Source organism: Oryctolagus cuniculus, chromosome 6 (genome assembly GCF_051225735.1).
Source record: "Oryctolagus cuniculus isolate XC-2025 breed Fujian yellow rabbit chromosome 6, ASM5122573v1, whole genome shotgun sequence".
In the NCBI taxonomy this organism is placed as follows: domain Eukaryota; kingdom Metazoa; phylum Chordata; class Mammalia; order Lagomorpha; family Leporidae; genus Oryctolagus; species Oryctolagus cuniculus.
In genome coordinates this window covers 63,126,931-63,197,179 of record NC_142872.1, presented here as the reverse complement: position 1 = coordinate 63,197,179, position 70,249 = coordinate 63,126,931, and the positions used below count along the sequence as shown (strand labels likewise).

The following is a 70,249-nucleotide window of genomic DNA, read 5'->3' as shown; positions in this document are numbered from 1 at the left end:
ATATGCCCCAGCGCCCCCAGAGCAGACCGCACTCTGTGCAGTGTGTCTCAGCTTCTCAATGAAAACACTTGCAGCTCACTAGTCACTGTTCTCCGACTTGCTCCTGAATTCCTTCTCGGAGCCAAGTGCTGCACCTGAGTAACAGGTGTTTCCGGTACCACTTGTCCTTTGGATGGTTCTGTCAAGTACAGCTCAGTGGCTCCAGTTTGGGTGAAGAAAGCGGTGTAGAGAGGTTCGTGACTTGCCTAAGGCGGCACAGCTGGAGAAAGCCGAAGTGGAGTCAGATCAGAGCCTGCTCGACCCCGATGCTGCCTCCGGCTGCATGTTCCCTTCCTTTTCCCAGACCAGAGATGGAGCTCCCCTCTCCAACATGGGGAAGTTGGGGCTCAGAGAAGGTCTCAGCCACTTGCTCAGTTCTAGCTTCTTTTTGCTGTTGTTGTTGTTGCTTTAACAAAATACATGGGGCTTGGCAATGTACAAAGGAAGAGAATTATCTAGCTCACACTTTTGCAGGTTGAACGTTCAAGGTTGGCCGATTTGTCTGGCCTCTGGGGAGGGCCTTGTGGCAGATGCGGGGAGTGTGGATAGAAGGCAGAGACTGCGTGCTGACATGGAAGTGGCGCAGAGTACCGACTTGCTCTTGTGTAGCAACTCACTCTTGGGAGGACTAACTGGGGTTCTGCAAGAACCATATTCACCCCTTCCAAACTGGTGCCCTGAATGATTTAATCACCTCCACCAGGACCCCGGGGTTCATCACCACTGCCTCCAGGGTGTGCATTAACGGGAAGCTAGAGTCGAGAGCCGTGCATGAACCCAAGCACTCTGGTGTTGGAATGGGCATGCTAACTGCCTCTTAACCTAAGCACATTCTCACCCCTAACATCATCCTGTTAATGGTGTAACTTTCCCCTCTGCTGTAATTCCAGAAACGTTTCATCATCCCCCAAAGAAATTCCATACCCATTAGCAGTCATTCCCCATCCCCTAATCTCCATGGATTGGTCTATACAGATGTTTCAGCTATGTGAAACCCTACAACAAAGAGCCTTGCATGTCTGGTTTCTTTCTCTCAGCATCGTGTTTTCAATTCATCCATGCTGTGGCACGAATCAATTTCACTTTCTATGGCTGCGCAATATCCTGCCTGTGGCTGTACCATTTTGGTTATCCACTTACCAGCTGATGGACCTTTGGGTTATTTCTGCTGCTCGGCTGTTCTGAATAGGCTGCTGTGAAGCTCTGGGTTCCAGTTTTCTATGGATACCAGTGTTCAGTTCTCCTGGATATGGCCCAACAAGTGAATTGCTGGGTCCTCTGGTAATTCTATGACTCACTCTTTGCAAAACTGCTGGGTTGTTCTTCAAGGTAGCTAGCTATGCCATTTTACATTCCCACCAGTGGTGTATGCAAGTTTCCAGTCTGTGTGTCCTCACCCGCTCTCACTGTTGTACGTCTTTTTTATTCTAGTGATTCTAAGGTATGAAGAGGTATCTCACTGTGATTTTCATTTTCATTTCTTTGGGGGATTGATGATGTTGAGTGTTGTTTCATTGGCCAGTTGGCCATATGTGTATCAACTTGGGAAAAATCTCTATTCAAGTTCTTTACTCATTTTAAAATTGGCTTGTCTTTTTGTCATTGAGTTGTGAGAGTTCTATATATATTCTAGAAACAAATCTTTTATTAGCTATATGAGCTGAAAATGGTTTCTCACATCTATGACTGTCTTTTCACTTTCTTAACAGTGTCCTTTGAAGCACAAAAGTCTGTAATTTTGATGAAGTCAGTTTATTGTGATTGTTGTTTGTGTCATATGTAGGGATTTGTTGTCTAATCCAAGACTACAAAGATTTACCCCTATGATGTCTTCTAAGAGTTTTATATTTCTAACACTTGCATTTAGGTCTTTGATCCATTTTCAGTTTATTTTGTATATGGTGTGAGGTAGGGATCCCTATAGATATCTAGTGTTCTCTGCACAATTTGTTGAAAAGATTTTTACTTCCTGATCTTGCAGGGTTCTTCAAAAGCACAGGGGAAATTGGTGTGCCGGTGGAGGGTTCCCCATGCTCACCCAACTCCTGGAGTCCCACCGAGGCCTGGGACCTCCACGTCTCCCTCAATTCTTGATGGGAGCAATGGGCTTGATTGACTAGCAAGTTCTTTGCTGACTCACAGTCTCCAGAACGATATCCCCAACAACTGGGACAGGAAGCCCTGCTGAGCCCAACAGCTCCCTTTCTCTGGAGAAGCATCGGAGGCTTGAAGAGAGGTGCCAAATCAGCCAGTGTGCTATAGCTGGGCCCGGGAGCTCTAAGCTGGTGCGGAAACAGTCCTGCCTCCCCTGCTCCCTGCAGACCAGACAGTCTGCAAGGCCGGGGACCACCTCTGAGAACTTGGAGGGGTAAGGATGAGCTATTTATTGTCCCAGACTCAGCAGGAAATACAATCATTAACACTCTTCTTTTTAAACCAAGACTAATTGCAACATGAAAAATAATTACAGCTTTTAAAATGCAAACCTTTAAGTCCTCTTGCCCTTCTCCCCTAGAAGGTATGGGAGTGTGGGAGCAGCTCTCCACTCTCAGGGCTGCCTGAACACCCCTGCCCCAGTCCTCTGCACCGTGGGGGCTGGGCCTCCCAGCAGTCCCCAGGGAAGGCCCAACAAGTGAATTGCTGGTTCCTCATGGTTCCTGGGTTCAAAGTTTCCCTACAAGATGGGGTTGGGCGGTTTGGCTTTTCTTGCCACGGGAGGGTGTAGGAGCAGAAGAGGAAGGCATGGGGGGAAGGGGCAGAAGTAGCAGTGTCTGGAAGTAGCAGGGTGACCTGAGCCCTGGGTTTATTATGTGCGCACTTGACAAGAATGGAGGTCAAGGCAGTTAAAACAGAGAAACAGGAGACAGGGGTCGGCACTGTGGCGCAGCAGGTTAATGCCCTGTTCTGAAGCGCTGCCATCCCACATGGGCGCCAGTAGGAGACCTGGCTGCTCCGCTTTCAATCCAGCTCTCTGCTATGGCCTGGGAAAGCAGTAGAAGATGGCCCAAGTTCTTGGGCCCCTGCACCCACGTGGGAGACCTGGAAGAATCTCCTGACTCCTGGCTTTGGATCTGCACAGTTCCAGCCATTGCGGCCAATTTGGGAGTGAACCAGTGGATGGAAGATCTCTCTTTTTCTCTCTGCCTCTCTCCTCTCTGTGTACTCTGACTTTCAAATAATTAAATAAATCTTTAAAAAAGAAAGAAAGAATTACAGAGAGAGGGGCAGAGACAGAGAGAGAGATTTTTCCATCTGTCTGTTCACTTCCCAAATGGCCACAATGGCCAGGGCTGGGCTGGGCCAGGCTAAAGCCAGGAGCCAGGAGCTTCTTTCGGGTCTCCCATGCGGGTGCAGGGGCCCAAGGAATTGGGCCATCTTCTACTGCTTTCTCAGGCGCACTAGCAGGGAGCTGGATTGGAAGTGGAATAGCTAGGACGACTTGAACCGGCACCCAGATGGGATGTTGGCACTGCAAACGATGGCTTAACTCGCTGCATCATGTACCAGCCTCCTCCTCCATGGTATTTTTTTTTTTTTTTGACAGGCAGAGTGGACAGTGAGAGAGAGAGACAGAGAGAAAGGTCTTCCTTTTCCGTTGGTTCACCCTCCAATGGCCGCTGCAGCCGGTGTGCTGCGGCCGGCGCACCGCGCTGATCCGAAGCCAGAAGCCAGGTGCTTCCTCCTGGTCTCCAATGGGGTGCAGGACCCAAGCACTTGGGCCATCCTCCACTGCACTCCTGGGCCACAGCAGAGAGCTGGACTGGAAGAGGGGCAACCGGGACAGAATCCGGCACCCTGACCGGGACTAGAACCCAGTGCGCAGGTGCCGCTAGGTGGAGGATTAGCCTAGTGAGCCGCGGCGCCGACCCCTCCACGGGATCTTAAAACCTTTTCTCACCCTGTTGCTGAACAAGGTGTTGCAGGTGTTGCCATAGAAGCCCCAAACTTGGGTCCACTCACCCGACATGCAGAAGGCCAGTCATTGGGAAGAATGCATCTGTTTATTGCAAAGTGCAGAGCAAGCAAGGAGCTGGGCGGCTATTGCTTAATTCCTGGGCTCCCCGAGGAGTCTGGAGTGAAGATTCCTGTAGATGGAAACTGGGGCTGAGAGGCGCATGGTCAGCTCGTGTCCGAGTTCCTGGTTGGTCAGCGGTGCTCGTGCCCTTCTGTTGATTGGTCGGTGAGGCCGTGCGTGTTAGGGAATTTCTGATGGCCGGGTGGGCTCCCACTGGTCTGGGCGCTACATGGAAGTGGTGGTTCCCTCTGCCCCAGACCTGGAATTCCCCTACTCAAGCACTGGCCAGCAGAGTTCCATCTGTCGGAGAGGCAGAGGACTTCTTGTAGGGCCAGCTGTGCCACTTTCTCATCTCAGGGAATTTTGGTAAAGGACGGGCAAGGTCACGTTGGGCTAAGGGAGACAGGAGAGCTGGGTCCTGCCTTTACGGGAAAGGGCTTCTGTCAATCCTTACCTGCAAACGCCCGCCCCTGCTCATCACCCTTTTGCCCCAGCAGCTTCCCCACTGTGCGGCTCTGTCTTTTCCCTGGGTGTTTCAGGAAGCCCCAGTGCCCACATGAGCTGTGACCCGGGAGCCATCAGGGGTTTTATTCCAGCTTCCTGTGCTCAGAGATGCCCGGTCACCTCTGTGGCTTGTTTCTTTCGCGATCTTTGTTATTTTGTGTGTGTTTGAAAGAGGAGTTGGGGAGAAGAGAGGGCTCTGCGGCTGTTGCCAGCATCCTTGGCTTCGCTCATGGAGAGGGACACGTGGAGTCCACACCGCTCGGTCTGCTTTCCCTTGCTTGTGCACCTGTCACTCAGTTGGTACCCTGAGGGCTTGTTGCATAAAGCCCTTATTTTCCTGGTCTAGTTCTGTTATTCAGCTCTGGGCTCTGGCTGAGTGTATGTCAATCTATTTGCTTGTATGCATATTATCTTACAATACCTAAGAAGTCTTTTCTCTTTGCTGCCTTTAGCCGTCTGTGTATTCTCATCTTTTTCTAAATTGCTTTCTGTGTTTTGTAATAAAAAGAATGGGATGCCCTACCTTTACAACAGACTCTCTGGGGCTCTCTAAACCTCAACTTCCCTATCTGTAAAATGGAAATAATAGAGACACGGCAAGGATTTTGGGAAGGTTCAGTGCACAGTAGGGCCTCAATCGGTTCCCTTCTGTCTCTCCAGCTGTTCATAATATTGAAACAAGTCCATTTGCCAAGTCTTTCATCCGCATGTATTGAACAGCTTTACGGTTTGTTTTGTCTTAAAAAAAAGTGAGCTCAGAATATTTTAAAATTTCACTTTAAAAAAATACCCCCCCACAGGGAGGGGAGGGAAGGGAGAGAAAGAAAGAAAGGAAAAGAAAAGGAAACTGGGGATCCACTTGCTTTCGCTTCAGCTGCTGCCAGTCCTAGCTCCCCCTCTGGCTCTGTGCCCTTCCAAGGGAAAAGAGAAAGAAGAAAAACGTTTGCTGCCCACGATTCGAATTAACCCCTTTTGTGACCGTATTTTTTTTCCCTCCTGAATTGATATCTCCCTGTGCCACATTGTTCAGCCTTTAAAAAACTGCCTGGAATGAATGATTAGAAAGGAGAACAAAAGGATTGAGGACTGAAAGGTAAAGACGCCATGCGTTCGAATTCAATCACCTCTTTTATTATGCAAATGAGCCCTTTGAGGCCGCCTCCCTTGTGTGATTAACGGAAAGCCTCCCAGGATAAATGGAGCCCAGAGGCAGAAGAGCAGGGTCTCCATTCTCCACCAGACACCAAGTAAATGGCCTCCCTGCAGCCCTGGCTGTGGTCCATGTTCCCTAGGGGAAAGCACAGTTGGCAAGGATTGTCCCTACCTTAGACACAGCTGCACTCTCCCGGTGCGCTAACGCACACTCCATCATCCCGGTTCAGCTCCGGCCGGTGTCTCCTGCCCCATCAAGAAGATAGTGGCTTCCATTGTCACTGGGTGCTTCCTGTGTGCCCTCTCCATGCTGCCAGCAGCTACATGAGCTGAGCCCTTGCCCTGATGCTCTTATGTGGCAGGTGAAGAACCCGAGCCTTGCCCTGGTGGAGCCGGAACCCTGACTGAAGCCCAGAGGTAGGTTCAGGGAGTTGGAGTCACTACCCAGCCCCACTGGTTTGGTGACAAGGATCTAGCCTGTTAAAAAAAAAAAAAAAAACCTTTTATTCTTTTATTTGAAAGGCAGAGAGAGAGAGACAAAGAGAGAGACACAGGGACAGAAAGTGCCCCCATCTGCTGTGTTATTCCCAAAATGCATACAACAGTCAAGGTTGGTGGGCCAGGCTGAAGCCAGGAGCCAGAAAATTCAACCCAGGTCTCCCCACATGGGTGGTAGGGGCTCAACCACTTAAGTTACCACCTGCTGCCTTTCAGGGTTCACTCTGACAGGAAGCCGGGATCAGGAGTGGAACTGGGACTCAAACCCAGCGACCCTGACGTGGGATATGGATGACCCAGCAGCATTTTACCTGCCATCCCAAACACCCGCCCTGTTTTTAAAATTTTAAAGTCTTTCATTTTCGACCTACACAAATTGCATATCTCCAAGGTGTGCCAGGTGTTGGCTTGATAGACATTCACGTTGTGTACGGATTACCATAGCCCATAAGCTAACACACCCATCACCACCCATGCTGCACATCACGTCCGGAGGCTTGCTCATTGTCTAACTGAAAGTTTGTGTCCTTGGACCCACATCTTCCATGTCCCCGACCCCCTAGCTCCTGGCAACCACTGTTCTACTCTCTGCTGCTGTGAGTTTGACTGTTTCGGGTTTTCCCACTGTGGGGAGCAACTTGGACTAGAATGTTATTGGAATTAAGACTTATTCTATGCATCTGCTCTCCCACAGTATGGCACTGGGAGAGGAGGAAACAGCTTCTACTCAGCTGCCTCCATTTCAACCAATAAACAGCAGAACCTGCTCCTGATTGGAGGAGAGCAGTGTACTCGGCGTGTGGGTAGCAGAGTTGGGATTGGTGGAAGAGGACTATAAAGGAGGAGAGAGACAACATGCACCAGGAACATCTATCTGAAGGAACAGCTGTGCAGCCCCCGAGAGAGCCGGCCGGCGGTGTGCCGCTCCCCCGCGGAAGTGGGGAAAGTGGCAGGGGGAACCGCCCTTCCACGGAGGTGGAAGGGTCGGTAGCCAACCCGGGAAGAACCAGCAGCAAACCCGGGGAGGGCCGAGCAGACAAAAGAACAGCGCAGGGTCCTGTGTCGTTCCTCCATGAAGAGGGGGAGCGACATAATGGTGCCGTGACTCGGATATGAAGCCTAGGCAGGGTTTAGTGTCGTTCCTCCATGAAGAGGGGGAGCGACACCCATGAATGAGATGGTGCAGTATTTGTCTTCTCATGGCTGTGAAGCCTGGTTTTTGCATCATTCTGGACTCTGGGCTTCCGGAAGCAGAATCAAACCCAAGACCAGGGACCATGTACTCAAAAGAAATATGACTGAGTAAGTGAATGAATGAATGAATGAATGAGTGGATGCCAACCCAAGACCAGTGTGCAAAGGTCAAGTAGAAAGAGACCAGCCTTGGGACTCCAACACCTGGGCTTCGCTTTAGCCATGTCAAGGGCTTGCAGTGCAGTCTCTCTGGGTCTAGCTTTGTGTCTGTGTCAATGGCTCCAGAAACAGCTCCCTCTCAAGGTTGTGGGCAGGATAACATAGAATAATTCCCTTGGAAGCTCTTTGTTATAGGGAGGTGTGCAAAGTATTATCCAAACCAGGAGCGTGGAGAGTGCAAGGGAGCACCATTAACAAGGACACGAAGTCAACCTGAATGCATAGCTGATGTGGGAAAAGCCAAGGAGATAGCTAGTCCAGGAGCTGGAGCCCACACCTCCCCCGCCCCCACAGAATCCCAGCTGTATCCACCCACCTGTCAATCAGACTATGTAACCTGTGTACACTATGGAAGTGAGTAAGTAGCATGAGGAGGGGGCTCTCTTTCTCCCCTCATGGACCCCTGGAAAAGACTGGTATGGAGGTCCCTGTATCCTCTTCCTGGCTAACCCTCCCTTTCATAAAGCCCTCATGTTCCCGGGGCTGCTTCTCACTTTCTAAATAAACCTCATCACGCTGCACGTCGTGTCTGAGCCTGTCCTTAGAATTCTTCTCTAAGTAAAAGGCAAGCACCCGAAATAGGAGTTTGAGGCTAGCCGAGCCCACAACGCACGCAGCCAGTCTCATTCTGAGAGTGCAAATTGTTCCTGTGGCTCCCCTGAGAACAGGAGAGCATGGCTTTCAGCGGAGGACCCTGGGAAAGTGTTGATTGACGTCATGAACTCAGCCTCCTCGGCACCTGACTTTGAGTGCCCAGCGCTGTCCTGCTCACTCCCCGGGTCTCCGGATCACTTCACAGAAGCGTGTGATTTCAGTGGAGATGACTGCTGATGGATGGAGTCTTAGTTTGTGTAGTTGAATCCTATTTCTGTCTCTCTCATAGGCCGTGTGCGTCTGGGTAAGATATGTAAGCTCTCTATACCTCAGCTTTTTTTTTTTTTTTTTTTCCCCTGCAGAACAGGAGTGTCAGTGCCCAAGTTCACGAGCTGTGGAGGATCGTGTGCTTGGCACGGTCCCGAGTTCACAGAGGCCTCAGTGTCTGGGAGGTGTCCTTCTTTCCTTTGCAGTGAACCACGGAGTCCATGCAGGTACTTGTTGACACTGGCATCCCAGAAGACAATGAGAATTTCACTGAGTCGTTCATCACAGTCTGTGATGTGTAAGCGGGTAGCACACAATGATAAACTCTGAATTTACCAATCACAGTAGCAATCTTGGTACCTGGGGTAGAAGAGACAGGTGCCCCTTCCGTATCATTTGCTCCTCCTGGGTTGGCTGGCTCGCTGACCACGTCCCCCCTCAAGCACCTGCACCTTCTCCTCTGCTGAGGGCTTGTCGCCCACCAGGGCCTCCCAGGGCGACCCTTACACACAGGGGCTGGGAGTCTGGGGATAAAAACTGTAGCTTCCTGTCCATTCAGGGTGCATTGCACAGAGCACCTAAGCCCCGGGTGCCTACAGCAGGAACCCACATAGAAAAAAGCACATTTCATTGGCTTTTCTTTTTTCTTTCTTTTTTTTTTCTTTTTTGACAGGCAGAGTGGACAGTGAGAGAGGGAGACAGAGAGAAAGGTCTTCTTTTACCGTTGGTTCACCCCCCAAATGGCTGCCACGGCCGACGCTGTGCCAATCCGAAGCCAGGAGCCAGGTGCTTTTCCTGGTCTCCCATGGGGTGCAGGGCCCAAGCACTTGGGCCATCCTCCACTGCACTCCCGGGCCACAGCAGAGAGCTGGCCTGGAAGAGTGGCAACCGGGACAGAATCCGGCACCCCGACCGGGACTAGAACCAGGTGTGCTGGCGCCGCAGGCAGAGGATTAGCCTAGTGAGCCCCAGCGCCGGCCTTCATTGGCTTTTCTCCTTACACTCTTCCCTCTGTGGTCCCTGCACAGATCAACCGTGAACCTGAGGTCCTCTCTTTGAGGAACTCCAGATGGAACAGCATCTAAGACGTACTAAGTGCTGCCTCTGTGTGCTTTATAAGCACCACTGCATGCGATCTGCATAAAAACCTTATGAGGAAGGTACTATTACCACCCTCACCGTGCAGATGAGACTGTCGAGGCTCAAAGGGGTTGGTGATTTTCCAGGATGCAGTGCCCGGGCATTGGTTGATTCTGTACTGACGAGTCTCGATCATTCTGATATGAGGGGCCTCTTGTGCAAAGCACATTTGGTGGCCAGCTCCCTGGGCTGGAGAATACCTAGGCCGACAAGATCTGCAGTTCGAGAGTCCAAGGTCAGGAGGGACAACTGGAACGGGAGTTCCCATCGAGAGAAGAGCTTGCTGGCGCATCTCTTGGAGGCTCCTAGGAGACACCATTGTTGTGTTCTGAAAATATCACAGTAATCATAAAGGTCAAGTTCATTCACAGGGGCCCTTCTCTGTCTGCTTGTCTCGTGGGGAGGAGTTGGTCTTCTGTGGATCAAAAGGGGTGACTGACTCTGTGCCTTCCTGGAGAGGCAGGCACCCCGCTGGGAACTCCCTCCTCTCACTCTTAGAAGCACTTGTACCTCTGGTCCCCACCCCAGCCCTGAGTCTCTGGCTTTGGAGGGTCTGTTGACCTTGGGGCAAGTGAGGCATCTCCTCCACACCATAGAACCCAAAACCACAGTGCTTCCCTCTGCTTGTTTAGGGTCAAGTGCCCAAGGCAGGACTTCGGATGACACTTCCTGGGGGGAAGGTTTTAATTTTAGCTCTCGTTGATGAATTGATGACCAGACCAGTAGGAAATTTCATCCAAAATTAGCCCAATTTCAGGAAGGAAGTCTCATTTTTCAACCCTTAAGGAAATTCGTGTCTGGAAAGCATCCAGGTGAGCAGATCCAGCAGTAGGAATGCGGACAGGCCACCCCAGGAGCTCCGCCTTGCAGGGAGGCAGACCCGATTCCCACGCTCAGTCCCGGCCCCACCTGTCGCTAGCTGGGAGGACTTCAGGGAAAAAGGACTTTCAGGGAGAGTCCTGGCGAGCACGAGCCTGCAGAGCTGGCTCCAAGGATAGTACCCGTGGGAGGCTTGGCTGCTGGCTGTGTTCCTTGCAGCTGAAAGGCTTTCCAAAGGGCGTAACCCCCAGGGTTAACACCAGGAGTCTCATACACACACCCAGTCCCTAACCTCACTCAGGTCTGCAATGCATTGAGAAAGATCGCTTTCCTTATGGCTTCCACCCAGCTTGGGGAAAACTCCTCCCTGTCGGTGGTCTCTCCCTGGGTCCATCTCCTTTCGGCAGCACCCCATGGAGCCAGGGGGCTGCAGGACAGCCGGAGGTGGCTCCAGTTCCCCCTGCACTGGCTCAGATGAGGCTTCTTCCAAGTCCACTCCCTCTAGCATCTCCCCATCTAGGGACTGCAGAGATAGCATTTTGTCATCTCAGCCAGCCAGCAGCTAAGTGCGGCTCAAACTCTGCCCTCCTGTCCCCTGACTTCTTGTGCGTGTCATGGTGAATTAAAATTTCTTGTCACCGCTCTCATCAAGAGGTGAGCGCGAGGCCTCCTGCCTCCTTGCTCAGGGTCTGGCCGTGGGACTTGCTTTGGCCAACAGGCCATCAGCAAACACACGGCCAGCAGTGGTGTCATTATGTCTGGGATGCTACCCTGAGGCCTCCATGAATGCAAGGCTGTCTAATATTTTGGAAAATGGGGGAATGTGTAGAGGAACATTGAGGTGCCCCAGCCAACAACAGCCAGGACCAAGAGCCACGCATCTCGGGCTACATGAATGAGCCCAGGAGACACCAGCAGGGAATGACCCGCTCAACCCACAGACTCAGAAGAAACCATATACCTCTGTTTTAAGGACCACACTTGGAGTGGTTTACCATGTAGCAATAGACAGCTGATCCGCATGGACCCAGGGGAATAGTGAATTCTCTGAAATCTCACAATGGAAGTACACCAGGGCACGAGTACGCGGCACTAGTACTTTGCAAGGCTGCTTCCCCACAGATCCCACCTCGGATCCCACCACGCAGGTGGTCCCTCCCCTCCACTCCTCTGCTCTCAAACTTTGCCCCCCAGCACTGGGGTCGGAGTGGCCGATGTGCAACAGGGCTGTGCCTGGGGCTCCCAAGACGGCAGGAATCCTTGCTGAAGGACCAGGCTCAGTTCCCGTGGGAGGGGAGCTATGGCAGAAACCTTCTAGAAGCTCTGGAAGTCAGCCAAGCGGTGTGTGTGCGCGCTGTGGGGTTAATGAATGAATGAATGCTACAGCAACCACTTACCTGAGTCAACCCCAGGCCACACAGCCTGGAAATTTTCTCAGAGGAGAAAGGATACCTACTCTGACCCAAATATGGACAAGGCGGCAAGCCAAGATTCCTCTCAGAGTGATTCGGAAATATCTAGGTCAGGGCCCTGTAGCATTACTTCATAAAGACTAAGATATTTCAACTGCAACATGCTCATAAAATTAAGATTATTTTATTTTTCCTAATTATGAAACGAATAGCCACACATGGCCAAACGCTGAGAAATCACAAACAAGGCAGGAGAATGAACATCACCTCTAATCTCACTGTCTCCATTGACCATTTGGTTCTTTCCTTCTGGATTTCATGCTTGCTTTAACTGGGGCTATTTTAACTGGCTTTGAGGACTTGGCAGAAGTTTGAGAGGCAAATCAAAGCTGGAGAGAGGGGCCAGCGCTGTGGCATAGCAGGTAAAGCCACCACCTGCGGTGCTGGCAGCTGTATGGGCGCTGGTTCAAGTCTTGGCTGCTCCGCTTCCGATCCAGCTCTCTACTATGGCCTGGTGTGGGAGACCCGGAGGAGGCTCCTGGCTCCTGGCTTTGGATCAGCTCAGCTCTGGCAGTTGCGGCCAGTTGGGGAGTGAGCCAGCTGATGGAAGACCTCTCTCTCTCTCCCTGCCTTTTGAGCAAAGGGGAGGTAAATAAATAACAATTAAAAATAAAATAAAATACTACCAAAAAAAATCCAACTCCCCCCAGCATCCTAAAGGCATTGAAAATACTTCAAGGCCGCATTGTAAGTTGCGAACAGCAGCTCCTAACCCCAGCTGCACCTGGGGGCTACACCTGCTGATTCCCAGGCCAGCGCTAAGTATGGTTTGGCTGAAGCCTGAGCAGCCGGACTTGCGGAACAACCCCTCTGCGGCTCTGGGAGTGCAGCCTGGGGTGAGAAGGAGCCTTGGTCTGCAGCAGAGCGGAGAGGCCCTCTGTGCTGGCCAACCTTGAGGGGCGGGGCCTTCTCGTCCCTGCTCTCAGCACCTACTCCCTCCCAGATCCTGGCTCTCCCACTCCCCGCCCAGCCGCTAGGGGGCTCTCCTGCCCGCCTGACGGCCTAGCGGCCTGCTCTATGCTGGGAGGCCCTGCTCAGAACGTGGGGAGCGGGAGTCCTCCGTTTGTTGCAGTGTTTGGCCTCACACAGGAGCACCTGGAGAGACCTGTTTTCCCCGGGCAAACGGCACCTCTCTCCTGGCATGGTCGCAGCATCCTCTCCCTCCTCCTTGGGGCTCCTCCCCTGGACTTCTTCCTGTGACTGCTGCCGTGCCCACGCCAGGCAGTGGCTGGGAGGGGAACGCTGGGCTGAGTCCCCGTCCTTTCCACGTTCCACGTCAGGCTGTGCCTGTGCACCTGTGCCTCACGCAGGCCTCAGCACCCCCCCCCCCCCCAGGCCTCCTGGAGTCCCCGCTCTGACCTTCTGGAGCGTGTGTAGCATGAGGATGGAGCCTTCGATTTCCAAGAGTTGGCCTTTCTGCTTTATTTTCAGTTTTTTTTTTAAATGGTTTTCTCCTGCTACCTTTTTTCCTGGAGGCGTTATTTTTATGATCAGCATAAAATGCATTTTTATTATAAACGGGACTGTGAGGACAGACCTCGATGTCGATGGCACTGAAACAGGAGGAAAATGGCCTCCTAGCCCTTGGAAGCCAGCTGGGGCCGGTCCCCTGGACTACTAATTTCCGCCACGCCCACGCCACAGGGCCAGCCTGGAAAAGGCCTGCGGGCCTGTCTTCTCTGTTTGTAGGTTACTGCAGGGAAATGAAAGGACTAGGGAAGGGAAGTCACGCGAATCAGGCGTTGATTGGAGACTCGGCTTCTCCCTTTTAATCTTCCCAAGACGTGGGTCACGTTTAATCACCCCACTGGCCAGATGCAGAAACCGAGGCTCAGAGAAGGTGACTGCTTTATCCCTAAACCAGAAATCCCAAGTGGAAGGTTTGACCATGGCTCCGCGAAACGCTTCCCAAGGAGCGCTAGCTTGCACGGGACGGGCACTGCGGTGTGTTCACGCCTCGGCCACCTGGAGGCACCTTTCTCGAGCGCCCTTGCCCCTGGCCTCCAGGTCTCTGCACGGACCCTGCCCAGGTGCCATCTCCTAATGTCCCCTCCCCAGCCCCTTCCCATCTCTGCACCCCTGCAGTCAGTGGCTGGGGCTCACTTTTGTTCTGTGTTCTGTAGCATCCCTCTCCCAGCAGGAGCCAGGCACCCCGTGCAGGATGGGATGCCCGCCCCCGGAAAGGATGCCTCCGTGCCTGCTCGTGGACGCCACGCAGCTTGCCCGCAGCTGCTGGACCGTGCGTGCACCGAGCTTCCTCTCCCCCCACCCCCACCGTGCCTGAGGTCGCCTGGGAAATCCGGCGACGCAGGTCTGCGGGCGGCAGTCGGCGGCCCGGCGCCACCTGCCGGCGGCTCCCCTTCGCGCCCGGCTGCAGCCGCGCCGATCTTGCAGGCAAGACTGCGCCCTGGCGTCGCCTCGTAGCGCGGCGGCTCTTGGACAAGGATCCTTTCCACGGCGGGGCTCAGGATCCCGGGACTTTTGGACGGGGGCGCTGAGCGTCGCCCCAGCCGCGCACAGCTTAGCCTGAGCTGGGATCACTGTGCAGTCCTGGAGAGAGCTGGAGACACGGGCCCTGCCTCAGCATCCTGGAATTAGTGGTTTTCTGACGGATTACAAAAAATTAAGATTACCTGTAAATCCGAGTCATCAGCTGTTAACTACTTTTATGGTGTATTTATGTATCCTTCCATATGAAGGTGTTTTTATATGTATCATTGCTTTATTACAAAACTGCGATTGTAATGCACATAGAATTTTAAAAAAAGATTTATGTATTTTGTTTGAAAGGCAGAGTTACGGAGAGAGAGATCTTCCATCTGCTGGTTCACTCCCCAAATGGCCACGATGCAGCATGGCTGGGCTGTGCCAGGCTGAAGCCAGGAGCTGGGAACCCGGGAGTCTCCTACGTGGGGGCGCAGGGGACCAAGGACTAGAGCCATCTTCCACTGCCTTTCTCAGGCACATTAGGAGGGAGCTGGACGGCAGTGGAGCAGCCAGGGGTGGAACAGGCGCTCGTGTGCGAGGACAGCTTTGCAGGCGGCGGTTCATCCTGCGGCACCACAATGCCAGCTCCCTGTTGCTCCCCCTCTTCGTGGAGGAACGACACAGGACCCTGCGCTGTTCTTTCGTCTGCTCGGCCCTCCCCGGGTTTGTTGCTGGTTCTTCCCGGGTTGGCTACTATCCCTTCCACCTCCGTGGAAGGGCAGTTCCCCCTGGCCGCATTCCCCACTTCCGCAGGGGAGCGGCACACCGCCGGCCGGCTTTCTCGGGGGCTGCACGGGTTCCCTTAGATGTTCCCCATAGATGTTCCCGGTGCATGCCGTCTCTCTCCTCCTTTATAGTCCTCCTCCGCCAATCCCAACTCGGCTGCCCACACGCCGAGTACGCTGCTCTCCTCCAATCAGGAACAAGTCCTACAATTTATTAGTTGAACTGGAGGCAGCTGTGCGGAAGCTGTTTACTTCTCTCCCAGCGCCATATTGTGGGAGAGCAGATGCATAGAATAAGTCTTAATTCAAGTAACTCAGTCTAGTCCGGATTGCTCCCCACAGCTCCCTAGAATTTTTTTTTTTCTGAAATAGCGCTTAATGTGCCCTGAGTCCAGAAGCAGAAGAAAATGCAGAGAATTAGAAAAGAATAAAGGGAAAACCATTAAAAAAAAACTCCTCACTCACTATCCAGAGATAGCTTTTCTCTTAGGGCAGTTTAGTTTATATTTGTAACTATCAAGCCATTCATATATATATTTATATAAATTATGTTTCATAAATATATATATATATATATATATTTATTGCAAGACTTGTAAACCTGAATTTAAAAAGCAGTTCCCCAAAGGAACAATTGATTCTACATCTGAGATTAGCCCTTGGTACTACAACTGGTGCTGTGTATCTATGGGTTCCACATCTGCAGCCTCAACCAACCGCGGACACAAAATGCTGCCATTAGGTGCGGTGATGGCATGTGTACAGACTTGTACAGACTTTCTTCCTTGCCTGTGTTCCCTAAGCAATACCACGTCACGCTGATTTCCATAGCATTTCCATTGTGTTTAGCATGCTAGAGTCCAGAGATGACGGACGCACGGGAGGATACGCACAGCGTACACGCATGCCACCCCGGTGGTTTATACAATGCACCGGCACTTCCACAGGATTTGGTATCCGCGGCACGGAGGCTGGTGTCTCGGAACCAATCCCCCATGGGTATCTAGGGACAACTGTGTTTTGGGTTTTTTCCTGCCTGGAAGCTCCACAACATCAGTTTATCTCAAAGGCAGAGTGACAGAGAGTGGAAGAGACACACAGAGATGTCTTCCATCCACTGGTTCACCCCCCAATAGCAAGGGCGGGGCCAGGACGAAGCCAGGAGTCCAGAACTCCATCCTGGTCTCCGACATGGGTGGCAGGGGCCCTACTATTTGGGCTGTCTTCACCTGCTTTCCCAGGCGCATCAGCAGGGAGCTGAATCAGAAGTGCATAATAGCAGGGAGTCCAACCAGGGCTCGGATATGGGATGTGGGTGTTGCGAGCTGCAGCTTAACCCACTGTGCAATGATGCCCATATACTCGCTTTAGATCCTATGTGATAATTCGCGATTGCAATGGCAATGTGATGGCTTTTACTCAAATTATGTATGTGTTCCTTCACTAGCTCTCACCCCGAATATTCTAGTGCATAAATAATAATGGTACATTCGCATGGGGAAATAGGATAAATTTTTTTTTGACAGGCAGAATGGACAGTGAGAGAGACAGAAAAAGGTCTTCCTTTTCCATTGGTTTACCCCGCAATGGCTGCTGCGGCCAGCGTGCTGCGGCCGGCGCACCGCGCTGATCCAAAGCCAGTAGCCAGGTGCTTCTCCTGGTCTCCCATGGGGTGCAGGGCCCAAGGACTTGGGCCATCCTCCACTGCCCTCCCGGGCCACAGCAAAGAGCTGGCCTGGAAGAGGAGCAACTGGGACAGAATCCAGGGCCCCGACTGGGACTAGAACCCGGTGTGCCGGAGCCACAGGCGGAAGATTAGCCTAGTGAGCCGCGGCGCTGGCCGAAATTGGATAATTTCATACTCATACACAATGACTGGTGATCCCACAACAGTAATTAGCATTTCAGTTTCCTTAAACATTTATCATTTGTGTTGGGAGCTTTGAAGTCCTTTCTCCTCGTTCTTCATAAAATACACAATAAACCATGGTAAACCATCGCCACTCCACTGTTCTGTAGAACATTACACCTCATTCCTCCTAACTGGATTTTGGAACTCATTAGCCAACCTTTCTCTTTGCATGGACTTCCGAAAGCCCCAAATAAGGTTTGCAACAAACGATTTCACTTCTTCAGCGGCGCTTCCCCTCATTTTAATGGAGACGATGTGCAGAGAAGCGCTTGGAGTGGTTACAAGAGAGCATGTTACATATGTGTGTACAAGGCTGGGCGATGCTGTGGCAGTCCCCGCTGTCTGCAGAAGCCCCGGGGAGGGTGGAGGACACCATCGTGGTCCTGCCATCGTGTGACAAGGGGCCGTTTGGCCTGCTAATGAAGGAACGTCTTAAAACACCGATGTTCCACATCAGAGCCCCTGATGATGGCTCCCGGCTCCAGCTCCGACTCCAACTTCCTGCTCATGCAGCCCCTGGGAGGCAGCGGTGCTGGCTCAGGTAGCCGAGTTCCTGTCATCCGTGTGGGAGGCCTTGATTAAATTCCTGGCTCCTGGTTTTGGCCAGGTCCAGCCCCAGCTGTGCACACACGAAGAATAAACCAGAGGATGGGTGCTTTCTCCCGGACTCTTTAACACGTGGGAATATTACGGATTTCTTGAGGGTAAATTAAGTCCCTGTGTATCTCCTGCTGCCTCCCTCTGCACCGGAAGCGTGGACAGTGCTGTGCTTCTTGCAAAAAGGGCTGGCTCTGGACCAGTGGCTTTACCCAGGTTGCTCACACCCACTCCCCATCCTGAATTCTCAGGGATAAAGTTCCTTTTCCAGCCCTCTTCCCAGAAAATCCCACGTTCCCTGTTCTTTCCACATCGCGGGGATGACATCTCCGTGACAACTGGACAGGATGCGAGGATGCTTTGCAGACTCCTGAAGCACTCGGGTGAACACAGGGCGCACACGGACCGTGGGCTGGTGCTGGAGACGCCAGCAGCGGCAACAGAAAATCGCTGTCCTCGGGAGCCTGATGGTACCGTGACACCTCCCACCCACCACCTCCCCCCCCCCCCACCCCCACACAGGTCAGCAGCGGCCCCTGGTGAAAGTTGACTTTGAGCTGACTCCACAAAGCTCAGGACCTTTCAAGCCCTGGTGTGCACGGGGGTCCCCTGGGGCTCTTGCTACCTGAGATCCCGTCTCAGTAAGTCCGGGCTGGCCCAAGATTTTGTGCCTCTAACAAGCTTGGATGCGGCTGGCCCACAGAGCACACCTTGACAACCCAGGGGTTAGGGGCTACCTTGTGTCATCACCACTTCCAATAGCATTCCAGCCACACGGAAGAACTAGCACCTTCTGTGGACAGGGCTGCAGGGCAGGGTCAGATGTGGACCCCCTGCACATCGGAAGCCCCAACTTGCTCACCTGCAGGTAGACGCCCTCCCGCCCACTGCCCCATTAGGACAAAACCCTAACTGCTAGACGTCTCGAAGAGATGCATTCACCTGGCCCTTGTCATCTGGTATTTTCAGCTCGGAGCTCCCCTCTGAGGAAGTCGCCAGGGTTCTGAAATCTTAACCACCACGCACCGGCATTCTGAATGCCTGTCCCGTGTCTCCAGAGCAAATAGCCAGCATCCACTGAATGTTTACTATGTACCAGGCAATATGCTATCCGCTGTACAGGGATTATAGTGCTTAATCTTTACAATTCTGCGAGGTAGACTCAATTATTTTCTGCAAACAATCCAAATGAACTAGAAAGCCTGAAGGTCACAGAGAATGTCATTAAACTGGAAGGGATATCCTTTGCCAGGAGGTACAGCAAAGACCAGACCTGATCTTCCCAAACCATGCTCTTGAATACATGTACATAACATCAGCAACAACGGAGTTAACGACAGCGAAATTGGTACAGGAAGATGAGCAAGGAAGTGACGACGCTCAGGCCTTTAGGAGTCTGTCCAAAGGCCCTTCTGTCTTCGCTGCTTTACTGTGGCAAACGCCAGCTCCATGTTAAGAGCTGAGACTATAGAAGCAAAATTACCACCAAGTGCGGTGACATTTGTCATTAGGGTCTCGAACAGAAACTCGCTTCTCTCCCTGCTCGTAATTAACGCTCCTGGAAGGACACAGTTACAGGGTAACAGGTACACCTCCAAGTGAGGCAGTTCTCCAGTATCCGCACGCAGGTTTTTTTCTTCAGTCCCGAGGACCTGTGGTCAATTGCATTTTGATTAAATATTGAGTGGAAGATTCCAGAAATAAACAATTCATAAAATTTAAATAATTTTGATCAGGGTATATCGGTAAACTGTTCCGTTTTATTAGCTATTATTGTTAACCTTCGGGTACATAACTTATACGTCAAAGTAAAGACTCACATAGGTCTAGAAGAAAATAGTATAATAGAGCTTGGTGCCACCATGGTTCTAGTCATCTACTGGGGGTCTTGAAACACATCCACTGAGGATATGGGGTTACAAATGAACCACAGTACTTAAGTTTATAGAAAATGTAATTAAAGGGTGTTTGTTTTCTGCAAAAAAATTTGAAATCTATGCATAGCTATTTTTAATGATTTATTTTTTGAAAGGCAGACACACACACACACACACACACAGAGAGAGAGAGAGAGAGAGAGAGAGAGAGGATATCATCCATCCACCGATTCATTTTCTAAATGGCTGGAACAGCCTGGGCTTGGCCAGGTCAAAGCCAGGAGCCAGGAACTTCTTCTGGGTCTCTCATGTGGGTGCAGGGGCCCAGGCACTAGGGCCTTCATCTTCTACTGCTTCCCCAGGTGCGTTAGCAGGGAGCTGGCTCGGAAGTGGAGCAGCTGGGACTCAAACCGGCACTCATATGGGATGCTGGCACTGCAGGCAAAGGCTTAACCTGCTATGTCCCAGTGCGGGCTCTTTTTTTTTTTTTTTTTTTTCTTAAAAACATTTTCCATGAACTTTTTGACTATCCCCAGCTCCAGAACGGAGAAGACTGATAGCCCAAGCCAAATGTACTTCCTACTGAAGGCGTGAGATAGGCGTGTCTTTTCATTAGTAGTTAGCAATGGCACCGAAGTCAGGCTGAGTGCAAGGCACCATTGGCTGAAATGTGCCAACATACAAATAAGAGAGAGAATTTATTTTCATTCCAAGTTTATTTAACATTTCATCCAGTTGAAATGAAATAACACATCGACTTCAACACTGGCAAGACGCTGGGCTAATACTGAAATCAAGACTGCCAGTGAGGAATTCCATCGTAATCCTTTGTATCACGTCACCAGGAGTAGCAATCACTATTTATCTTTGCCAGCTTATTGCACTTCGTGTGGCTTCTTATTTTGCCCCCTCCAGAAAAGCTAAATTTCTAAATGGTTAGAAGACTGCCAACCTTGCTTCTTTTGTTCTGTTTTCTTTTTTTTTTTTTATAAACAATGATTAAACTATACAGTTAATATTTCTATAGAAAAGCAGGAAGAGTCTGAAGCTTCAACAGACAATGTTTAAAAAGATACACCTGCACATAAGGTCCCTGCGCCTCTCGGGACTGTGTGTGGCCGCCTTTTCTTGGCGTCTGGTGCGTCCCCCTGTCCTCTGACCCATCATCATTCCACTTTCACTTAGGGTTCAGTGCAGAGTGAGTGGGGGCGAGGGCTCTGCTGCAGCTGGCGCTGTGGGCCAGGCCCCCAGGGACTGCACCCTGCACAGACCTGCAGCCCCGCCTTGGAGGTCAGCCTAGACCACCTGAGAGACATCCCCAGGGCATAGCGTCATGGGGAAGCCACTCCACACTGACAGACAGACCTGGGTGAGAAGACCCTGGGGTGGGGTGGGGTACAGCTTCAGATGTACTCATCCCTTCTGAGAAAAGAGGAAGCAGAGACACAAGGCACGCACGCTCTGTTTATGAGAGTTTCGCCTGGGCACACGGTCAAGGCTGAGCAGTTTCTAGCGATGCTTTTCACTTAGGGTCTCGGAATTACAGGGATCTCGGTGGAGACCGCCTCTCCTGGGATGTTGCACATCCACCCCTGGCGGCCCCATATCCGTTATTTGTGTGAGGTCACTGCCCATGCTGCCATGTGCTCCGTGGTTCCATTATTTCCGGGCGGGGCGGGGCGGGGCGTGATACACAGCATTCCTTTACTGACTCACACACAGCTTATCTCAGTATCTTTCTCAGAGTCACGTACCTAGGAGAAAAGATACACTGGCAGCTGCAACCGGGGTCTCACTTGAACAAAAAGAAAAAGAAAAAGAAAAGAAAAGAAAAAAACCCAGCAAGGCAGCATGAGCCCCGACCACAGAGCGCTGGTGTGAGCTGCACTTCAACGCTCGCATGGGTGCGATTCAGCTACTCAGCTGTCCCATGGGAATCTGACTAGGGAAGGAAACAGCAGCACAGTGAGATGAACAGCTTCCGAAGGACGCAGGACACTAGACAGAAGCCGGCCAGGGACATCCACCGACAGCACCCACGCACGCTCCGGTGCCAGCGCGGATGGCGGCTGACACCGGGGTGCAGCTGGCTTTCCCATCGATGGCATCATTTGCACAATGAACCCCCAGGCCTCATCATCTACCTAGGAGCCTGCCCACTCCCCACACTTGGAAGCCAACCGCCGTTGCTGTTTAAGGCCAAGTTTTCTCAGGTTAGCCTCAAGGCTTTTTTATCTTCCCAATTCAATGCTGAGATTCCCTGGACTGCAAACAGGAACGGGATGAACATTCGGTATTTTAGAGATTCCCTTTCCATGGATGGATCATCACTAAATATTTGCTGAGTCTATCCCAACCCCCTGCTCTATGCCTTGCAGTGCTGTTTCTGGGAGCCCTAGGTGAGGGCTGGGATATCATCTTTGAAAAACAATTTTGATAACAGCCACGGGAAGGTTATTCTGTAAATCATCACATGAGTCAAACAGAAGGGAGCCGACAGGTGCCGAGTTAGAAGTTTAGCAGCTTGATTCTAAGGGGCTAACGTGGACGTGTGCACCTGGGAGAACTCAGGTCGGACGGGGCTTTCCTCAGTGACGTGGCAGGAGCAGCCGTGGAGGCTTCTCTCCCCGACTTTACAACCCCTTGTTAAAGTACACACGCCGCAGGTCAGGATGCGCCTCCCGGATCTGGGCCTGCAGCTCCGCCTCCAGGCTTGTCACAGACATGGAACTGTGGAGAGGGAGAGAGAGGCAGGGTTACTGAGGGGCACAGGTGGGAGCCAGGGCGAGGCCAGGCAGCAGTGCGATGGATCTCAGTTACGTGTGCTGAACAGGGAACGGGTGCTGGCACACTACAGAGGCAGTGGGTGACGCTCTCGTCTGAAACTTCCCCAGACAGGAAAAACTGAAGACCTCTGTCTCTAGATGCCTATCGGCAGACGTGGGCGTGTTCAAGCACGCAGAGGCGAGTTCACGGGAGAGCAGCTTCCAGCATGCTGGTTGTATCTGCAGTCTCGGCTGCTCCACTTCCCATCCAGCTCCCTGCTAATGCACTTGGGAAAGCAGGAGAAGATGACCCCAGTGCTTGGGCTCCTGTACCGTGGTCTCGTGGGAGACCCGGAAAAACTGGCTCCTGGCTTTGGCCTGGCCCAGCCCTGGCTGTTGCAGCCATTTGGGGAGTGAAGGAGTGGTTAAAGATCTCTCTCTCCCCTTCTCTCTATTTCTGCCTTTCAAATAAATAAATAATCTTTAAAAAAAAAAAAGATTTGCACATGAAATGGCACAATAAGTTTATCTAAATGCTATAAATCCTCCCATATACATTATTTAAAAAATTGTTTTATTTATTTGAGAGGCAGACACACACGCACACACACACACACACACAGAGCAAGCACTTGCATCCACTGGTTCCCTCCCCAAATGGCTGCAATGCGCAGGCCAAAGCCAGGAGGCAGGAACTCGCTCCAGGTACCCCGAGTGGGCGGCAGGAACCTACTTACTTAAGCCATTACCACAACTTCCCAGGTTTCTGCGTTAGCAGGAGCTGGAGCCAGAGCCAGGAACTGAACCCAGGTACTCTGAATACAGGACAGGGTCATCTTACCCACCCCGCTGAATGCCTACCCGCCCCCCCCCCCACATACTTTATACCACCCGTGGAGTACTAATAACACAATGCTAAATTGACAGTTGTTACGCTGCCTTTGTACTGTATTGTTTAGAGAAGCATGTTCAATACAGTTCAATTTTTTTTTTCCTGAGCACTTTCAACCCTCAGTTAAATGCAAACGCTGTGGACATGGAGGGCCGTCTGGAATGAAGGCCACGATGTCTGAGAGTGCACTTGGCACCATGTACACACACTTTAAACCACGGGCCGCCTGCTGGGGAACCCAATGGCTCTTCAGTGGAGGCCGGGCACACAGTGATGACTGGTCTGCTTTAGAGATGAGGCGGCGCCTCTGCATGGGGATTCCAGAAGGTTCTGAAGGGCCTGTCCTCTCAAGGCCTCTGTAGGCACCAAGCTGAGGAAGGAATCCCTGCTGATGAGATCTGAATCTCCATGCGAGAGCAGTGGGCCCAGGCCGGAGTGGAGGGTGCAGAACTCCACCAGGGAGAGGGGCCTGCTCTGGGAGTTCTAGCACAGCGCGCCTGGTCTAAAGGCCTAGGACGCGACCCAGCCTACGTCTGGGCCCTGCTGGACCCTGAAGGGCGGGTACTCCAGAGGCAAGCAGCCCAGAAACACCGAAACCAACATAAACCAAGCACCTGAGCTAAGCACTTGCAGTCGCTGAACGCCCAGCTGGAACGTCCATGCCAACACGCCCGTGTTACAGGTGTGCACGGCAGCACAAAGAACACAAGTGGCTTTTTCCAAAAGCAAGCCTGCAGCAGAGTTAACCAGGCTCTTACAAAAGAATAAAGTATTTCCAACTGTGACAGTGGTGGGGGGGGAAAGAGCTGGGCACCCAGAGTTGGGAAGTGGGACGGATGTGGGCGGGACTTCCGTCTCCATATCGCCGTCTTAGAGACGCTGGCTTTGTGATCTTCGAAGTCTGAGCTTCCCTACCAGTGGCCCAGAACCACAGCCCTGGAGGAGCCCTCTGCTGGATTCCAGGGCTGAGACTCACCACCCTTCTACAGAGCGAAACACGTACCTCTTCTGGGGAAACAGGGCGCAGCACAGGGGCGTCGCAAACACCAAGCTGAAAAACAAGCAGAGACAAATCTGACCGTTTTGAAGTGGCTGACGTTTCATCTTTTTCTATTTTACGTTTATAACAACCCCCTGTTTTCGTTTAAAGTGTTATATTGCCTTATCAAAATAGGTCCTTAGTTTGTGTTAATTATATTTCCTAGCATTGCCAAAATAGTGAAAAAAATAAACAAATAAAAAAAGATAGTGAGCTTAAGAAACAATCATGGGGCCAGCGCTGTGGCGTAGCGGGTAAAGACACCGCCTGCAGCGCTGGCATCACTTGTGGGCGCCAGTTAAAGTCCTGGCTGCTTCACTTCCGATCCAGCTCTCTGCTATGGCCTGGGAAAGCAGTGGAAGATGGCCCAAGTCCTTGGGCCCCTGCACCCCTGTGGGAGACCTGGAGGAAGCTCCTGGCTCCTGGCCTCAGGTCGGCACAGCTCCAGCCATTGTGGCAAATTGGGGAGTGAATCAGCATATGGAAGACCTCTCTCTCTCTCTGCCTCTCCTTCTCTTTCTGTGTAACTCTGATTTTCAAATAAATAAGTAAATCTTAAAAAAAAATCACCCAAATAGCCCCAAAGTAAGTTTCTCTAAAGACAGTTTATTTTATCTAATTATTAGGACCTATGGGTGCTAGGTGGTCTGGCATGGTCCCATATTTTCCACCCATCATTTATATTTAGCTTTGAAAAAGAAATTCCTCGTATCAAGTAATTTCTACTCACCAAAAGCCGACTAATCCAACCTGAATAGGCGCGCTCATCCACGGGAACCTCTGTGTTGAGAAAGAAAGGGCTCTGAATGCTTTACACCGGCTCTTGGACCATTCCTTCCGCAGCTTTCTGGAAGGCACCTCTCCACATTACAAGGGCAGGTGCAACGGGTTAGTAACATGTCAGGGTGACACTGCAGCAAGTGTGTTAGTCCTGGCTCCCCAGAGCCGCTCTGCTTGGTCAATGAACACACATGCAGAGACCCCATGCAGCTTCTATTTTTTCCCCTTGCACACCTGAGTGCCATACGTGTGCTGCGTGGCTAGGGACAAGGAGTCTTCAGCAGGGTCACAGGAAATGCACGTTAGGAAAACAACTGCGTGGATTTCCACATTTTTGTGCCCCCAAATAAACACCTTTGATTTCCAATCCCCATGGACTTTGTGAAATCCCCTTGTATGGAGAGGTGAGAAATGGCTTCCATTTAATTATGATTTCTCTCCCGCTAGAGCCCGGCCACAGCCTGTAGACCAGTGGACCGGTATGCACGTCTCCGCAGGCTTTGAATTCCTTGTTACAGCACAAGAAGTGCACCCCGACAGCTTCCTAAACATGTGCAGAGGAAGAGTTGCCCAGTGACGTTCAGGACGCACCTGACCCAGTGCTTGGAGTACAGCAGAAACCCAACACTTGCCTCGCAGCTTTGGCTTTCTTGGTTGGAGTTGCTGTCAGCATGGCTAAAACTATTTCTCCCATAAAACATTTTTGCTACTCATTTTTTTTTAAATGGAAAGCAATGAGTTGGTTGGTCTTTGAGGATAAATGCTGTTAGATTTTTAGCTTTACAAAAGGAGTGGGATCGAAATACACACTATAAAGAACAATCAGACGGTTAGGTAAATAAGGCCACAGAAAGGGCGGCAACCGGCTTGCGGGGGTGGGGGTGGTGGGGATGAGCTCAGAGCTAAGGCAAGTTAGAGACGGCGTGCACGAGTGGCGTACCCTGGTCCCCAAGGAGACTCCTCTGGCACAGAGGTACCTCAGGAGGGCCGACAGAAAGAGAAAGGCATGGACTAGAGAGGAGTGCAGAAACGCTGTCAAGAGGATGATCCACGCGGTGAGTTCTCAAAAAAACAGAGAGAACAGCAGAGTCGTATGTTGCTAAGACAGACACATGTGCTGAGAACTCTGCCGGCTGGCCATGCTGTCATGGGGAGCACAGCGTGCACTTACGCAGGCTGGTACATCACGCAGTGACGCTAACAGGGCTGCTGTCACATACGTGGCCTGTCACCGACCGTGATGCTGAGTCTACCTGACTGCTGTCTGCAGGCCTCCTGGCTCCGTGTGACGCAGGATCTTCCTAAGGACACGGGAACTACCTGTCCTAGCACTTTCAGGATGGGTGACACCTGCACGGGGCCAGGGGATGGGAAGGCAAGCTAAGTGCTGAATGAGATCCTGTACTCGGAGGACCCCGAGCCTGGGAGAGCAGCCTCCAAGTTTCAAATAAGACTCTGGTCTGCAACAGACTGGCTACCCTGTCCTACACACAGCACTTCAGAGAGGCTCACACCCAAACAAAGTGCGCACTGCGGGCCCCGCGGAGGGTCTTCATGGAAAGGGTCCTTGGAATGATGGGAATCCTGGGGAACTCTAACTTACCTTGCAAAACATGATCTGATGTCATTGCTTTTCCTGCCTCCTTTATGCCTACCTCTCTAATAGAACAGTCTGGGACCACATCAGCATGCTGAGGAGGGCTGGTCTCTCACTAGATAGACGCAAGTCCTCAAGGCAGAGACATGCCTTACCTAACAGAACCATGCCAACAAAAGGCACATTGGGGCTGGGCGTTGTGGTGCAGTAGGTTAAGCTGCCACCATCTTGGAGTGCCGGTTCAAGTCCCAGCTACTCCAATTTCAAACTAGTTTCCTGCTATTGTGCCTAGGAGGGCAGTGGAGGATGGCCTAAGTAGTGGGGTTTCTGCCACCCAGGTGGGACACCCAGCAGGGTACATAGGGTTCTGGCTCCCCCATATCCTCACCGACACTTGTTATGATCAGTCTTTCTAATTCTAGTCATTGCAATAGGTGTTCAGGGGTTGTTTGTGGAGTTTTAATTTGAATTTCCCTGATGACTAAAAATACTGAACATCTTACGTGCTTATCCTATCTTAATCTCTGCATTTCTGCAGAAGTCTCTCTTCAAACCTTTTGCCCCATGATTTTATTAACAAGGTTGTTTCTTTGTTTCTAAAAAATGTATTTGAGGAGAGAGATCCTATCTATCCATTGGTTTGCTCCCCAGATGTCTACGACAGCTAGGGCTGGGGCGAGGCCAGGAGCCAGGAACTGAATACAGGTCTCCCCCATTTCTGGATGGCAGAAATCCATCCCCGCTGCCTCCCAGGGTCTGCACTAGCAGGAAGCTGGAGTCAGGAGCTGGCGCCAGGCACTGAACCCACGTACTCTGAGAGTGGACACAGGTGTCTCAACCACCCCAGGGTTCTTTTGTTGGATGAGTGTTGAGAGCTCTTTGTATTTTCCAAATATAGTCCTTTGGGAGGTACACGCTTTGCAAAAATTTCCTCCCACTCTGCGCCTTGTCTTTCACTCTCTTTATAGCTTTTGAAGACACAGAACTGAACATTTTTGTCAAAGTTCACTTCGTCGGTTTTCCCTTTAAGAACCGTGCTTGAGGCTGTCGGAGGAACCCGTGCCTGGCCCTGGCGTTCCACTACGTTTTCTTCTAGCAGCTTCACACCTGCAGACTTTAACACCCAGGTTGTCTGAGCCACTGCAAGTTCATTTCACTGAGCTTCTGGAGAACATGGGCCCGGGGCTGCTCCTCTCCGGGGGCTGTCCAAGGACTTGAACTTAACAGGAGAACTACTACAGGACCCAGACCGTACAAATGGAATTCCCGGTAAAAGTGCCTGCAAGAATGACCCAAGCTTAGAGAGACCACAGCAGCTGCTGTTCAAGAGAACTGTGCAAGGAAGCGCTCAAGAGAAAGAGTGAACCTCAGAGTTAGCAGCAAAAATTCCCATGAGTCACCGGCTCACAGCCGATGCCTTTTCCAGCGCAGTACTTGGGAAGAGATAAGGTATGGGGGTGGGGGTGGGGGTGGGGGGATGATGAGTCACGCCAAACACTCTCCCAGCATTGCTGTTCAAAAATGCCAAGACTGTTCAATTAGTGTCGTGCTGGCAGGAGTCTGGTCGTTTCCAGGGTAGAAGCCTAGCTAAGTGCACCCTGGCACACTTGGCTGAGTGAGACAGCGTGGCCTGCAGGGGGTGCTCTGAGCTGCTGTGGGAGTGGTCTCCTAAGAGGGGCATGGAAGAGCCTGCTTTTCCAAAAAGGATGCTGGTGCTGGTGCTGTGGCGCAGCAGGTAAAGCTGCTGCCTGCAGTGCCGGCATCCCATATGGGCGCAGGTTCAAGTCCCAGCTGCTCCACTTCTGATCCAGCTCTCTGCTGTGGCCTGGGAAACAGTAGAAGATGGCCCAAGTCCTTGGGTTCCTGCGCCTGCGTGGGAGACCCAGAAGAGGCTCCTGGCTCCGGATTGGCGCAGCTTTAGCCATTGCAGCCAGCTGGGGAGTAAACCAGCAGATGAAAGACCTTTATCTCTCTCTGCCTCTCCTCTCTCTGTGTAATGCTTTCAAGTAAATAAATCTTAAAAAAAAAAAAAAAGAGGATGCCAACGTGCTTGGAACACAGGAAAGGAAAGGAGGGTGACAGAATCAGACATCCATGTGTACCTGTGTCAGTGACATGCACACTGCCCATCACACCCCACAGTCCTCTTGCCAGTGGCGGAGAGCAACGCGGTAGCAGCCTTGGACTTGGAGGGCAGGTGTGCACGGGCGCCTTGACGGTCGCTGGCTGTTCTTGTCTCAAAGCAGCAGCTTCCATTGTGGCCCGAGAGACGCAGCTACAACCAGAGCCTCTGCACCTAAGGAACTGCCTGGACTCACGGACAGCTACTGTGACCACCTCAGCGGCCCCTTCGGTGCGGGGGCCTGCCCAGGCAAAGGGCTTCAGTGGGGCCAAACAGCCAGGCGGGACACTTCCAAATTAAGGAGAGTATGGCACCAAGCAAAGCTGAAAGATGAGGGCGAGAATGCTCAAACAAGATACAGGTTGATCCCACTGCCATATAAAAGCCTGGAACATTGTAGCCGGGGTGGACAAAGATGGGGCTAGCTACTTCCATCCTGGGCCAGCCGTTTCATGTGAGAAAACACCAGAGCACAGCGGTGGCAATTTCCGTCTGTTAACAGCCAAATGCACCACGCCTGACTGTGCACCACGCCTGACTGTAGGTCGTGCCCAGGGTTTGTCACTGAGAGGTTACAGCAACTGCAGCAGCACTTCCAACACCGCGGCCCCAGGAGTCCAAAGAGCCGGGACTCACTGCATTGTGTGTGTCCCCAGCGGCCTCCCTTTTCAGTATCAACAGAGGCTGAAATGCAGGTTCACAGAACTTCTGGAAGCCTGCGGCAGGATCAGGACGCGGATTTGCTGCTGGAGGGTGTCCAGGGTCCACAGGCTGCAGCCAGACTCCACTAAGTAACGTCTCTCTGGCAGCACCAACTGGCAAGATTCCGAGACTCCAGACTGAGCCCAGCTCCTGCTACCTGGGGAGCGTGGCATCTGGGAGACCCTGAAGGTGACCTCTGAACCACACTCCCAGACGGCTGCTAATTCCTGCCGGTGACGCCTTGCTGTTCTGGCTGAATGATGAGTGAGCCACTCTCACGACTCCTTCCTTGCGAAGAAGCTTTTGCGTGTGTGTGCATCTGCCGAACTGAGGAGGTGAGAATGTCCAAGCCTTGCATCCACCTGGAAATCTGGGCTTGCTCCTGAAGCCTGCTTTGGCTTCAAGTTCAGTAGGCGGGGCCGTTTGCTTTATCAAGTAGGGTTCTCAGTTCTCTGTTGTTTCCGACGTGGTCAGCGCTTAAGAATCAGCAACCAGGCGAGTTAGAAGGTGTTCGGGTGAACGCGTACATCACTGGAAATCCTACAGACCTTGTCCCTTGCAAGGTCAAGAGCAGAGAGGGGCCAGTGCTGTGGTGCAGTGGGTTAACCTCCTGACCTGCAGTGCCGGCATTCCACATGGGTGCCGGTTCGAGTCCCAGCTGCTCCACTTCCAATCCAGCTCTCTGCTATGGCCTGGGAAAGCAGCAGAAGATGGCCCAAGTCCTTGGGCCCCTGCATCTGCATGAGACCCAGAGAAACCTCCTGGCTCCTGGCTTTGGATCGGCACAGCTCCGGCCGTTGTGGCCAATTGGGGAGTGAACCATCGGATGGAAGGCCTCTCTCTCTCTCTACCTCTCCTTCTCTATGTGTAACTCTGATTTTCAAATAAATAAATAAATCTTAAAAAAAAAAAAAAAGCCAGAGAGAAGCACACAGGATAGGGGTTCAGTGATGGAGCTATCAGACGGGCCCTTACCACTCCCCTGTTAGGGAGGGAAATGCTAAATTCATTTTATGGGTTTTTCTCCCTCGAAGCTCAAATGACTTCAGGTAACTCGAGCAGGGATGGAGAGAGGAAGGTGTTAAAGCTGATGAAGTCCAGGCGGTAGTAGGACACAGTTGCTGCTCCCCCCAGCCCCCACCCCCGGTGGCTTTACAGTTGCTCTTCCCTGAACTCGGCACCAGACAGGGACTGCAACAGAACAGCTTCATCTGAACGAGAACTTGTGGAAGTAGTAAAAAATGCCAGCTTAGGCCACAATTACTTACAGCCCCGCCTCCCCGTAGTCCTCTCTCCCCCTTATCCTCAGGAGACACGCTCCAAGACTCAAGACTCCCAGGGACTCAGAGACTATAGCTGGTGCTGAAACCTATTAATGCTGTGTTTTCTCCTAAACACAACATAACCATGATAGTTCCATTTATAAATCAGGCACAGGAAGAATCAGGGACAATACATTATAATGAATAGAACAACTATAACCACACACTGTAGTAACACTGCCAGCCTCACTATGCACTCTGGGGCCAGTATCAAGTAGAACAAGGGTCACTGGAACACAGCACTGGGATGGCAGGAAAGTTGCACTCATGAGCGACAAGCTTACTGAGTGACTACCGGGAGGGCAGCATCCGCAGGGTGGGCCTGCTGGACAGGGCGGGAGGAGGTGAGATCTTATCACACTGCTCAGAGTGTGGCACGATGCACAGTGGACCGACTGCTTATTCCCGGAATATCCCACTTAGTATTTCTGGATGGCAGGTGTCTGTAAGTAACTAACAGCACAGCAGGCAAACCCGCTGAAAAAGGCGACACAGTCTTCCTGCTTCTGCAGGTGTGACTGCTTGTGTTTCTGTCTAACCCGTGACAAGGCTGGCAGAAGCCTGCAAAGGAGACAGAGGGGGCCTCAGAGGGCTTCGGAAGGCGCAGCACCCTGGGGCAGCACAGGGCCCTGTGGGTTTGCTCTGAGGGACCGCGATGCCCTGGCGCCCAGCTGCACAGGGCACCCGGGCCTGGAGGACGGCTCCATGGGGCAGCTCCAGAAACTGCAGCCCGGAGGGCACGATTCCTCCCCTTCTCCAGAGTGTCTAAGCCACTACTGAGTCTTCACAGCACGCTGCCTCAGCCTGCTTTTCCAAGAGGGTAAGTGCACAGATGGCACTCACACAGGGCTCACTTCATACTGACCCTGGGAGTCTGCAGGGGCCCGTTGGGACAGGCTCAGTCCCTTTTTGTGCTGCTACCGTGGGAAACCCGAGACTGGGCACTCTGTGAAGAAAACAGCTTCGCTGGGGGCTCATGGTGCTGGAGGCCGAGAAATCCAAGAGCACCCAAGGTGCCCACTCAGCTCCGGCAGGGGCTCCGCAGTGACACACCACAGGGCGGCAGGCGTGGGCTGGGGAGTGGGCTGCTCTGTGACAACCTGGGCTCTCAGAACTCACTAACTCACCTCCACGGCTCTAAGGCAGCTGCGCAGGATGAGCATAAAGGTCCCCTCCTCCCGCCCGGCCCCGCCACCACTCCTCGGGCAGCTTTCACACAGGGGTTTTCACAGGGAACACCCACAGCCCAGGTGCGGGGCTGTGAAGACACCTGCAAGGTACGCAGGGCTCGAGGGGTCACCAACCTCCACCAGGAAGTGTCTGCTCTGGGAACCGTGTCCTTGAGGTCACCGCTTCTAGGACCCCAAACAGTGCAACCCAAGGGAGCGGCCAGGACAAATCCGGATGCACGAGCACTCCATGGCAGCAGTGTCTGAGATTAGAAATCAAGCGTTCCTGAAAATGCCTGTTTACGGGCATCACTGCTCAGGCGAGGATGACCTTCAAGTTCAAGTGCAGCGTTTCCGTGGGACACTATTCTGTGGAGCTTGAAGTCTCAGAGAGGGGGAAAGGAGTGAAGATAGCGACGTGAGAACTGGGCTTACCTTCAGGAAGGCTTTCTTCTCCAGGGCGTTCATGATGAACGGAGGGATGGCTGCAAGGAGACACACAGCCACTTAGGCCTCCCGTCAGCGTCTTATTTCCAGCTCACGTCTTTTAACCCCCTCGACGGCTGACCAAAATCTGACGTCACCCTTCGAAGGGCCCAGTAAAAAACCATGTGTAGTGATTGTGGAAATTATTCAATTCCAACTAATTAAGTTAAAGACTGTACCCAGTCTCTAGATTTTCGAAAACCACCGCTAATGCCCTCTGCCAGCCAGCAAGTTCTGTAGTCATGAAGGGAACCTCATCTTTAACTTCGAGTAGGCCACTGTACACACACCGGGAGCTCCCCTCTCTGCCTTAGTAGAAGCAGTGCAAACTCACGCGTGGAGAGCGGGGCACGGCACCTTGCTTCCCTGGGAGCAAGTGCACCCGCTAGCTGTGTGGCCCAGAAGGCCCGACCTGACTTCTGGGAGCCGTGCTTCTCTGTTTTCCGCGTCTACAGAAAGGAGGCAGCTACTCAACTGGATCGGGCGCGGGCAGAACGGCGGGCAGGGAGCCAGCAGCGCCGGCTGGGCTACTCGTGCACTTCCTCGGGCAGAAGCGCCCTGTTGGCTGCTCAATGCCAACTGCCCCTCCAGATCTCACTGCCACACAAAGAGTGCCTTTTCCTCTGGGGACCAAAGAGCATGTAAAATAGACGAGCGACTAGGAATTCCAGGAATCGGGCTGGCTGGGCTCCAGGAGAAGTGAGGCGTTTCGTACCAAGAAGGAGCAAAAGCAAGAGTTGAGGCAGAGGCTGCAGCTGCAACCTTGACCGCAGCCAAATCCAGACTCCAGGGCTTGGTGAGCTGCACCCCAGCTCCTCCACCATGGATGAGTCCGCTGGTCCTGAACCCTGGGCACCCTGCCCCCATCTCAGGCCTAGGGCTTCCCACGAGGCTGGAGAGGTGGCCTTTAGTTAACACCGGTCACCGGGACTTTGCTCAGGGAGCCGGACTGTGAATGCACTGTGCCCTGATGTCCTTGGGGGACTGGCTCCGGGACCCCCACAGACACCCAGATCCACGACGTCCGATCCCTCCCACAAATGGAATAGTGTATGCATCAGACGCAGGCACATCCTCTTGCAGACTTCAACTCAGGAGTGGGAAACCCTTCTCCTGCCAGGGCCCATCTGGATATTTGCAACATCACTGTGGGCCGTACAAAAATCATCAGCTTACAAATTAGCCTGCTCTACTTTCCCAGTTTTGAGTTTGCCTGTGGTTCCCTCGGCAGGACCAGACCAGATGATTCTGTGGGCTTGACACAGCCCGGGGCCAGATGCTCCCCACCCCGCCATCGCCTCTTGATGACTCACAATATGTAATACATTGTAAGTGCCATGTGAATCAGAGGGGACTTTAAGAACGTTTGTGGGAGGGGCCGGCGCTCTGGTGTAGTGGGTAAGGCCACCCCCTGCAGTCCCAGCATCCCAAATGGGCGCTGGTTCAAGTCCCGCTTGCTCCACTTCTGTTCCAGCTCTCTGATATGGCCTGGGAAAGCAGTAAAAGATGACCCAAGTCCTTGAGCCCCTGCACCCGTGTGGGAGACCTGGAAGAAGCTCCTGGCTCCTGGCTTTGGATCAGCCTAGCTCCAGCCATTGCGGCCAGTTCAGGAGTGAACCAGAGGATGGAAGACCTCTCTCTCACTCTCTCCGCCTCTCTGTAACTCTGCCTTTCAAATAAGTAAATAAATCTTAAAAAAAAAAAAAAAAAAGCTTGTAGGTATGGAGAAAGATTATTTTGGTGCAACTGTTTTGGAAGCTATGTAATTTTTTTATAATATGTATTTCTGTGAACTTTTTGAAGACCTTTCATATGTAACTGATTTCAAAAAAATTTTTAAAGCAAAATAAATATATCTTTTAATTCTATGTTCTGAAGTACCCCTGTAGTGGTTGTGCAGTATTGGTTAGGGATTCATGACAAGGAAAAAGGCCGTCTGTACTTACACATGCAACCTGCTTTTTCCAAATGTCATCAATCCTCCATCGCTTGAATCTGACTCTAGAATGTTCCTCAAAGTTTGCCTTCCTAAACTTTTCTTCAACTTTTGCTGGTTCCGCCTCCGTGCCTGCTAACGAGCACCTAGCAGTAAAAGGCATCTGAAGGTGGTGAGACAGGTTAGTGGGAAAGCCCGAGAGCAGCTGGTCCGGGTGCTTCCCCGGGGGCTCTGCTTCAGCAGCCCAGCGCCGCCTGGGCCGATGGTGGACTCGCACACATGCTGCCAGCTTCCTGCACAGAGCTCTGCACTTCTCAGGCCCTTGTCCAGGCCTGGCCTGAAGCTGGTTCTACCCAGCCTTGCAGTGGCCCGGGACCCCCAGAGGAACTACAGATGATGAAGATTCTCTGCTTTGGGCCACACTGACTCCAGTGCTGAAAACCGAGCTGCTTCTTGGCACCTGTCTTATTCACAGCTGGTCTAATGATTCTGTGTCCCAGGGGTTTCCAACGGACAGAAATGAATCCTCAGTAGATTGTTTCTCTGCGTGGACTTTTGGAGGTGTTTTTTTCAAGACTGACAAAGATCAGATTCCTTCCCTTCAGATTGGGATCACGTCCAGCGCACTGCCCTGGTCCTACCTGCTGCTGCCCCCCGCCTGCAGTGCAGAGATGGCCTCCCCCACCGCCTCGCCTGCATCCGGGCTCTGCCTAAGATAGATAGATAGCTCCATTACGCATACTTCCATGCGAGCATTCCCCAATTCCCCAAATCCAAAAGACTTCCGGTGGCAAAGACTCCGGGTAAGGCACACTCAACCTGGACGAGGGATTTTTCTTTCTTTTCTTCTTCCTCTATTGGAAAGTAATTTCCACTAAAGGGAGTGGATTTTTTTTTTTTTTTTTTTTAATTTTTTGACAGGCAGAGTAGACAGTAAGAGAGAGAGAGACAGAGAGAAAGGTCTTCCTTTTGCCATTGGTTCACCCTCCAATGGCCGCCGCGCTGCGGCCGGTGCACTGCACTGATCTGAAGCCAGGAGCCAGGTGCTTCTCCTCGTCTCCCATGCGGGTGCAGGGCCCAAGGACTTGGGCCATCCTCCACTGCACTCCTGGGCCACAACAGAGAGCTGGCCTGGAAGAGGAGCAGCCAGGACAGAATCTGGTGCCCCGACCGGGACTAGAACCCGGTGTGCCAGCGCCGCAAGGCGGAGGATTAGCCTACTGAGCTGCGGCGCCAGCAGATTTGTTTTTTAAAGATGTATTTGTTTAATTATTTGAAAGGTAGAGTGATCCATAGAGAGAGAGATAGAGAGCGAAAGTGCTATCTTCCAACCACTGGTTCATTCCACAAATGACTGCAATGGCCAAACTTGGACCAGGCTGAAGCCAGGATCCCAGATACCCATCCAGGTCTCCATGTGAGTGGCAGGGGCCCGAGCCCTTGGGCCATCAACCACTGCCATCCCAGGTCCATGGGTCGGGAACTGGACAGGAAGCAGAGCAGCCAGGACTCGAACCAGTGCTCAGACATGGATGCTGGTGTTGTGTGCGGTGGCTTACCCCACTGTGCCACAACTCTGGCCCCTCCAGGGAGTGACTTCTTGTGCCCACGGACACGCGGGAGCCTCTTTGTGCTATGTGTACAGACTGAATGAACGACCAAGTCCTACTCACCCATGCCGGGGGCCGCCATGAGGATCCGGGAGATGACAACTTGGGCGATGGCTTGCTGTGCGGCGTTTGCCGACTCACCCAAGCGCTTCCCATTTGCGTCGGTCACGGGAATGCCCACTCTGAGCTCCCTGCAGGGCAAAACACACTCAGGAAAGTTGGCCCACGCCTTCGTGGCATGCCCAGAAGCAGCGGCGCGCAGGGCCCGCCCTGCCAGTGCTGTTGGTGGCACTGATGGGTCTATCTTTAGACATCATAACCAAGTTTAACCCCCGCTGTGATAGACACAGAAGCAAAATGACACTTGTAAACTTTCATAGCAGGGGGTAACTTCTCTAATAACCGTGTGCCCTGAAGCGTGGATCCACTCACTTCAGTGTAAGGCCCATTTCTATGTGCGTGTTCAAAGCTGAGAAAGAAACCCACAGCACTATGCAGTCACAGCACTGCTGGGGCGGGGAAGCAGCCCCGGTGCACGGCCCCGCGTGACTGCCATGCGACAGTCCCTCCCAGGTCCCTGTTTTTCATATCCACTCCAGAATGCTGGTTTCCTTCTCTTTCCTCTCCTGTTATTTTTTGCCAGTTCTACAAAAAAATACCCACAGACTCATATTACTGTAAGCCCCATGAGAAAATTCCAGGAGAAAAAAGGAACCTGTTTCTAAGAATAAATGACATTCTTTGTCTAACCCAAGCACAGCTCACTGCAAGCCTGAGACGCACCTGTTAAGCTTTTTATTATCCGGAAGGAGCAAGACTATTTCAAATGCCCAGGCACTCATCACCTTGCTTCACGAATGAGCAACTCAGAACAAGCGCTTGGTACAGAGGCTGAGCTGCTGGCTGGGATGCGCACGTCCATACTGGAGGGCCTGAGTCCGAGTTTTAGCCCTACTCCACAATCCAGCTTCTTGCCCGTGCACGCCCTCGAAGGGGGCAGTGATGGCTCGGCTAGTTGGATCACAGCCACCCAACGTGGAAGACATGGGTTGAGTTTCCAGCTCCTGGCTCTGGGCCGGCTCGGTCCCTGGCTTTTGCAGGCATTTGGGGAATGATCCAGCAAACGGGAGCTCTGTCTATCTCTGCTTATTTTTCAAATAAAGTGATAATCACAAAAAATCAGCAACCCATTGCTAAGCCTGCTTCATCAACAGCCCTAACCTAATCCTCATGCCTACCTGCAGACAGTGCTGAAGTAAGTCCCAGACCTGTCACTGCATCCGTACACGTCCAAACACACTCTCAAATCTCAAAGGTTTACTGAAGCCAATTATGCCCCGAGACCGTCCTGTGAGGCCCCGGCCCTCACTACGCGAGCAGCCCAGTCCTACCTTTGCCTCATTAACGGGATGTTAATGCAGTTCGCCGCGGCCACGGCAGCGAAGGGAACAAAGCGTCCGATCAGGGGTGACACGTGCTGCGGGGGAGAGAAGCCCATCAGCATTATCTTACTTCTCCTGCACTACGGAAAGGGAATATTTATTTCTTCTCGACAACTCTCAAAATTGCAGTCTTATTTGCACAGAAGCGCAAGTCAAGATGCCCTGTCGTGGGCAGGCTGGGACAACGCACACATCCGGGATGTCTGCACAGCTCAGTGCAGCTCAACACATCTCAGTGTGGTCTGTGGTGAGCGCTGACGCTGGCTCTCCTGCCTCTTCTGAACCACACGGCCGCCAACGGTGTCCAGTGGCTGAACTTGGAGCACTTAACAAACGGAGCCAAGCACTGACCACAGCCTGGGCCACTGGTAATTAGTTAAAACCCTTCCCAAACTCATTGGTAGATGTAATTAAAATATGCAGCTGAAGATAATAGAAAAGGCACCTGGACTTGAGCGACTTTGAGAAACAACAGAGGGATCTGGAGCCAGGCAGGTGAGGACAGATTAGGAAGCTTTACTACAGAGCCAGAAATTGGGAGTACCTTGGTGAGTGCATTAAGTCCCAAAGCTGTTGCCACAGCACCGGTCGTTGCAGAAACGTAAGCTGTTCCCAATTCGCTGAGAAGAGAAAAGGACGCTGCGTGAATGAGGAGAATGCTGGGAAATTCGGTTGTATTACTAGAACCAAGGGGGACATGTGAAACAGCATGGAGGAATGCAGCGGCTGGGGAGTGGGCGCTGGGCCAGGTGGCTAAGGTGCTGGTTCGGACGCCCGCGCTCCCAGCTGCAGTGCCTCAGTCTGCCACCTGCCTTCAATGCTGACTCCAGCAACCTGCTCATGCGGACCCTGGGAAGCAGCAATGGCTCGAGCGTTGGGGGCCCACCACCCAAGTGGGAGAGCTGGAGTGAGTTCCTAGCTGCTGGCTCTGGCCCAGCCCAGCCCCAAGCATTCCTTTGGGAATGGAAAGCACTCTCTCTCTAATAAACACAAATTAAAAAATAAATAAATAAAACGGCATTAATTAAGCCTACAACACAGCATTTGTCATCACTCTACAAGTGGAAGAATCTAGAGAAAAAGCATCAGACCTGAAAAGCTTTTCTACATAGGACTGTACTATGGTCCCCAACAAGTGCAGGTTTACTCTATGCACGTAAGGGCCACAGGGCGCCTAGAGGAGGAAGAGTTGTGTGGTGTTCCAAGCTAGAAATGCACCCTGGGCTAGATGCTTGGAGCGTATCTGCCTCAATAAAAATGCTCTCAAAATATGAGCAGACACTGCAAAGCCAAAATGCAGGGCCGCCATTCTTAGAAGGAGATCTTTAGTGCACAAGAAGGCTCAACATACAATGAAGCACCAGCCATTCTCTGCAGAGAATCTGTCACTGTGCTACACACCGCCGGGTGGCAGATCTCAACAACCTTTGTTCTGTAAGATGGCAGCAGGAATACCGGCTGTCAGAGACTACTTCAGGTGATAAAAGAGACACGTGCCTTCCTCTCAAGTGTTCTCCAAGTCATGCTAACATTCGTAGTTACTCCCTTCAGCCTGTCTAAACATGCTTTTTCCAGGAGGCAAACTTTCAAGCCCATTACTCTTTGGACTCCACAGGTGAGCTACTTTATAAACAAATTGGACACAGAGGTCGCAGTGCCACAGTGTCCCCTTGGTTCTGGGGACCACACTGTCAACACCTCTGTTGTGATGTTGGTGGCCATCGACTCATTGGAGGTGAGTGGGGGTGCCAGCATGTGACCCCCTAGGGGCCACACCTGCCCCGCCTGCTCCGTGTTCTGTGCTGGCCACAAGCTCAAGGGCATGAGAGCGGACACGGCTTCCCAGGCCAGCGCCTGACTGAGTGACGTCCACCAGCTGGAAAAACAGTCATTGGGACAGGGAGGCAAAGAGACGCCTTCCTTCCAAAGATGCCACATGAACTTGGCGCCACAGAAGGAGCTTGTACGGACACTTCTGGAAGCGGGAGGGCACGGCCACGGGAGCGCGGGGCGACACCGCACAGCCTTACTTCACAGTGAGGGGCGCGTCTCCACTCCTGTTGGTGTAATTGACCACGGCGTTGAAGGACTGGTTGATCCACTGCCAGAACAGCACAGCCGGCGTAGTCCTGCAAGAGAGCGAGCCCGTCACGTACCCCGGCCCCGAGACCCAGCCTCCACACACGACGGAACACGGCGACGGCTGGAACGAGAAGGGGCGGGGGCCGGGCAGATCCTGACCCACTCTGCTCAGTGTAGATAAGGATGCCAGCACGGTCAGAGGTGCCCAGAGGATGAAGCTGGATTTGGCACAGGTCCTTCCCCTTGGGGCAAAAAGCAGTCATCTGAAGACTTGGGCAGTTCGGCCCTTCCAGCTGCACTGCCATCCTCTGTGTGCTGAGGCTACACCTACCCTTGCACCTGTACTATTGACACCTGTACCCCTACCTGTACCAGGGGGAGGGAATAGCTGGCCCGCACAAGCATTTGGCCCAGTCTCGCCAAGGCAATCACAGTAGGGACTCAAAATTCAATTCATCTAGAGCAGGTGAATTTTTCAGTTGGCAATTTTGTGTGGCCTGCAAATGATGTTGTAAATCCCCACATGGCCCTTGACAAAATAAGTGGCTTGTACAAATGGATTAAAAAGGAGAATCTGGGACCAGCGCTGTGGCATAGGAGGTAAAGCTGCCGTCTGCAATGCCAGCATCCTACATGGGTTCGAGTCCCGGCTGTTCCACTTCTGATCCAGCTCTCTACTGTGGCCTGGGAAAGCAGTAGAAGATGGTCCAAGTCCTTGGGCCCCTGTACCCATGCAGGAGACCCAAAAGAAGCTCCTGGCTCCTGGCTTCAGATCAGCTCAGCTCTGGCCACTGCAGCCAGTTTTTTTATTTGAACCAGCGGATGGAAGTCCTCCCTTCTCTCTGTGTGTAACTCTGACTTTCAAATAAAATAACTATTTTTTTAAAAAAAGAATCTGCCTATAGACTTTTTTTTCTTTCTCCACCTCAATTTCTTTTAAGTCTAAGATTTCGTGGAAAAAAGGAACTTCCTTTTGGACAACAAAGATGTTACTAGCAGAGGGAAAAGGTAAAGTTACCAGACTGGTTTCACAAAATGGAACTGAAAGCAAAACAATAGTTTCTTTTTAAAGTAGCAACATCTGAACGTTAGTTTTAAGTTTAAAAGTTTTTAGCATAATTATAACCCATTTAAAAGAGAAAACCAAAGTGAACGTTCAGTACATTATATATTTTTCTTCAGACATTTTATGCTAAAACACTTTATATTTAAACTAGAATACACAGGGTACAACAAAAAGTAATGCCTCAATTCTGTGTGCACTGTTTATTTAACATTATTCCTGTAATTCTTTTTGAAGATTTATTTATTTATTTGAAAGTCAAAGATACACAGAAAGAGAAGGAGAGGCAGAGAGATAGAGAGAGAGGTCTTCCATCTGCTGGTTCACCTCCCAGATGGCCGCAACGGCTGGAGCTGAGCCAATCGGAAGCCAGCAGCCAGGAGCTTCCTCTAGGTCTCCTATGTGGGTGCAGGGGCCCAAGGACTTGGGCCATCTTCTACTGCTTTCCCAGGCCGTAGCAGAGAGCTGGATTGGAAGTGGAGCAGCCAGGTTTTGAACCGGTGCCCATATGGAATGCTGGCACTGCAGGCGGTGGCTTAACCTGCTATGCCACAGCGCCAGCCCCAATAATCCTGTAATTCTTATCCCCTCCCTCGATTCAGATGCAGCAAAAGGATCAGCTCACTGATCCTTTGCTGTGAACCTGACATCCAGACTCATAACCCTTCCCTCAGTCCCTTACTGGTGGCATAGCCCCTTAATTAACCACAGTCTCACAGGAAATCTAAATGCTTGAGGCCATCACTGCTGAGTGCTTTATTAGTGACTAGCTCAGAACCAAATCAAAGACAAGTTAGATGTGGGGCTTTTTAAAAAACGTGATGCCTACCACACCGGCATCCCATGTGGGTGCCGATTCGTGTCCCCGCTGCTCCACTTCTGATCCAGTTCCCTGCTAATGACCTGTGAGAAGCAGGGGAAAATGACCCTAGTGCCTGGGCTTCTGCTACCCACGTGGGAGACCTAGAAGAAGCTCCTGGTCCCTGGCTTTGGCCTGGCCCAGCTCTGGCCATTGCAGTCACCTGGGGAGCGAACCAGCAGATGAAGATCACTTTCTCTCTCTCTCTCTCTCTCTCTCCCTCCCTCCCTCCCTCCCTCCCCTCTCTCTCTAACTTGGACTTTCAAATAGACAGATAAATCTTAAAAAAAAAAAAAAAATTGTTCTTAAAGGCAGAGTTCCAGTACCTTCCATACACGAACAAGAACAGAAACACCTGTGTGTCCAGCTGCATCCAGATACACTGGATTTCAGAAAAACACGCACTGCACTGTTGACCTTGAACTCAAAATGTCACAAACGCCAGGACAAGGTTCGTCCACGCTGATGTATAATGAAAATGAACCCCTACTTGGGGAAAGATCTTTGTGGCAGAAAATAAACTTCTTTTTTAATCTCCTTTCCCCCTTCTCCAAAGAAACAAACAGAACAAAGCAAACGGCAACAACAAAATAAGAACTCGAGCTGAATCTGATCAAGATTGAAGTTTTTCTTGCTTAAACACACTTACGGGTACAATGCGATGCTGTGATACATGTACACGCTGCAGAAGCACTGAGACAAACGAACACACATGGCCAACATCTCCTGTACCCAGGAGAGATGTTTCAGTAAGGCTGTTCACTTCCAAGTGCACTGGAGCCCGAATGCTGCGGCGAGGTCCCCAGCTCACCTGTAAAATGTCATCATGCAGCCCGTGATGGTCATGTTCATGGGCACCTGGGCCGACATCCTGCCGATCAGCACCATCTTCTCCCCGGTGTCAGGGTGAAACGCCGAGTCGTACACGTACTTCGCTCTCCATAACTCATTTTCCGTGAGACCTGGAGGAACAATTCCTTGTCTGGGAAAACAACAACACATCACATGCGATTGTGCATCTCCAGCGTCTCCCCAGAGCCTCAGGGGCAAGCAGCTGCGCGTTTGAGTTTGTTTTGTTAAAGCCGGCGTCTTCCAGAAACTACTGTGCCGGGGGGGGGGGGGGGGGGGCACAGACCCAGCTGCCACGCCCAGGCAGGGACAACTCAACAAGGGATGGTGGGAGCCTAAAACAGCCATTTCCAGCTTGCTCTTCTCAAATCATTCGTAATTTGGAAAAAGCAAAGAAACCTGAGTGTCTTGTCTACGGGGAAAGTGTTCAATCTTGAAAGAGCCTTTGTTCTACAGGGCATCTTGAAAAATGTCCTTTGATGGAGGATGGACAAGTGCTTGGGCCCTGCACCCTCTTGGAAGACCAGGAGGAAGCACCTGGCTCTTGGCTTCAGATCGGCGCAGTGCGCCGGCTGTAGCAGCCATTTGGGGGGTGAACCAATGGAAGGAAGACCTTTCTCTCTGTCTCTCTAATTCTGCCTGTCAAGAAAAAAAAATTGAAAAATGTCCTTTGAACTTTGCAAACTGAAAGGTTTTTACTCATGTAGACAAAAGCTATGGTGATCAAGAATAACTAATTCATTTTAAACCTACAGTTTGAGAAATCTAGATCAGGAACATTCTTCAGTGGAAAGAAAAGGGTTAGGTACCCAGTCATTATTCTTCTTTATCAAAATAAATCCAAAAACCCAACCAACCAACCATGTTCACTGCTGGAAACTTAGAAAATACAGAAATCCCTGAGAGCGATCGGACTCGTTCATTGCCCCCTCATCACCACGGCTGCACCAGTCTTGGAAAAAGCATCTTCTAGAAGCTACGTATTTGCTGTGTGTTTATTTAATGGCAGCATGCAGATCTGGGGCCGTATTACCACCTTTTGTATCCAGCAGTATCCTGTAAATATCTCTCAGATAGTCTTCTATGCTACCCAAGTTCATGTTCACCCCAGCATCTCTGAATGTGACCTCATTTGGAAACAAGGTCACTGCAGATCCGACTGCAGCCACCCTAGAGTGAGTCGTTCCAGGACTCCTGAGGATCCCCAAATCCAAGGCTTCCCCAATCCCTTATATAAGCTGGCAGAGTATTGGCATAGAACCTGTGTAAGGCTCTTGGATACTACAAATCAGAGACCCTTTGTGGTCTACAGTCTCTGTGGTGCTGACTTCTCCTAAGGTCTACTGCAGAAAAAAACCTGCCGACTGGGGCCACAGAGCCCAGCCATCCCTGGGTATCCACTGGGGTTTGGCTCCAGGATTCCCCTTGGATAGCACAAGCCACGGCTGCTCCAGTCCCTGGTATGCAACGGCGCCGTGCTGCCGTGGGGCCTACACGCACATCTTCCTGTGCACTTTCAATCACCTCTAGATGGCTCCCGGCATCAGCACAACGTAAAAGCTATGCAGGTAGTGGTTTCACTGTTCAGGGAGTAATGACAGGCAGGAAAATGCGTGCAAGTTCAGCATGGAAGCACCTGTTTCTGAGTATTCTGGATTCGGGGTTGGTTGAGTTCCTGAGTGCAGAGCTAAGTGGTGGCCAGGAAGGCTCAACTGCTGCTCTACCTTAGCAGTGCCTCACACCTGCTCTCTCGGCAGGGGCAGTGCATCCAACACCTCTAGTGCCTGCAGCTACCGCCACCAGCAGGCTTCCTGTCTGAGCGCCTGGGTCCAGGCAAGCTCCTATTTTCCCCTAATTCTCAACAACTTGTCCCCTCCCCCCTCCCCGCATGATGCTGTTTCTGCCCAGGGATAGAAAAGAGCAAGGGGTAACCATGGGCCAGGCTGGCTGTGGACGCAGGGTGGTTGTGCTGGGGAAGAGGAGGCAGGGTGTTGAGAAAAGGGGACCCACAGACTGGCACCCACAGCGGAGGGAGGACTGTCTCATTTCAGGCTCTGAGGAACCCCTGATGGTCGTGTTTAAGAGTCAGCAATGGGGAGATACGAGTCTTCCAACTTTTTTTTTATTTTTTTTGGTAAAAAAAGGTTCCACTGCCAAACAAAACAAAACAAAACATTGGCAGAACAGCACGTGAAGGCGTAAAGGCGTGCTGATCTACATACACAGTCAGTACCTGTAATCGTGGACTATTTTTCTTGCGTTCTCTAGTTGTTCGTTGGTGAGCAGAATGTTCCTGGGATCGGTGACGGTGAAGAAGTGATTGGCCCGACCAATGAAGGTGCTCTGGTCCCATCGAGGCTCGTGGATGTTAATGTTGAGTGGGAGTGCCCCAGACATCGTCTCGCACTGCAGAGTCCAAAGACAAGGCCACGTGAGGTCCACTGGACCACGGCACGCTCAGAGCCATCAAGTACAGATCAAAAAACGACTCGGAAACCAACGGCAGAACGGCAGTCTGAACCCAGTGCTAACTCTTTCCTAGGTCTCTGCGGATCTACATCAAACTTGCGTAATTTCCCACCTGTTTTCCCTCAGACGTCCGCGTATTTCAGCATTCTTTGCGTGTCGGAACCCTGAAACCTTCGCGGTCTGGGAGGAACAGGGAGTGGAGGGTGTTCCGAGAGCGCGGGTGGTCACAGGGCCCGCGGGTGGTCACAGGGCCCGCGGGTAGGAGGCCTGGTGCTGGCTGAAGCGGCCACAGGCAGCTGGGCATCCCCTCCTTGATGCCACGAAAAAGGCTGGAATGCCCCCAGATTGCACCATTACAAACCCCCAGACTCACTGAGCCTTGTTCAGCACAGACACTGCCAACCAAAAACTAAAATTATGTTCTTCAGCCTACTCTGATGGCCTGTGAATACGAGTAACACTGGAACACCCAGTTTCCCTCACACAATGTCTATTTCCTTCCTAAAAACCAGCATTTTTCCCCAGTGGTAATTAAACTTCCTCCTTTTAAGTGACACATGCTTATTTTAGGGCTGCGTCATATTACTGTAATATATGTTTATCACAGTATTCGGAAAAATATACTCTTATTATAAAGGAAATAAAGAATAAAAAAAACCCAGCCACTTGAAAAAATCAGTTAAGGTTTGGCACATTTCCTTGGAGACATTTCTACACATATGATCATATAATTTATAAGATAAGGTGATATGCAGGAGCCCAGCTGTGTGAGCCATTACTGCTGCCACCAGCATCCACCTGAGCAGGAGGCTGGAGCCAGAGGCAGAGCTGGGAGTGAATCCAGGCATCCGGGAAGTCTGGATCTGTAGGCCACATGCGTGCCCCAGCACTCTTATTTCACACCCGATTTTCAAACAGATTTGGTTTATTTGCAAGGCCAATGGACAGGGGCAGGTCTCTTCCATCTACTGGTTCACTCCCCCAAATGCCCATTATAGCCAGGATTAGACCAGGCGGAAGCCAGGATCCAAGAGCTCCTCTGGGGTCTCTGACGGGTGGCAGAAACCAGCCCCCATCATCCACCGCCTCCCAGGTGTACCAGCAAGAAGCTGCGGTCGGATTGGAAGCATGAGCAGCTGGGATTCAAACCCAGGCATCCCAAAAGGTGGGTGAACTTGCTGCACCACAACACCCACACTGATTTTTTTTTTTTAATTTATTTCGTGAGTACCCCCTATGGCACTAAATATATACTAACACCTTTGATATTTATATGGCTTTCAATTTTTCACCATTACAAACAATGTATCTGTGTCCGATCAGACGATTTTTCTTAGACTAGATATTAGGATATCAGCAGATGTTAGCATCCAAAGTCTATACAAGCTGTGAAGCTGATATACTGTAATATTAGATTTCTAATATCAGTTCTAATTATAGTAATCATACTTTCTTTTCCAGGTCACTTGTTAGTTTTTTTTTTTTTCCTCCTTTGGACAGGTAGAGTTACAGACAGTGAGAGAGACAGAGACAGAAAGGTCTCCCTTTCGTTTGTTCACTCCCCAAATGGCTGCCACGGCTGGTGCTGTGCCAATCCGAAGCCAGGAGCCAGGTGCCTCTTCCTGGTCTCCCATGCAGGTGCAGGGGCCCAAGCACTTTGGCCATTCTCCACTGCCCTCCCGGGCCACAGCAGAGAGCTGGACTGGAAGAGGAACAACCAGGACTAGAACCGGGCGCCCATATGGGATGCCAGCGCTGCAGGCGGAGGATTAACCAAGTGAGCCATGGCGCAAGCTCCAGCTTTTTTTTTAAAAACGCTTTACAAGCGTTTAGGTCTGTGAAGACATCAGATGCAATGCTAGGCACTCTTAATCTGCACTTTATCAAAATCTCTAATTGCTATGGCGGTACTTCAAAAAGTTTGTGGAAAAACGGAATTCAAAGATAAATTACTGCAAAAAGTTTTGAAATCCAGCTTTTTCATAACATGCATTTTCTTTCTTTTTTTTTTTTTTTTAAGATTTATTTATTTGAAAGTCAGAGTTACACAGAGAGAGGTTTTTCATCTGATGGTTCACTCCCCAATTAGCCACAATGGCTGGAGCTGCGCCGATCCAAAGCCAGGAGCCAGGAGCTTCTTCCGGGTCTCCCACATGGGTGCAGGGACCCAAGGACTTGGGCCATCTTCTACTGCTTCTCAGGCCAGAGCAGAGAGCTGGATCAGAAGTGGAGCAGCTGGGACTCGAACTGGCACCCATATGGGATGTCGGTGCTTCAGGCCAGGGCTTTAACCCACTGCGCCACAGTGCCGGCCCCCATAACATGCATTTTCCATGAACTTCTAGAAGTACTCTCGTAGGTATCACTGACCACAGGATCAAAACTGACCCTGCTGGGCCCACAGACGTGGGGCAGGCAGTGCAGGTAGAACAGCGGGGCAGCGAGAGTGAAAGTCAGGCCTGCGGTTGAGAAAGCTGGGGCTCCCCTGCACGGGATGTCAGCTGCAGAGGTAACGGAAAGGCGTGTCTCTCCCGAGGCCACAGGGCAGCTATAAGACGTCACAACATTTCAGTGACTGCTGCTTTCTCGTCTGAGACACTTTGCTTACAGTCACAGACATCAGAAACTTTGCTGCCTGAAATCAAGACAAGAAGAACGACACCCCCAACTCCTGACACAGCCGGCGCAGTGGCCTGCAGTGCCAGCATCCCAGAGGGATTCCATTTCCAGTCCCAGCTGTTCCACTTCTGATCCAGCTCTCTGCTATGGCCTGGGAAAGCAGTAGAAGATTCCCAAGTCCTTGGGCCCCTGCACCCGTGTGGGAGACCCGGAAGAGGCTCCTGGCTTTGGCCTGGCCCAGCCCTGGCTGTTGTGGCCATTTGGGGAGGGAACCAGTAGATGGAGGATTGCTCTCTGTCCCTCCTCTCTCTCTCTTTAACTCAACCTTTCAAATAAATAACTATTTTTAAAAAACGATCTGATGATGATTCAACAGGAGGCCTCTCGCTGCTGCTGGAGGCCCGCCCATGGGGAGTAAGAATGGAGGCAGAGCGCACCTGGGAGGGTGCAGCTGAAATCCAAGTGGGAGCTGACGGCTCGGCTGGGGTGGCAGGGGCAGGTGTTGAGAAGCACTGTGGTTCCACGTGTTGTGTTGGGGTCAACGAGACTTCCTGAGAGCTTGGGTGTGGGATATGAGACAAAAAAAAGGTTTAACCGCTGAGGGTTTGGATCAGAACAGAAGGAGGAGCCGCACATCTCAGGGGAAAATATAGGAAGTTCAGGCTGGGAGTTTGAGACGCCTAAGACACACCCTGCAGGAGATGTGCAGGCGGCAGCCGAATACAAGTGTGTGGTGCCAGGGAGCAGGCTAGCCCAGGGAGATGCCTTGGGAACTGTCAGTGCAGAGACCGCGGTTAAAGACGGGCCGAGAGCACCAGGGCAGCCGTGTACACGGAGCAGGCTCCGAGGTCCCCAACGTGCAGGCGTCAGGACACGCTGGAAGCTCGGCAAGGAGGGGAGAGGCGTGACCAGTGGGTGGAAAATCGGGAGAACCCAGCGTCCAGGAAGGCAGGGCAGGTCAGTGTAACAGTTCATTGGAAGCTGACTGGCCAGAGAAGAACTGCTTGGTAACTTGGTTCCTTCCCTTTGTGCGTGCTGAAAACAGGGGCCGTTGTGGGAAGGCCCCCGCAACGCTGCTCGGAGAGTTGACATGGCAAGTTCTGTGCCTTCTAAGCCACGGTGGCAGCAGCAGGAAGAGACTGCACAAACCACAGAGGTCCCTCCCTGGGGACCTGCTTGTTCCTGCGAAGCTGCGCGCGCTGACCAGTGGTTCTGAAACCATGGAACCTGGCGGACAGACAGATGTTACCCCTGCTCTGGCATGAACAGGACACGGCTCTCGAACTCATGCACAAACTGATAGCGCCAGGCTGGTGTTAAGCTGCCACCTGCGCCGGTTCGAGTCCTGGCTGCTCCGCTGTGATCCAGCTCCCTACTAATGGCCTGGGAAAGCAGCAGAGGATGGCCCAAGTGCTTGTGCCCCTGCACCCACGTGGGAGACCCTGAAGAAGCTCCGGGCTTCAGCCTGGCTGCTGTGGACATTTGGGGAGAGAATCTGTTTCCTCCTTTGCAAGAGGGTGGACGTTTGATCCAGTGCCAGTGCCTAGGGGATAGGTCCGGTGGAGGTCCTGACATCACCGAGGTGTGCCCTGGGAGAGTGGCTCTCTCGAGAGGGCTGCTGTAAAAGCCTCCACGGGGCCCAGCCGCTCGCCCTGCTTCTTCCACACGTGCTCCCTCTTGCCTGGGACACTGCACAGCTCAGACGCTGCCAGCAGGAGCGCCATCCCCAGGGCCTGATCTCAGCCTCTGAACTTCGAAATCTGTAAGCCAAGCACATCCACTCCTTCCTACAGCCCACCGCGGGGATTGAGATGGTGACGAGGACCTACCACACCCCCTTGCTGGAGATTCAGACCCGGTGGGATTCCTGGGTGTTGACCTGGGCTCCACGGCCCTGGCTACGGCTGTACCACCGTGAGCCCTGCCCTGCCCTGCCTCTTCTTCTCCCTGCTGGTGCCTTCCCTAGGCCAGAGCAGCCTGCGGTATTCCCCACGGGATGTCAGATGCCTGTTTTATCAGAAAACTGAGCGTCAGGTAATCTTTCTTCCACTTTAACTATAATTCTATCACTATTTCTCCTTTATGTTGAAGATAAATAGTCAAAACAAAAGTTCAAATGTAGCTTTCAGGGGCTGGCATTGTGGTAAAGCTGCTGCCTGCGACGTGGCATTCCATATGGGTGCTGGTTTGAGTCCTGGCTGCTTCACTTCCCATCCAGCTCCCTGCCTGGGTGCCTGGCAAAAGTGGCAGAAGATGGCCCAAGTGCTTGGGTCCCTGCCACCCATGTAGAAGACCCAGATAAAGCTCCTGGCTTCTGGCTTTGGCCTGACTCAGTCTCGGCTGTTGCAGCCACTTACGGTGTGAACCAGCAGGTGGAAAATTGCACTGTTTCTCCCTCTCTATAACCCTTGCAAATTAATAAATAAATTTTTAAAGGTTTATTTATTTATTTGAAAGTCAGAGTTAGAGAAAGAGAGAGAGAGAGAGAGGTCTTCCATCCCCAATTGGCTGCGACGGCTGGAACTGCACCAATCCGAAGCCAGGAGCCAGGAGCTTCTTCCAGGTCTTCCTACATGGGTGCAGGGACCCAAGCACTTGGGCCATCTTCTACTGCTTTCGCAGGCCACAGCAGAAAGCTGGATTGGAAGTGGAGCATTTTTTTTTTTTTTTTTTTTTACAGGCAGAGTGGACAGTGAGAGAGAGACAGACAGACAGAAAGGTCTTCCTTTGCCATTGGTTCACCCTCCAATGGTCACCGTGGCCAGTGCGCTGCGGCCGGTGCACCACGCTGATCCGATGGCAGGAGCCAGGTGCTTCTCCTGGTCTCCCATGGGGTGCAGGGCCCAAGGACTTGGGCCATCCTCCACTGCATTCCCGGGCCATAGCAGAGAGCTGGCCTGGAAGAGGGGCAACCGGGACAGAATCCGGCGCCCTGACCGGGACTAGAACCCGGTGTGCCGGCGCTGCTAGGTGGAGGATTAGCTTATTGAGCCGTGGCGCCGGCCCCCAATACATTTTTTTTAATAAGTAAAAGAAAAAGATTTAGTTATTTATTTGAGTGGTAGAGCAACAGAGAGAGGGAGAGACAGAGAAAGGTCTTCCCTCCGCTGGTTTAATCCCCAAATGGCCACAATGGGTGGAGCTGGGCCTTTCCGAAGCCAGGAGCTTCTTCCAGGTCTCCCACAAGGGTGCAGGGGCCCAAGGACTTAAGCCATCTTCCACTGCTTTCCTAGGCCATCAGCAGAGAGCTAGATTGGAAGTGAAGCAGCCAGGACTTGAACCAGCACGCATAGGAGATGCCGGCACTACAGGAAGAGCCACAGCACCGGCCCCTAAATAAATAAATCTTTTAAAAATGTAGCTTTCAAGGCCGGCGCCGCGGCTCACTAGGCTAATCCTCCGCCTAGCGGCGCCGGCACACCAGGTTCTAGTCCCGGTCGGGGCGCCGGATTCTGTCCCGGTTGCCCCTCTTCCAGGCCAGCCCTCTGCTGTGGCCCGGGAGTGCAGTGGAGGATGGCCCAGGTGCTTGGGCCCTGCACCCCATGGGAGACCAGGAAAAGCACCTGGCTCCTGGCTCCTGCCATCGGATCAGCGCGGTGCGCCGGCCGCGGCGGCCATTGGAGGGTGAACCAACGGCAAAGGAAGACCTTTCTCTCTGTCTCTCTCTCTCACTGTCCACTCTGCCTGTCAAAAAAAAAAAAAAAAAAAAAAAAGTAGCTTTCATAGATTTCTAGTTCTCAAGAACCAACTAGCTCCAATATGGCACGTCGCTGCCGATATTATTATGTTAATATATGGTTACTTGAAAAATACAGTGATATTGCACACGAGCTGGAGGGGACCTTAGACTCACCCACCAACGTGCTCGTCACGTGACGAGCTGAGGAAGCTGAAGGCCAGGGCCAGAGTGGGGGCGGGGCTGGTGCCCGTGGGACAACAAAGTCTGGAGAATCCAGAGTGAGCCTGGACTCCAGGGCACTCTTCCTACTCACTACTCTTTAGCTAATCATTATTATTCTTACCAGTTTAAAGATTTATCTATTTGAAAGCCAGAGTGAGAGTGAGAGAGAGAGATTTTCTATTTGCTGGTTTACTCCCCAGATGGCCACAGCAGCAAGGGCTGAGCCAGGCCAAAGCCAGGAGCCAGGAGCTTCTGCCGGGTCTCCCAAGCAGGTGCAGGGGCCCAAGGACTTGGGCCATCTTCTACTGCTTTCCCAGGCCATAGCAGAGAGCTGGATCAGAAGTGGAGCAGCTGGGACACGAAGCAGTGCCCATATGGGATGCCCATGTCACAGGTGCTGGCTTTACTCGCTACACCACAATACCAGCCTGTAATGATTATTTTTAAATTAGGCTGTCAGTCAGTGTCTGCAGAGACATGAGGTGCATTTCCTTTGAGGTGCATCTTCCCTACAGGTGAGAACTCGCCCACCGTCCTGTGCAGTTCCGCACTGCAGCAACCTAATGGGTGCAGCGCCAGTGAGCCAGGAGGCCATGGAGGCCTCACCAAAGGCAAGGGGAGAGCCGGGGCATGGAACCCCAGTGTTTTGGGGGTTTCTAACACATACAACGAATTGGGCTAGACAGCTGCCCAAGAGTGTGAGCTCCTACTATGCGCCAGCTCCTACTACGCGCCAGTGCCAGCGTAGGTTCAGTTCTCACAGCCGGGGGTTTCACACACACTGTGCACAAGCAACAGAAGAGGAGAGTTCAAGTCTTCGATGTCACTCACGGCCAGCCCTGATCAACCCAGCAGGGCAGCCTGGCTCTGACCAGGAGGGCTACGGGGGGCCTTGTGCGGGCGAGCAGAAAAGTGACCCCCTGGGATGCCCGCACCCTAATGCTCAGAATCCGAACGTGTGACGTGGCATGGGAAAAGGCCTCTGTGGTGATTAAGGGTCCTGAAAAGCAGAGGCTCTCTCGTCCCCTGGAGGCGCTGACGCAACAAGGGTCCCCGTGAGAGGAAGGGAGGGGCCTGCGTGTGGCACAGGGGTCAGGCCGCTGCCTGCGATGCTGGCTTCTCACAGCACAGTGTCAGTGTGAGTCCTGCGGCTCCACTTACGATGCAGCTGCCTGACACCCCCGGGAAGGCAGCGGAAGATGGCGGAAATTGGTGGGAGACCAGGAGGGAGCTCCTGGCTCCGGCCTGTCCCATGCCCGACTGCTGCAGCCATTTAGGAGGGCATCAGCACATGGAAGCTCTCTCTTTTCCTCTCAAAGAAAAATCTTTTTAAAAATAGATGCATCGATTTCTACATACTTATAGAGCAAGCAGGGGGCGATGGCCAGAGGTGAGGCTGCCAGGAGGGTGCAGGATGCTGAGGCCTGAGGCCCAGAGGCTGGAGAAAGCAGGGAATGAGTGTGCTCCAGTGTGGGCTCTCCCAAAGGCCCAGGACTAAAGGCTAGGTCCCCGGGGTGGCACTAAGGAAGGTGGGGGAACCGCTGGGAGGGGCTGGGGGGGATGAAGGCTCAGACTTCCTGTTTGGCAATGTAAGCCCCGCCCCCCCACACTCCCACGCTGATCTGTCACCATGGCCGTCATCAGAGCTCAGACCAAAGGGGCTGCTTGTTCTTGGAATCTCCAAAGCTGTGAGCTAAGCAGGGCTTTTCTGTCTGTCAGAGGGCTCCCTCCTGACCTCCTTGTAGTAGCACAGAGCTCACGGGCACTCTCCCCTGAAGCCTCGAGGGGCGGCCACCCATCCTAGAAGCCGACTTCCAGAGCCGTACCAAGCTAAATCTGTGTTGTTGTCACCTACCCATTGTGCAGCAATTTCTTGCAGTAGCAACAGGAAGGGAATGCAGCACTGTTCCCTGCCTGCCCCTTATAACAGATTTCAAGTGGGGCCCACCGTGTGGCTTAGCTGGTAAGGCTGCTGCCTGCAGTACCGGCATCCCATATGGGTGCCAGTTCGAGTCCCGGCTGCTCCACTTCCGATCCAGCTCCCTGCTATGGCCTGGGAAGGCAATGGAAGATGGCTCAAGTCCTTGGGCCCCTGTGCCCACGTGGGAGACTGGCAAGAAGCTCCTGGCTTCACATCGGCCCAGCTCCACTGTTGCAGCCAATTGGGGAGTGAACCAGCGGATGGGAGCCATCCCTCCTTTCCTCCCTCCCTCTCTCTCTCTCTCTCTCTCTGCCTCTGTAACTGCCTTTCAAATAAATAAATAAATATTTAAAAAATAGATTTCAAGTTTATGTTCATCATACTGGCATGGGAAATACCAACTAGACTCCATACCTGTGTCCCCTCTGCTCTCAGAAGAAAAAAATAAGAAAAAAACAAAAACAAAAACAAAAACAGAGACTGATAAGGAATCCCACACTAGCATTCTCACAAAACAGCTGCTCTCAGACCAGATAAGGTTTTAATTATTAACCATGATCCTCTGCTTCAATCAGACAAGCCCTTTTCGCCGTGAACTTCCACCTTCAGCACAGCACAGTTTCACTTTCTCTGCTCCAAATGCATTGGCCAACTTATCACCGGGAGCCTTGCTTTCTTGTTTCACTTGGGAGGAAGAGACAGAGATAGAGCTCCCACGTGCTGCTGGTTCACTTCCCAGATGGCTGGGCCGGGCCACGGCTGGAGCCAGGAGCCAGGAGCCAGGCACCAGCAGCTCAATCCGTCTCCCATGGGCATGGTGGGGACCCAGTCCCGTGAGCTGTCACTGCTGCCTCCGAGGGTGGGGTTTTCCTGGGTGCCTGTGCAGTCTGAACTCGAACCCAGGCACTCGGGTGTGGAACCCAGGCATCTTACCAGGCCGCTTAAACCCTTGGCCAAATACCCACCCTTCCCCCTGCTTTAAACCTACTGTTAACTTTTTTCCTACTCCGCATTAAAATTAATGAGCCCGGGGAACAGGCACAGGGCTGCAGCTCTCTCTGGGCTTTGGATTAGGGTGTGAGGGGCTGGGAACCCCCTCTCCGACAGTGCCGGGGGCAACTCCGCTTTGTGCCAGGATTCAATCCAGGGGACCACAGCCTTGGCGGCTACACGGGGATCCCCGGGGGCCACTCCTGGCCACTCAGGCCGGCGATGGTGTTGGGCCCCTGGCAGCGTGCGGCGGAGAAGCGCTGTGGCTGTCCACCGGCACACTGGACCCGCGGGTGGCGGGGGAACGGGATGGAGGTGGCTTCCCTGCGGTCTGTTGCTGCCTGGATTTGCCCCAGTGGTTGAAAACTGGAAAAGACAAGACATCCTTTTAGAGAGATGCTCTTCTTTATATATAAAGATTTGTTTACTTATTTGAAAGGCAGAAAGAGGGAGAAAGAGCTCTTCCATCCTCTGGTTTACTCCCTAAATGGTGGCCACAGCCAGGCCTGTGCCAGGCCAGACAGGAGCCAGGAACTCCATCCCTGTCTTCCATGTACGTGGCAGGGGCCTTGGCACTTGGGCCATCATCTGCCGCCTCCCAGGCCACTGGCAGGGCGCTGGCTCAGAAGCGGAGCAGCCGGGGGTTGCAGTCTAATATGGGATGGCAGCACGGCCCAGTGCGCCATGATGCCAGCCCCTAGAGAGACAAACTCAAGGGCCCTGAAAACAGGCGGTGACGAGACTACAGCGGAGCCTTCTTCTAACTGGAGTTTGTGTGTGTCAGCGCAGAGCGAACCACTGTGTCTCAGTGTCACGATGACGCTGGGGACAGCAGGAATGGTCAGGAAGCCACCCATGGTTCCAAAGACAGCCTCTTCCTTCAGAGACCAAGAGGTGGCCACCTTGCAATCGCCGATGAAAACTCCCAGAGCCCCCAGACAGACCATATAGGACAGCCAAGAACAGGAGGTTTCTGGAGCACGTGCGAGGTCACCAGCTTTGCAACAGCTGAAGCAGACCCCTCCGACCTGATCATGGGAGCTCCTTCCTCTGCACCCAACGCCGGGGCAGGCACACAGCACCCAGAGAAGCCCTGCGGTGACACTTCAGATGCTCAGTGGGGCTGGCAGAGGAGCGGGATGAGGCGGAGCTCTTCCATCAGAGGCTGCAGGAGCTCAGCAGCCAGAGCCAGGGGGCCCACAACCCCCCAGGGTGTGGGATGGGGGTGTGGGAAGGGCAGGGGGCTGCCCCACTCCACATCACAATGGTGGCATGTGAAGGAGACGGCTGGCGACAGGAGGGCTCCACGCAGACTGACGGAGCTGGGGTGAAGCTTCCCAAGGCTCGGCCAACGGAGGTGCTAATTATGACCTGGGGATGTGCCTGTGATGAATTTTAAAGACAGAGCTGGGGGGCCGGCACTGTGGTGTAGCAGGTAAAGCCGCTGCCTGCAGGGCTGGCATCCCATATGGGCACCGGTTCCAGTCCTGGCTGCTCCACTTCTGATCCAGCTCTCTGCTATGGCCTGGGAAAGCAGTGGAAGATGGCCCAAGTCCTTGGGCCCCTGCACTTGCGTGGGAGACCTGGAAGAAGCTCCTGGCTTTGGATCAGCCCAGCTCTGGCCATTGTGGCCACTGGGGGAGTGAACCACAGGATGGAAGACCTCTCTCTTCTCTGCCTCTCTGTTAACTCTGCCTTTCAAATAAACTAAATCTTAAAAAAAAAAAAAAAAAAAAAGAGTTGGGTTTTAAGGTATTAACATTCCTTTCTGGTAGGAGAGAGAAAGTGGGACTTTAAAAACATCTGTGTCTGGCTGACATCACTTCCCTGAAGAGGCTAAGACGTTACTACTGAAAACCACCCCTGGGGCCTGCACTGCGGCACAGCAGGTTAGGCCACAGCTTGCAACACCAGCAGCTCCTATCAGAGCACGTTAGAGTCCTGATTGCTCCACTTCTGACCCAGCTCCCCGCTAATGCTCCTGGGAAAGATGCCAAAGACAGCCCAAGTGCTTGGGCTCCTGCCACCCACATGGGAGACTCGGATGGAGTTCCTGACTCCGGGGCCCAGTCCCAGCTGTTATTTGGGGAGTGAATCAGTGGATGGAACATCTCTCTCCCTCTGTTTCTCCCTCTCTGTTCCTCTGCCTTTCAAATAAATAAATATGTAAAAAGTTCTATCACAATCCTCCCTCACAAAGGATTCTGCCTTGCTTCTAGGTTGCACCCCCTGCCCAGGAGCAGAGTCAAAGCTCTGCAAGGGCAAAGGACCACCCCTGGGTGGCCCAGGAGCACCTCCCATCATGCCCACGGCCCAGCGGCTGGACAGTCGGCTCCTTAGGCAGCATCCAAAGAAGCTTCCGGAACCAGCTGGGCCGCTCCATCAATCCGGTGCCTATATGGGATGCTGGTGCTGTGGATGGCGGCTTTACCTGCTACACCACAGTGCCGGCCCTTGAACAAGACTTTTAAGAAGTGTACCAGAACGGAGGGCATGGATCGCTGCGGGTTAAGCCACTGTTGACAATGCTGGCATATGAAATCACAGTGTTGTCTTGAGTCCCAGCTGCTCCACTTCCCATCCAGCCCCTGCTCATGTGTCTGGGAAAGCAGCAGCAGATAACTCCAGTGCTTGGACCCTGGCACCCACGTGGGAGTGGAGTTCCAGGTTCCTGGCATCAGGCCGGCCTACCCCAGCCATTGCTGCCACCTGGGGAGTGAACCAGTAGGTGGAAGATCTCTCTCTGTCTCTCCATCTCTGTCTCTCTGCCTTTCAAATAAGGAACTCTTTCTCTTTTTATTAATAAGTGTGCCCAATATATCCCCTGGTAAGGTAAGAAATAATATGTTGGAAAGAATATAAAAATTAAAAAAATAAAAACCGAATGACCTGCCAGTTGAGAGAAAACTCCTACCCTCTCGCTGGGACTGTATCAATGTGGATGCCTCCAGGCTGGGGGCTGGTTCCTGCAGCGGGAGGCTCCCTGCCTGTAGCCGGTTCTCCTGAGCACCGTCCCCACCCCCACCCCCACCCCGTGTGGAAGGGGGACCTGGCCATAAACAAATACATCCTGGATCCGAGTCCTCCTCTGTCTGGGATGTCACTGGACAGACACGTCCCTTTACAACTCTGAGCCTCATCAATACAACAGAGCCAAGAGCAGACAGCTGTGGACAGAGGCCTTTATAAACCTTTAAAGACTGTTTATTTGGGGCTGGTGCTGTGGTATAGCGGGTTAAGCTGCCACCTGCAACACTGATACCCCATTTGGGTGCTGACTTCTGCCTGGCCCAGCTCTGGCCATTGTGGCCATTTGGGGAGTGAACCAGCAGGCAGAAGACCTTTCTGTCTCTCCTTCTCTCTCTAACTCTTCCTTTCAAATAAAAAGTAAATCAATCTCTAAAAAAAGGATTTTATTTGTTTATGAGAGAAAGCGGGAGAGAGGTTATCTCTGATCCACTGGTTCCCTCCCACAATACCCATAATAGCCAGGAGCCTGGAACTCCACACGGGCGGCAGGGGCTCAGCACCTGATGCCTTCCACGGTGTGCATTAGCAGGAACCACGGGAAGCATGAAACAAGGGCAGTGTGCCCATCACGGTGTGAACACACTGTCTGTTCTCTTTTCCCGTTCTACCTAACCTAGCTGACTGCTGACCTTGACTGACCAGACCCACTTTTAACTCAACAGATGAGTAGTGCTGGCTTCCAAATCTGCACGGAGACGGCTCAGACAAGGAAGGAATCTGCAGCTGCCAGAGCCTCGGCCACCTGACCGGGAACTTCAGAGCACCCGCGGGTGAAGAGCCCAACTTCCGATCGCAAGGACCACTGTCCAACCAGGCTCCGGCTGCTTCCCAGACGTGACTTTGGGTGTCCTGACAACCGACTGCATCTGATACCCTCCTCAGCCTCCCCCAGCACCCCGCTCCGCTCAGGAATAGGGTTTGTTGGGAAGGTGGAAGGCAGGCTTTCGCTCAGCTTGTCGCCTCGGTCCCAGGTGAGTGTAGACGTGTAAGTGGTTCCTTCGGCGTGAACCAGGGTCGGCAGTGTCTATGAGCGCCAGGTGGGCTCGTGGCGGCAGTCGGTGGAGGCACGGGTGCGACTCTGGAGCAGATGGGGGCTTCCTGGGGAGTGCATCTTCAGTCCCCAGGGTTGGGTGCCAGCCACTGCAGGGTTTGTGACGGCTGGAGCCGCCTTCTTGTGCTGGGGGACACAGAGGAGGCTGCCTCCTTGTCCTACCGGTCAAGCCTCAAGTGCTGCTGGGGCTTGTGGCAGCACTTGTACACTGAGGAGAGCACTTGAGGCAGAAGGCAGGGTCTGCTCTCCCCACCCCCGACTAAGACTGCTGGCCTGCCTGCCTCGTACTAGCTCCCGCGTTTGGTAAAACCGGCCTTGGAGCGCCAAGCAGCACGGGCCTGGCTCTCCTGTGTGTCAGTGGGGTCCTTACTGACAACCAGGGCTCCAGGAGCGGAAGCCCTGTCCCCTCCGGCTGGCCTCCCCGGGGGACGGAGCCTGGCCAAGGAAGAGGATCAGAAATGTCTTAAGAGGAGAATTATTCTCCAAGACAAACTTTCGTTCCAACTTTTGGCTGCTTTTTGAGAAAATGCTTGACTGGTTCGGGGACAGAGGGAGAGGGTGGTGGGAGGGAACTTTCCAGATTCTCACAGAAGACAAGTCGGCAGTGAATATGCCTTACTAACCCAGGGCCTTCAACCCTGGCTGAAGATTAACAGTGACAGGTGAGTTACGAAACTGGAAAACTCGCTGTGGGTTCCATCTACTGCATTGTGCAAGTGCTAAGTTCTGGCCAGTTCTGTGAAGCAGCCCGCCTGGGTCATCACTGCCCACTGCCCACTGCCCGGGCTCCATGGGCCCCACCTCCATCACAGTTCCCCGCGTCTGTGGAGTTACTCAGAGAACAGCGCTGTGCCCGGTGCCCAAGATGACACTGCTGGGAGGGGCGGTGCTGCCTGATTCTGCACCATGCTCCTGACCCACTGGGGGCAGTCCCACTGGGCAGCGAGCTCCGGGCACGACCGCAGAGAGAGCAGGGTCAGAGAGCGGAATCCAGGGTGAAGAACTGGATTCCTTCAAAGGGGCATTTCCACTCGCCAATGGCTGTGCAAGCGCTTCGCTGTCCCGGGATGGTGCAGCAGGAGACACGGGGCCTGGCAAAGTCCCCACTCCCCCCCACATCACCAGCTGACAATGCAATCACTGTTCCTATTCAGACCTCCACGGTTTCTTAAGCAACGGCTTAGGATGGGTCAAGATTACTTGATATGCTCGTATCAGCCAATAAAACACCAGCAAATTATAATAGTTTGGACATATTCAGTTGAATGTTTTTTATCATTCACTGAAGTCACAGATCTCCTAGAGCAAAGTCTATGAAAATGTTTAACCTTGAACTCCGTGCAATTAAGAATAGGTTTGATATGAATTACAACCTAATGACTTTTTACTTTCTAGACAACAACCGCTTGAAAAACTTTTTTATTTGGGAGGCAGAGAGAGCAAGAGAAAAAGAGAGAGAGAGAGCGAGCGAGCGCACACAGGTGCTTCCAGCTGCTGGTCCTCTCCCCTCAAGGTTCACAATGAGACCCGTCTGGGGCTGGAGCCAGAAACCAGGAACCCAACCCAGGTCTCCCCCATGGTGGCGGGAAGTCTCCCAGGGGGTGCCCTAGCAGGAAATCAGAGTCAGGAGCCAAAACTGGGTATCCAACCCAGGAGTTCTGGGTTAGCCACAAGGCCAAACATCTGCCCTATCTTTTTTTTCCTCTTTATATATTTTTATTTATTTATTTCAAAGTCAGACTTACAGAGAGAGGTCTTCCATCTGCTGCTTCACTCCTCAAATGACTGCAGTGGCTGGGACAGGGCCAGGCTGCAGCCAGGAGCCAGGAGTTTCTTCCTGGTCTCCCACACGGGTGCAAGGGCTCAAGCACTTGGACCATCTTCTACTGCTTTCCCAGGTGCATTAGCAGGGAGCTGGATTGGAAGTGGAGCAGCCAGGACACGAACCAGAACCCACATGGGATGCTGGTATTGCAGGCAGCAGCTCTATCTCTATGCCACAGCACTGGCCCCAAATATTTTTTTAAAGATTTATTAATTTATTTGAAAGGCAGAGTTATGGGTTGGGGAAGAGAAAGAGAGATCTTTCTTCTGGTTCACACCCCAAATGGCTGCAATGGCCAGGGCTGAGTCGGGCCATAGGCAGGGGCCTGGAACTCCGTTCGGGTCTTCCACATGGGTGCAGGGCCACCTTCCACTGCTTTCCCAGGTGCATTAGCAGGGAGCCCAGCAGAGCAGCTGGGACTCGAACCTGTACCCATACGGGATGCTGGCACTGTATGCGGCAGCTTAACCTGCTACACCACAACGTTGGCTTCCCTGCCCAGTGGATGGAAGACCTCTCGTCTCTACCTCTCTCTCTCTCTCTGTAGCTCTGCCTTTCAAAGAAATCATTTAAAAAAAATCATTCTCAAAATTTTACTGATCCTGAATCACAGCCACTCCGTGGAGCACATTCCTAACAACTACATCCACAGATACTGCCCCTCCTGGGAACACGCACACGCCCTAGCAGTCCGCACACCCACTCTACCCCTGATTATACACTGGGAACAGCGTTACAGGCCCTCCTCGCCAACTCCCACTGCCTTCCCGAGACACCTGAGGCGCCCAGGAGACGGGACCTGCTGCAGGTCCAGCTTCTGGCCAAAGGCTCCATTCGTCCACATGTATTCCCATCCCTTCCTTCCTGCACCTGTCACAGTGCCTGGAACGCCGAAGCAGCTCCGGCACCCAGGGCTGGATGGAGAACAGAGCCTCCAGAGGCACCCAAGCCAGACCTAGAAGGTGAGGCCGAAGCAAGATTAGGAATGGCGTAGCGGGTAAAGTCGCCGCCTGCAGTGCCGGCATCCCATATGGGAGCCGGTTCAAGTCCCATCTGCTCCTCTTCTGATCCAGCTCTCTGCTGTGACCTGGGAAAGCAGTAGAGGATGACCCAAGTCCTTAGGCCCCTGCACCCACGTGGGAGACCTGGAAGAAGCTCCTGGCTTTGGGTCGGTGCAGCTCTAGCCATTGTGGCCATTTGGAGAGTGAACCAGCAGATGGAAGACCTCTCTCTCTCTCTCTCTGCCTCTCAAATAAATCTTTTTTAAACAAAAAAAAGGAATCGAGAAAAGTAGAGAGAATGACAAGAGAGGGTCGGGGCGGAGGGTAGCTGCCTGCACTCTGTGGTCAAGGAGAGAAAGGGGCTGAGCAGTGCAAACACAGGAGACTCACAGGAGTCAACCAGGTGATGCAACCAAGGGCTTGCACGCAGCAGGGGGCGGTTAAAGGAATGCGGCTCTCCGAGGTATGCGGCTCTCCGAGGTAAGGCTCAAGGTTCAAGACCCGTGGCCTTGCTCTACAAAGAGGCAGCTGTGTGACCTTGTGCAGGTTCCTCCACCTCTCTGAGCCCCACGTTTCCACAGTACCTAGCTGGGTTGCAGGAGCTTAACTGCAAAAGGATCCAGAACACCCCAAACACAGCTGGCAGTTACGGCGGCTGCCGTCATTCTGGGAAGGTCTCAGGCCGGTGGCACGTGGGACATCAGGAAATTCGTGGTCCACCCGGTCCCAGCACTACTGCTCCAAGCTGACGCACGTGCCCATGTCTTCCTTGTGGGATTCGCAGCCTCAGGGCCGGGGGTCCAGGGGGCTCTTCTCTGCCCGCTGAGTCTCGCCTGCTCTGCGCCAGGACCACAGGCCAAGCGCCGGGGTCCGGGGTCGCCAGGCCACCTGAGGCTGAGCGCGCGCGCTCGGCGGCCGTCCCCGCGGCAGCCATCTTGGGTATCCGCGCGCGGGTGTCGTCACGGCGCCGCCGGGGACGGCGCGGCAGGGTGCGCGGCGCGTGGAGAGCCGAGCCCCCTCCCAGCGCGGGGGAGACCCGCTCCGCCGCCGGGCTCGGGGGTCGCCGGCATGCCGGAGGCGGGGCGCTGCCAGGGACCCCCGCAAGGGGCAGGGACTCCTCCTCCCCCAACCCCAGCCCCTGGGGCATCCCTGGCCCCCAAAGGCGGCTGCCGACCTCTGAGCCTGGGGGGGGTGTCTCCTCGAAACTGGCTAGCCTAGGCGCGCGGCCCGAGCCCGAGCCCGCGCGCCCCCGGCGGCCTCCCCGCGCGTGTTCCACCCACTCGGGCCGCGCCCACGGCCCGCGACTCACCGCTTCCCCCGGGGGGCCGCCGCCCGCGCCGCTCGCAGCTCCTGCTCCGCTCCGCGCCGCGCCGCCTCCACCGGAAGCGCTTCTCCCGCCACGGCGGCCCCGCGCGCCGCCGCCACCGCCGCCGTCCTGGAGCGCGCCCTCGGAGCGCGTCCCCCCGCGCGCGCGCGCCTCCGAGCCCGAAAACCGCGAGTTCGGCGAGCTGGCGCGGACCCGCCCCGGGAGTCTCCGCGCCGTCGGCCCCGCCTCGCCGGGGCCGGGCAGGATATCCCGCGGCCCCGCGATGGTGCTGCTTTTGGCACCTGGCCCGGGCGCCCTTGGCTCCATCACGGACTCCCACGTTCATCCTCTCCGCGGGTGGGGGCTAGGGCGGGCGCTGGAACTCGGGTCTGGCTGCGGGGTGGGCGCGGGAAGGAGGCGCCGTGGTGTGTTATCGCACGGGTGTGTTTCCGAGCCTCCGAGGGCCACCCTGCAGCGCCGGGCCGGGCTCTGCGGGGCTTTCCTCGCGTGCCCGTGGGCAGCTGGGGGCCGGCCGTGGCTTGGCTGATCTTGGCAGGCCTCTCCCGCGTGTCTGCGGCCGCCGCCGGGACAGCTGGGCTGGCCTGGCGCTGCTCCACGTGTGGCGCGTGGCATATTCCAGCAAGCTGGCTGCAAGCACACGTGGCAGAAGCCTCGGAGGACGGGGAGAGGCAGCGTGCCCAAGGCCCGTGGAGGCCAAGGCGAGGCACACCCTCCCTTTCGGGGCATCCGATTGGTCAAAACTGGGCTCCAGAAAAACAGACTTGGTCTCTTAAAGGGAAGGGCTGCCCCTGGGACACTGTCCAGAGAGGAGTGGACAACGGGGCATGTTTTTTTCCCAATATTCCGTCGTGTGCCTTTTGCCTCTAGTGGCTTTTGCCATCCCAGTTTCTTTGGAGGAACACCCCACCCCCACCCCTGAATTATTTGATGTCTCAGGTTGTCAATCACAGAACTACCTGCTCAGCCAAGGGGACGTGACCCAATCTGGATCCAACAGGATCCCATCTGAATTGGTGCGCGCGCACAGCAAAAAGAGAAGTCCTCCATCCCCCACCTGCTGAGGTTGCCAAGCTGAGCGCATGTGCACTAAGATTGCCCAGGGTGTAGGGGCCAGTGCTGTAGCATAGGGGGTAAAGCCTCCACCTGCAGTGCCAACATCCCATATGGCTGCCAGTTCGAGTCCCGGCTGCTTCACTTACCATCCAGCTGTCTGCTATGGCCTGGGAAAGCAGTAGAGGATGGCCCAAGTCCTTGGGCCCCTGCACCCTCATGGGAGACCCGGAAGAAGCTCCTGGCTCCTGGCTTTGGATCAGCCCAGCTGTGGCCATTGCAGCCGATGGAAGACCCCTGTCTCTCTGTTTCTCTCTCTGTTTCTCTCTCTCTCTCTCCCAAATAAACAAATAAATCTTTAAAAAGAAATATTCTCAAGGGTTCCCTGTTTGCAGCTACAGAAGTGAAAGAATTCAAATTATCTTACTTCTGGCCCTAGGCTCAGCCAATCCTGAAGCTCTGTGTCGCTCCTAGGCTTCTGGTTGTGGGAGCCACTGAGTCTGTCTCCTCCTTTTCTTTCTGTCCCCCTCTTCCTTCCTCCTGCTGCCCCTCCACCCTCTCCCCCTTCTCTTCACTTCTCCCTCTCTCCCCTTTCTAACCTTGAGCTTCTCTGCCTCGGGTTTCCATCACCAATTGACTGCCAGGGTTCGAAGCTTCAATGTAACCTCTGAACAGAGGGCCACTGGCTTGGAAAAGGCAGGGAAAGGAGGCATGAGATATGGAGTTAAAATTGGAAAGCAGGTGTGTGCATGTGGTCCCACTGCCGTTGTTCTAAAATACACATCTTTCAGAAACAGCTTCCGGGAAGACACAGGGTGCCGGCGAGTTCTGGCTGGGCTCCCAGTGACCGAGGTTGCAAAATCCCCATGCATTTTATTTTTTTTTTTTTTTTTTTTTTTTTTTTTTTTTAATCTTTTATTTAATGAATATAAATTTCCAAAGTACGTCTCATGGATTACAATGGCTTTCCCCCCCATACCGTCCCTCCCACCCACCACCCTCCCCTTTCCCACTCCCTCTCCCCTTCCATTCACATCAAGATTCATTTTCGATTATCTTAATATACAGAAGATCAGCTTAGTATACATTAAGTAAGGATTTCAACAGTTTGCTCCCACACAGAAACATAAAGTGAAAAATAATAGATGATTTTTTTTTTTAAATGATGATGAAATCAGGTCAGACCTATTGTCATGTTTAATCCCAGTGAGAGTCAAGTTGGGAATTGATAGTTTCTTTTTTTTTTTTTTTTTTTAACAGAAGATCAGTTTAGTGTACATTAAGTAAAGATTTCAATCGTTTGCACCCCCATAGAAACACAAAGTGAAATATACTGTTTGAGTACTCGTTATAGCATTAAGCCTCAGTGTACAGCACATTAAGGACAGAGATCCTACATGAGGAGTAAGTGCACAGTGACTCCTGTTGTTGACTTTACAAATTGACACTCCTGTTTATGGCATCAGTAATCTCCCTATGCACCAGTCATGAGTTTCCAAGGCTATGGAAGCCCCTTGAGTTCTCCGACTCTTATCTTGTTTAGACAAGGTCATAGTCAAAGTGGAGGTTCTCTCCTCCCTTCAGAGAAAGGCACCTCCCTCTTTGAAGACCTGTTCTTTCCACTGGGATCTCACTCACAGAGATCTTTTTGCCAGAGTGTCTTGGCTTTCCATGCCTGAAATACTCTCATGGGCTTTTCAGCCAGATCCGAGTGCCTTTAGGGCTGATTCTGAGGCCAGAGTGCTATTTAGGACATCCGCCATTCTATGAGTCTGCTGAGTATCTCACTTCCCATGTTGGATCACTCTCCCCTTTATTTATTCTATCGGTTAGTGTTAGCAGATACTAGACTTGTTTATGTGCTCCCTTTGACTCTTAGTCCTTTCATTATGATCAATTGTGAACTGAAATTGATCACTTGGAATAGTGAGATGGCATTGGCACATGCCACCTTGATGGGATTGAATTGGAATCCCCTAGTATGTTTCCAACTCTACCAATTGGGGCAAGTCAGCCCGAGCATGCCCCAAATTATACATCTCTTCCCTCTCTTATTCCCACTCTTATGTTTAACAGGGATCACATTTCAGTTAATTTTCAACACTTAAGAATAACTGTGTGATAATTACAGAATTAAACCAGTCATATTAAGTAGAACAGACAAAAAAAAAATACTATGAGGGATAATGTATTAAGTTGTCCATTAGCAGTCAGGGCTATGCTGATCAAGTCACCATTTCTCATAGTGTCCATTTCACTTCAGGAGGTTTCCTTTTTGGTGTTCAGTCAGTTATCACCGATCAGGGAGAACATATGGTATTTGTCCCTTTGGGACTGGCTTACTTCACTCAGCATGATGTGTTCCAGATTCCTCCATTTTGTTGCAAATGACTGGATTTCGTTGTTTCTTACTGCGGTATAGTATTCTAAAGAATACATATCCCATAATTTCTTTATCCAGTCTACCATTGATGGGCATTTAGGTTGGTTCCAGGTCTTGGCTATTGTGAATTGTGCTGCAATAAACATTAGGGTGCAGACCGCTTTTTTCTTTATCAATTTAAACTCCTTTGGGTAAATTCCAAGGAGTGGGATGGCTGGGTCGAACGGTAGGGTTATATTCAGGTTTCTGAGGAATCTCCAGACTGATTTCCATAGTGGCTTGACCAGTTTGCATTCCCACCAACAGTGGGTTAGTGTCCCTTTTTCCCCACATCCTCGCCAGCATCTGTTGTTGGTAGATTTCTGTATGTGAGCCATTCTAACCGGGGTGAGGTGAAACCTCATTGTGCTTTTGATTTGCATTTCCCTGATTGCTAGTGACCTTGAACATTTTTTCATGTGCCTGTTGGCCATTTGGATTTCCTCTTTTGAAAAATGTCTATTGAAGTCCTTGGCCCATCTCTTAAGTGGGTTGTTGGTTTTGTTTTTGTGGAGTCTCTTGATCTCTTTGTAGATTCTGGTTATTAACCCTTTATCTGTTGCATAGTTTGCAAATATTTTTTCCCATTCTGTCGGTTGTCTCTTCACTCTCCTGACTGTTTCTTTTGCAGTACAGAAACTTCTCAATTTGATGCAATCCCAATAGTTGATTTTGGCTTTGACTGTCTGTGCCTCCCGGGTCTTTTCCAGAAATTCTTTGCCTGTGCCAATATCTTGAAGGGTTTCTCCAATGTTCTCTAATAACTTAATGGTGTCAGGACGTAGATTTAGGTCTTTAATCCACGTTGAGTGGATTTTTGTGTAAGGTGTAAGGTAGGGGTCTTGCTTCATGCTTCTGCACGTGGAAATCCAGTTTTCCCAGCACCATTTATTGAATAGACTGTCCTTGCTCCAGGAATTAGTTTTAGATCCTTGATCAAATATAAGTTGGCTGTAGATGTTTGGATTGATTTCTGGTGTTTCAATTCTGTTCCATTGGTCTATCCATCTGTTTCTGTACCAGTACCATGCTGTTTTGATTACAACTGCCCTGTAGTATGTCCTGAAATCTGGTATTGTGATGCCTCCGGCTTTGTTTTTGTTGTACAAGATTGCTTTAGCTATTCGAGGTCTCTTGTGCCTCCATATGAATTTCAGCATCATTTTTTCTAGATCTGCGAAGAATGTCTTTGGTATCTTGATTGGGATTGCATTGAATCTATAAATTGCTTTTGGGAGAATGGACATTTTGATGATGTTGATTCTTCCAATCCATGAGCATGGAAGATTTTTCCATTTTTTGGTATCCTCTTCTATTTCTTTCTTTAAGGTTTTGTAATTTTCATCGTAGAGATCTTTAACGTCCTTGGTTAAGTTTATTCCAAGGTATTTGATTGTTTTTGTAGCTATTGTGAATGGGATTGATCTTAGCAGTTCTTTCTCAGTCATGGCATTACTTGTGTATACAAAGGCTGTTGATTTTTGTGCATTGATTTTATATCCTGCCACTTTGCCAAACTCCTCTATGAGTTCCAATAGTCTCTTAGTAGAGTTCTTTGGATCCTCTAAGTACAGAATCATATCGTCTGCAAAGAGGGATAGTTTGACTTCTTCCTTCTTGATTTGTATTCCTTTGATTTCTTTTTCTTGTCTGATGGCTCTGGCTAAAACTTCCAGAACTATGTTAAATAGCAGTGGTGAGAGTGGGCATCCCTGCCTGGTGCCAGATTTCAGTGGAAATGCTTCCAACTTTTCCCCATTCAATAGGATGCTGGCTGTGGGTTTTTTATAAATTGCTTTGATTATATTGAGGAATGTTCCTTCTATACCCAATTTGCTTAGAGTTTTCATCATGAAAGGGTGTTGAATTTTATCAAATGCTTTCTCTGCATCAATTGAGATAATCATATGGTTTTTCTTCTGCAGTCTGTTAATGTGGTGAATCACATTGATTGATTTGCGAATGTTGAACCATCCCTGCATACCAGGGATGAATCCCACTTGGTCTGGGTGGATGATTTTCCTGATGTGTTGTTGTATTCTATTGGCCAGAATTTTATTGAGGATTTTTGCATCTATGTTCATCAGGGATATTGGTCTGTAATTTTCTTTCAGTGCTGCATCTTTCTCTGGCTTAGGGATTAAGGTGATGCTGGCTTCATAGAAAGAATTTGGGAGGATTCCCTCTTCTTCGATTGTTCTGAATAGTTTGAGAAGAAATGGGATTAGTTCTTCTTTAAATGTCTGGTAGAATTCAGCAGTGAATCCATCTGGTCCTGGGCTTTTCTTTGTTGGGAGGGCCTTTATTACTGTTTCAATTTCTGTTTCAGTTATGGGTCTATTTAGGTTTTCGATGTCTTCATGGTTCAATTTTGGTAGATTGCATGTGTCCAGGAATCTATCCATTTCTGATAGGTTTTCCTGTTTGCTGGCATACAGGTCCTTGTAGTAATTTCTGATGATTCTTTTTATTTCTGTGGTGTCTGTTGTTACGTTTCCTTTTTCATCTCTGATTTTATTGATTTGGGTCTTTTCTCTTCTTTTTTTAGTTAGTTGGGCCAATGGGGTGTCAATTTTGTTTATTTTTTCAAAAAACCAGCTTCTTGCTTGGCTGATTTTTTGTAATGTTTTTTTGGATTCAATCCTGTTAATTTCTTCTCTGGTTTTAATTATTTCTCTTCTCCTACTAGATTTGGGTTTGGTTTGCTGCAGTTTTTCTAGGTCCTTGAGGTGCGCTGAAAGCTCATTTATTTGGTACCTTTCCAATTTCTTGATATAGGCACCTATTGCTATAAATTTGCCTCTCAATACTGCTTTTGCTGTATCCCATAAGTTTTGATATGTTGTGTTGTTGTCTTCATTTACTTCCAGAAAGTTTTTGATTTCTCTTTTGATTTCTTGAATGACCCAGTGTTCATTCAGGAGCATGTTGTTCAGTCTCCATGTGTTTGCATACTTTCTGGGGTTTCCTGAGTTGCTAATTTCCAGCTTCATCCCGCTGTGGTCTGAGAAGCTGCATGGTATGATTCTAATTCTTTTAAATTTGCTGAGACTTGCTTTATGGCCTAGTATGTGATCAATCCTAGAGAAGGTTCCATGCGCTGCTGAGAAGAATGTGAAGTCTGTAGATGTAGGGTTGAAAGTTCTGTAGATATCTGTTAGATCCATTTGGGCAATAGTGTCAATTAAATCTGCTGTTTCCTTGTTGATCTTCTGTCCGGATGATCTGTCTATTTCTGAGAGTGGAGTATTGAAGTCCCCCAGTACTATTGTATTGGAATCTAAATCTCCCTTTAAGTCCCTTAACATATCTTTTAAATAGACCGGTGCCCTGTAATTAGGTGCATATACATTTATAATAGTTACATCTTCCTGTTGAATTGAACCCTTAATCATTATATAGTGTCCCTCTTTGTCTCTCTTAACAGTTTTTGTATTAAAGTTTATTTTGTCTGATATTAATATGGCTACACCTGCTTTTTTTTGGTTTCTGTTGGCATGGAATATCTTTTTCCAACCTTTCACTTTCAGTCTGCATGCCTCTTTGTTAGAGAGATGTGTTTCTTGTAGGCAACAAATAGTTGGGTTGTGTTCTGTGAGCCAGTCAGCTAAACGGTGTCTTTTAACTGAAGAATTCAGACCATTAATGTTCAATGTGACAATTGATACGTAGTGACTTTGCCCTGCCATTTTCCCGGAAATATTTTCTAGTATATGCTTTGAGCTTCCCATGCTCTTTTACTGGTAGGTGTTCTTCCTTTCCCTTCTTTCATATTGATGGCCGTGTTTCTGTGTTTCTGAGTGTAGCACATCTTTAAGTATCTTTTGCAGGGCCGGACGAGTGGCCACAAAGTCTTTCAATTTCTGTTTGCTATGAAAGGTCTTTATTTCACCTTCATTCACAAATGAGAGCTTGGCAGGATATAATATTCTGGGCTGGCAATTTTTCTCTCTTAGCACCTGTGCTATGTCTCGCCATTCCCTCCTAGCTTGTAGGGTTTCTGATGAGAAGTCAGCTGTGAGTCTGATTGGAGATCCTCTGAGAGTAATCTGACGTTTCTCTCTTGCACATTTTAGGATCTTTTCTTTATGTTTCACTGTGGTAAGTTTAATTACCACGTGTCGTGGTGAGGATCTCTTTTGGTCATGTTTATTGGGGGTTCTATGAGCTTCCTGTACTAGGATATCTCTGTCCTTCTCCAAACCTGGAAAGTTCTCTGCTAGTATCTCACTAAAAAGGCCTTCCAATCCTTTCTCTCTCTCCATGCCTTCAGGAACTCCTAGAACTCGAATGTTGGTTTTTTTAATAGTATCCTGTAGATTCCCAACAATATTTTTCAGGTTTCTAATTTCCTCTTCTTTTCTTTGGTTTGACTGTATGTTTTCCTGTGCTCTATCTTCTAAGTCCGATATTCTCT

The 70,249-nt window shown here is 51.8% G+C and overlaps 1 protein-coding gene across 8 annotated transcripts; it reads right to left on the bottom strand.

The window, feature by feature from the left end:
- Positions 1 to 20,208: 20,208 nt before the first annotated feature.
- Positions 20,209 to 62,813, bottom strand: SFXN1 (sideroflexin 1). Of its 8 annotated transcripts, none has more exons than XR_011389441.2 (12): positions 62,343 to 62,813; positions 44,460 to 44,632; positions 42,189 to 42,359; positions 39,404 to 39,502; positions 37,918 to 37,993; positions 37,323 to 37,408; positions 35,995 to 36,122; positions 32,335 to 32,384; positions 25,928 to 26,049; positions 24,938 to 24,987; positions 24,172 to 24,219; positions 20,209 to 22,241 (listed from the first exon to the last, which is right to left on the bottom strand). XR_011389441.2 is itself a non-coding variant. In XM_051843630.3 (12 exons), exons 3-12 carry the CDS (start codon positions 44,621 to 44,623, stop codon positions 22,145 to 22,147), a joined length of 969 nt encoding a protein of 322 aa, XP_051699590.2. In that variant the 5' UTR covers positions 44,624 to 44,632; positions 47,752 to 47,872; positions 62,343 to 62,475; the 3' UTR covers positions 20,209 to 22,144. The 8 variants fall into 8 exon arrangements, 7 of the variants coding, with proteins under 7 accessions (XP_051699590.2, XP_051699587.2, XP_051699589.3 ...); XM_051843630.3 differs by lacking the exon at positions 25,928 to 26,049 and adding an exon at positions 47,752 to 47,872 and having other exon boundaries at positions 62,343 to 62,475; XM_051843627.3 differs by lacking the exon at positions 25,928 to 26,049 and having other exon boundaries at positions 62,343 to 62,810.
- Between the last annotated feature and the right edge of the window lie 7,436 nt (positions 62,814 to 70,249).

Bases quoted from the DNA above. Each gene is read 5' to 3' on its own strand.
- SFXN1 (XM_089335082.1), bottom strand. From the start codon at position 62,666: ATGGAGCCAAGGGCGCCCGGGCCAGGTGCCAAAAGCAGCACCATCGCG. The intron at 44,633-62,342 runs GTGAGTCGCGGG...TGGACTCTGCAG, and splicing joins GCGGCCCCCCGGGGGAAGCG to TGCGAGACGATGTCTGGGGC. The intron at 37,409-37,917 runs GTACTCCCAATT...TCTCCCCCGCAG, and splicing joins GACTTAATGCACTCACCAAG to CACGTGTCACCCCTGATCGG.